Source organism: Amblyomma americanum, chromosome 1 (genome assembly GCF_052857255.1).
Source record: "Amblyomma americanum isolate KBUSLIRL-KWMA chromosome 1, ASM5285725v1, whole genome shotgun sequence".
Classification (NCBI taxonomy): Eukaryota; Metazoa; Arthropoda; class Arachnida; order Ixodida; family Ixodidae; genus Amblyomma; species Amblyomma americanum.
In genome coordinates, this window is record NC_135497.1 from 46,792,913 (window position 1) to 46,865,001 (window position 72,089).

The 72,089-nt window shown below is 45.6% G+C and overlaps 1 protein-coding gene and 1 long non-coding RNA gene across 2 annotated transcripts in view; one reads left to right on the forward strand and one right to left on the reverse strand.

Moving 5' to 3' along the window:
• Nucleotides 1-4,952: 4,952 nt before the first annotated feature.
• Nucleotides 4,953-42,309, reverse strand: LOC144132606 (uncharacterized). Its single transcript, XR_013314876.1, has 3 exons — nucleotides 42,206-42,309; nucleotides 32,890-32,999; nucleotides 4,953-4,990 (listed from the first exon to the last, which is right to left on the reverse strand). It is a non-coding gene; the product is annotated as an uncharacterized LOC144132606 (long non-coding RNA).
• A 25,542-nt stretch (nucleotides 42,310-67,851) lies between these two features.
• LOC144132320 (histone-lysine N-methyltransferase set-17-like) overlaps nucleotides 67,852-72,089 on the forward strand; it is a 4,595-nt gene continuing 357 nt past the window's right edge. Inside the window, exons 1-2 of the mRNA XM_077664665.1 lie at nucleotides 67,852-67,989; nucleotides 69,301-69,547. Coding sequence (XP_077520791.1) covers nucleotides 67,852-67,989; nucleotides 69,301-69,483 — 321 coding nt within the window. The 3' untranslated portion in view covers nucleotides 69,484-69,547. The remainder of the gene's footprint in view (nucleotides 67,990-69,300; nucleotides 69,548-72,089) is intronic.

Consider the following 72,089-nt stretch of genomic DNA (forward strand, 5'->3'; position numbering starts at 1 on the left):
GAAGGATAGGGTGCCTGATGATAGGCTGCGTGATCGCGAACAAGGGCGGTGTCTGACGCAGCGACTTGGCACAGAGCGAAGGAAGCCTATCGTGGCAACGAAAATTCCGGACGCGAAACTTGAGGAGAGAAGCCGGAGTTTAAAAAAAGCAGAGAGTGCGTTTGCCTTGACGGTGGCAATGGTATATATAGGTAGCATGGTACTGGTGAGCATTAAGGCAGGGTGCCACCTGTTATAGGTACTAACGCGTTCGTAGAGGCTGAGCCAGTCTTCCTCAGCGGCGCCACCAGTGCTCGCTGAGAGTAGCTGCGTCCATCCTTAGGCCAGCCACTTTTGGTTTTATCGCTGGGATAGGCGCAATGTCACTGAGCATCTTTAAAATGTAAGCACTGATTTGTCTCCTACTAACGGCAAACTACAAATTTCTGAGCAATAAAGCACCTACCAGCGACAGATAAAAAGCTGCTTATGAATTATTCGAAGAAAATGGGTGATAAGTATAATATCTGACTTGTTCCTCTCCCCAAACAAGGTGAAATAGTAACAGCCAGTTTTCACTCAAAAATTTGCAAGATTTGTTCCAATTTTACCGGCTAACGTCAGATAAAATTTTATTAAAAAAACTGGAAAATGTGTTCGCAATGAAAATAAAGTTGTTCATTAAAAACTAATGACGGTACTTTATTCATACTGATAATATTATTAAACAGTCAACTCCTAAAGTTCTGTATGCAGACGTAGAGTTTTAATTAGGTAGTTACACGACGGAACAAAAGTCTTAAAGAGCGTAAATATTTTTCGCGCCCTGAAGACACCGCGCGAAACGGTTTGAGCACATCTGTTCAACATACCACGAATGGCAGCGCGCCAGTGAGAGTACACATGGCGCGCCAAATTCTGGCTGCCGGATTCGCAACCAATGCGCCCCAGTGGTTGAAGTCCTACTGCACCGTATGAGGTCGCACAAGGTCGACCCTCCATTAAAGGGACGCTAAGGTCACCTCCGTCAATTTTTTTTCTTGTCTAGCAAAAAATCCGATAATTCGTGCCTTTGCCGGGCAGCGAAAGATGCATGTATTGCGAAAAGGCTTGGATTTGAAGTTGAAAAGATTTGCCCGCTGCTCTGATTCAAACCCGAAAAATGACGTAAACTGACGTAAACATGGAGTCCATAACTTCTGGCGGCGAGCAGTGCGACCTAGCAGAGGCTGAAACGAAAATTACCGCCGGCCGGACGTTGAAAGCACGTATCAGCCGTCGCTGCTGTCGCTTCGTGCACGTTTGAGCCAGCGCTGCAAAAGTTCCCGTCTCGATCCTCTGACAAAGGATCGAGGATTTTTTTGAGGGCCAAGGTGGCCGGATTAGCTGGATAACAAATATGTCCTAGCGCCGATGACTCCCCAATGTAGGCAGCAAGAAAAGCTACCGGTGTGACAGCTGTCATCGCCTAGCTACCGTCATGACCTGCGAGTTCAGACTGGTACGTCCCCTTATCACTTGTTATGCCGCCCAGCGTCTTGGTACGTTGACGGTGCGTTTGCTAAATTGGAGGCTTGTGCAACGTTACCCAGCCACAGGTGTTTTCTTCGTTGTAGGTGCATACCATGACAAGAACTTCTTCTGAGGAGCACTGGGCACTTGCAGCTCCGCACTTAAAAACTGCGGCACGTCAACAATGAAACAAGGCGGGCACGCAAAGCGCACAGCCACGAAGCACCAAAACATACCGAAACCCAGCTGGCAGCTGGTGGCGGCGAAAAGTATAGGTTTCTTTCGGCTTCCAACATTCAGGTTGCCTTTCTTCCGTACTCCTAGTTCGATATAAGTGCACTAGCTGTTTCAGCACAAAACTTACTTGATTACTGAAACGTGTAACCAGAGTCCTGGTAACCCTCATGCACGTTTGTCAGCATCAGATATGCGTGCTGTTTTTCGGGTATTTCCTCTTCTAGTTTGTACGCGCTTTATTGGGCTCTGGCTACAATGCCTGTTTTTTGGTTCTTGCTCTGTTTATACCTCATAAGAGCTTTGTTTTCAGTAAAGGCGGTCTTTTGTGGTTTGGAGATGGTATTCTGTCGATACAAGACAACGTCAATTCCTCCTCAGTTTCATTTTAAAGGCTTTCCCGCCCACAGCGTGACAGGAAAGTTCCTAAATAACCTATATTTTAAGAAAAATTGGCATTTGCAGTTTTTTTTCAGATCGCCTATATATTTCCAATTGAATCCTATTCCGTAAATCCAGCTGTTTTAATGTTGCTAATTATCGTCAACAGGTGATTTCCGAAAATGCGGCGTACGATAGACCTGCGTTCGTCTGAAGTGACTGCCGGCAACGTTGTTTTATGGAAATTCCTATCACTTGCACCAGCTATTTTACTTGTTTAATACATTGGTACCCGTTAGTTCAGATTCACTGAATATCATGCGCAGGAAGAGGGGAGATAAGGCAAAGGTAAATGTGCATCTTGAGGCCGAAGGAAGTGCGCTTACTTTTCGGCTGTTGGCTGCCCGGTTGGTATAAAAGCTGTTGACATCGGCAGCGCCGCGAAACACTTTGCAATAATTTGATGGACGCTGAAATCTGGTACATTGAAAAAAAGGTCAAGAAAGCAATAGGTTAACCTCCTCCTCATTCACAAACTTTAAAAAATCAGCGAAAATGCGAGCACTTTCTGGAGAGCAATGGCTGCTGGCAGTCCACGCAGATTCGCTTAAAATATCGCACTCCGACAAAATTTTCCACCTCTGCACGTTCAACGAGCTGACGGAAATCATGCCACAATGTCATCATATGTGAGCAGAAATATGCCAGCAATATGGTTGTCTCTGGTAAAAGCCAACTGACTATACGAGGCACAGATGCAAGACGAGGAAACAGTTGCGATGTTGTTAGCCCGGGCTAGCGTTCCGTCAGACGATGCGTTCTTCAACGTCTTGGCAGCGTTTATTTCTCTCTGTGGTTTTAAGAAAAGTCACCGTGAGTCTTGAGTCCCGCGTAGGGATCGGTCAGTCTTCTAAATTTTCGAATATCGAAAAAAAATCCTACTATTCGATTCACTAAAAGGATCAAATAGTGCATTTTTAATTGTTTAGCAACCGAACCGAATGTGTTGTGATGTTAATGAATACTCTTTGAATAGTTGCTACAAGGGTCAATGCAGCATGACGTAGCTATTCGACGACTGTTTCAAAAACAGGGCCCACTCCGGCGCTGCGCTGCATGGTGTCGCGATCGATGTGCGCGGGATCAAGTGTTCAGCGCCATGACGCGATTCGTTCGATTCGCGCCATTCATAATGCAAATACATGGTCCACAGGATTGGGAGGCATAGTAGGGTTCAGGCAGTTTCAGCGTGCAATGCTTTATTGTCCGATCTCGGAGGTCACGGCTGATACGTAGCTGTCTCCCTCTCTCATGTGCTAAAATAGGGTGCTAGCTTATTTTCTGGCAACATCAGTAGTAAAACTTTCTTTTCTTATACACATAAAATGACGGTCATAGAGTTAATATACTCGTTTCATGTTACGTACCCTTCAGTGCAACTCTACTCGTATTCGATTCAGCGGGAAAGAAATATTATCTTTGTTCTATACGGTTTTGAAAAGTACTATTCACACACTTGTGTAGTTCTGTGGAATCGCTGAAGAGTGTAGAGAAAACAGTAACCCGCCGGCGTTACCGGTTTCGTGATTAAGCTCCTTTGGTCTGTTGTTAGTGGCTATTTATTAATCAAATAACAATGGAAGGAAAAGATATTGCTAGCCGCGGCATCTGCCATCGAAACCTGAAGCACCTGAGCTGCAACTAGCAAGAATGAAAGGACAGGGAGAGGACAGAGAAAGGGAAAGAAGGGGGAGCGATAGTGAGAAAGGATAGGGCTGCTTTTATCTGCCGAAATTTTGTCCATTTGCCGGCGCTCGGGCTCGTCGCATCTTGAATGCGTTTAATCGCAAGCACCAGTTCCCAAACTATTCCCGCTAGAAAAGGGGTCCCCTGAAAGGATTCAGCGGTTTCTTATGTTCGGATGTTCTACTGCTGAGCACATGTTCAGTGGCCTGATTTCGGCCACAGACGCCTACGATGCAGCCGAAACGCTAACATACCCGTGTACTGATATCGGTAGACACGAAAAAGACCAAACTTTCTGAATACGAAGCGCCTCATAGCCCAGGTATAATTCAGGATCGTTCGAATTTATTAATGCTGTAATAAAAATTAGCGCCTCATTTTCTCTAACATCAGCGTAGGCTCGAGTATAGCGATGTCAGTTATCAAGCATAATGAGGGTACGTTTGTTTTCGTTGGGAGTCGTAGACATTTCGGCTTACGCTCTCTTGAAAGACTTGATAACCCAAAGTGTGAATATAAACTTGCGATTTGAAAAGGCAGAAGACTAGGCATAAAAACTGCTCTCGTTTATATTTTGGTTTTCCTCAAGCTAACTGCATGCTACTTATTTTAGGGCAGCAAAATATCCATGGGCCAAGTCATTCTCAATTGTTCTCTTAATCTGCCCTTGAAGTTAGTTGAGTGTGTGATCAGAAGAATGCTGAAGCTTGAAGCACAAAGTTCATTAAATACGCAAACCTGAAGAAGCTGAACAGCAGCTAAACAGTAACGTTAAAAAGAAAAAAAAATCACTTTTAAGGGAGCTGGATTTTGTCACTTTCAGGGCAGGAACCACATCCACTCCCCACTCTCGGCGTGGAACACTGCACCAAGATATGACGCACGGGGTTCGCAAAGCGTGTCTTCATTAAAGCCGCACGGCTGATGTGCTGGATGTTAATGATATCCGATAACTTCCAGTCAAACTGGCACCTATACATCACTGGCAACTGCGCAGAATGGGAAACAGCGCGTGAAAAGCGGAGCACGAGAACACTATGGCGCGACAAAATTTTTTGGCTACTTGCCTTCTGTCGCAAGCTGGAATTCACAGGCGGCGGCTGCAGCCCGCTTTCTTTGGAGGCCACTGTCAATCTTGCTGCATAGAGAGTACACATACGTGAGAGAATATAGACGGTGAAAAAATACTGTGCTGGTCTTGACGTATCGGCCGGGGAGCGGCCGAAACTCGCCGCACACTCGGCGAGTGTGGATTGCAGTACATAGGCCAAATTGCTTCCGATTCAGATTGAGTAACTGCCCTTCAGTCCCTCCCCGACTTCTCTCTTTCTAAACACCTCAGAGAAAAGGCCATGAGTTCGATAAACTTAAAGTGACAATATTACAGAACGGCTTCAGAAACACTTGTGAGCGCGAGCGACGAGAATTAATACTGTGCAAGTGGGCATAAAGGAAAGCCACGGCGCCCTCTCCAATTTTCAGATGTCAGAGACCTACGAAAATTGCAACCAATAGCCAAAGCAACCCTTGACTGCGTCGTCTGAGGTCATACCCTTTTTGCATGCCGCAACTCATCTTCAGCTTCACAAGCGGGGTTCACAAGGCTCCGACAGAGTCGCAGCGCAGAGTCGCCGTCATGTATACGGCTCGCTTCGCTACGCTGCCGTAGGGTGCGTTCCAATACCTCCCAGTAGACGGCTACTTAGACGTCTAGCCGGAAAGCCGCCATCTTGAGACGCGTTCCATTTCTCACGAAGCCGTCCAATATGACTGCTTCGCCGAAGTCAACATCGATGCAGGTCACGGTGTAAGACACCGTGACGCAGGCTAAATTCCTGTCTAAAGATGACGGAGCTTATGTACATACTACGCGAAAAAGCGCGACATGCACTTTGCGGGCGTCGGACTGTAGCCGGAGTATTGATAAGCACCGTCCTACAAATGTGAGTCATTCTGTTATGTGAATTGGTACGCAAAATAGAGGCTAATTAGGCGGTCTTCGTGGACGTGCGATTCCTAGTAGTGCTTTTATGTGAATCGCGCAGCAAAAGAATGGTGCGGTTGAGAAATTTGCTACAGCGGCGGACGCTGTAGGTATGTTTACATGGCCTCTTTATAACCTGACGATGACGGCTCTTAACGCCTCCTATATAGATCGATCTCTAATTCGCTGTCGTTGGGTTCCTAGTCGGGCGTCACGACTGTTGGCGCAACGGCATACAAATGTGTTTTCCTGTTACTGTATTAGCTGTATCAACTCTTTGGTGCACATTCTTTTTTTATCTCTGCAGCATCAGAACAAACACACCGAACGGTGCTGGCATGTTGCGAAATGATTTTAGTCTGTGCAGGATTAAAGCTGGTTGCTGTATTAAGGTTTCTCGCCGTCGCCGAGTACCACGTACAGCAGACAGCAGGTTTAATGGCACGCACGTGTTTTTCTGTTGCAGTGTATAGTAGTAGTATCAGATTTCGCGCATAATAAATTTGTGTTTACAGTCATCCGTATTTTTTATGTTTACAGGACCGTCTGGACGAGCACAATCGAGGAGCATGTACAGTTTAGCATCAATAATAAAGGAATAACGGCATATGTCTTCATTGTCGTCTTCAGACAGCGACCCCGTCTGCTACAAGTGTACTGACCGATAGGCGCAGCCATCATTCCGATTTACGCGCAAAATTATTGCAACAAAAATGTACAAACTGCTAAAAACACGCTTTTAATGATCCTTATTGATAAGTTTAAGGAAAATTGTTCTATAACTGTTCATAAGCTTTAGTTACATTCTATGCCGCGAGGCGGCGTGAGCAGTTGGCAAATTCCAATATATGGACATGTAGACGGCTTCCTAGACGTCTCACGACGTCTTTTCGGACGTCTAGAGAATTGGAACGCGCCCATAGAGGAGTCGCAGCGGAGCGACTGCGCCAGCAGGGGGTGGATCGAATCCAGACTGCGCCTTCCAGAAACGCATGTAAACAAGAAAGCAAGTCGCAGCGAAGCCAGGGGAAATTGGGGCATTGTCGGAGTGGTGGGCAAAAGTAGAAGCGCTTGTAAGCATAGCGGCTTTTCTGAAAACTCAGACGCCGGGAGTGGAGTGGAAAACCCGCAGCTGCCTAAGGGCCGTTGTACGATCGTTTCGGAGCGCCTTCCGCCTCGTCCGCTTCGCGAGCGGGCCTGGCGGATCCGCCTCGTTCGGCGAACGGATGGAAAGTTGGTCAACTTCAACTTTCTGGCGGACGAGCGCATCCGGCCGGGGACCGGATTGCAGCTATTGGCTGCTTTTCCCGTGACGTCAGTGACGTCTCGAGCCCCTCCGCCTCGGTTCTGCCCTGCCGGGGCAAGATGGCCATCCGTCGACTGAACTGGGGAGCGCGGCCTGGGCAGTGGCAGCGATGTCGCGAAGCATATTATATTGTACACATCTTGATATTACCAGTGTTCAGAGCGACTGCAAACTTCGCCGCGTTCAGCAGTGGCGAGCGATAGTTCCACTAGTTGAATTCTGTAATCATCTACGCTGACGGAGTTGACAGAGCGCCGCTTCAAACCGATGCAAGGCCTGTGCAGTGGCGGTGTCACGAAGTGTTTATTTCGAGCTGTTTGTGGTTGTTGTAAGCGTTTGTAATTCCTGCGAGGATCATCACGGACAGCGGCGAGTCACGGTGAATTTCTTGTGCGTGCATGAGCTGCATAGCACAATGACAAGTGTCCGCGTAGTGAACGTGATTGCGATCGGAGCGAGTGCTTTTACGTCAAGGCAGAGAAATGTGTGCCTGCGAAAGCTCACGACGGACGCTGTGCTTTCCGAATGCTGAAATGATCGTGGCGTTGCGCAGCTAGTCGCATTCGTTGCAATGGTTGCAGTGATCGCTACCACACTACGTTATTTCTGCTACGTATCCATTACCATTTTGATCGCGATTCGTGCGGGCGCTGTGCTCGAGTACTGCCGTGTGTGCGACGTGACACGATCTTTGCTGCACGGCCGCCGGACTGTTTTCCGCGGCGACAAAAGCAACGCTGCCATCCTTTTGCGTCTTGGCGCTCCATTCAATACATTTTGTGATTATGGGTGCTCGGGTTACGAGTGGCCGGCGGCACTGTGTGACTTGTGTGAAAACATTGGTGTGCAGTGCAGATGTATCTTCGGGGGCGTCATTTCTTTTTATTTCCTGCCGGCTGTGCGGATATTTGTGTGCAATAAATATTTGCGCGATGAATGGGTGACTGAACACTTCCTCTAGCCATTTCGGTTTAGGTTGTGACATGGTATTACGCGATTACGAACAAGAATCGTTGCCGCATTTAAATCACGGCTAGTTCACAGTGTAGAATCTCTTATATGTGTTAACTCATGAGTCTACTTTTCAATGAGCATTCTACCCTGTTATGCAAAAAAAAATAACTGGCAGCAACTTGTGGGGTAAAAATTGTCCACAGAACAAGTTGTACATAACAAGTCTTGAAAAAAAATATATATATATTAAGAAAATATTTCCCCATTGCTTTTTTTACCTTTTTGCTTTGACAAATTCTTGGCAATGTGAAGTTGAAGTGGGATCTTGGTTTCCACTGTAATCGGAAAAATTCGGTGACCTTGAAGCGCCTCATGAACCGTGACACTGTTTGTTGTTGATATTACTCACGGTCCCTTTCGATCAGGAGATCAGCGGTACGAAAGTGGATGTGTGCACAATGCTATTGTTGCAGAGCAGCTCGTGAACTCTGCTTTGCTGGTGTTAAGTGGTTATTCACCAGCACTCCCTGGGGCAGCCGCACCAGTTTGTTTAACAACACAGTTTCGAAGCCTTGAGATGGTGATGTCAGAATGCACATGCACCTTGCTACCTTCATTTGCCTGTGACTGCATGCTACGGACATGATTACTTGTCTGCTGAGTGACGGCGATGGCGAGCACAATCAGCTGTGTATCGACAGTGTAGAACGCTTCCAAGATTTTCTTAATCCTCCTTACATTTTACACTAACAAAAGTTTATTTGCTGACATATAGACGCATATTTGCACCTTCCCTAGTGATCGGCTAGGTTGTCTGGCCCACTTATCCTTTCACATTTGTGTGGTCACGACAGTACCATTCCTGCACAGATTCAAAGCTACAATAACAAAGCTTATTTCAGTTCTTTGAAATGTGCTAAGCATTGTTGCATGGTGGTTGGTTCTGCAATACCGATGTTGCCCTGTTTCTGAGAGTCCTGTAGTATCAATGGAACCACTGACCTGCCAAGGCAAAGACCACATTTAATTTGAACCCATTCCTTTACTTGAATGAAATAGCTGTTGCTGCTTGCATTAGCAGATTCCCTTCTTTGCACCGGTGCCTAGTTCTGTTCTTGCCCGCTGCGCATGCCTGAATCAGCAGTGTTGCATTTTTCTTTTCTTCTGCGGTGTACTCAGTATAAAGAGTGCTAACCTAGAATTGCGGGCTGCGGGTAGGCATACGTGAGGTTATAATATAAGCAAGCGATTCTGTTGTTTTAATTTTAAGCAGGTTATTTCATTTTGTGCAATGAGGAATCCAAGCCAGGATGTGATTCGCCGAGCCCTGACAGTGATTTTTACACTAGAAAGAGAAGCTCTTTAGCAACCAGAAAGTGTGTGAGCTGGTTAGAAGTCAGTGTGCCTGGCAGTCCACGGGTTAGCATAACAGTCTGTGCAGACAGTGGGGCAAGCATTGTGATGGCAATTCCAGTGTGCAAGATAGGTATATGATTCAGGCAGCGTTCGATTTATCTGCTCAAATTCAAAATTTTAAGTCTTTCCCCTCTGCACATTAATGGGACAAGAACATATGCAATAATGGGCCGTATGCATTTTCACTCTGTCCACTATGATCAGCAAGTTTCTATGTTAGCAAAGCGTAAGTGCACTGAAAAAAGTTTTTTCCCCAGAAACACTGCTAATAGTATGAGTCCATATTAACGAGGACTGCACTAATGAGGAATGGCTGTATATGTGAAAGTAAGGTTAATTTTTTTTAGTTCTGATGATGACACAAGCAATTATTCTGTGTTATTTTGAATATGAGACTAAAGAAGTACATTTATCTTGCAACTTATGAAGATAATTAGAAGGATGTGTTGTATGGCACAGCAGTTTGTTGGTTGAAGAATAGCGATTGGTTTTACCTGACACCACTTAAAACAGCAGACTGCAAAATGAGCCCTGTAGAGCTGGTAAAGGTATGTTAGGAACAAAGTCGACGGAAAACAGCACCACTACACATAGTAACAATTCTTGCTCTGTTGTCCTCCTCCCTTAGCGCAGTTTCAATATGCAAACTTACTGCCGGTTCACCCGACAGTACACCCGTACCAAGTTTTGTGAAATTTATAGCAAACATCAACGGGACAGGAAGCACGGTGTACGCATATCTAGTGCATACTGTGCAGATAGCTTCCTGCCTCATCATAGCTTGGCCCCTCTATGTTTCTTACCCATCATTACCCAGCACCTATGGCCCTATTTATGCCATTGCCATGTGCTGCAAATCACCAAACACATTTTGTACTCTTGCCCTGCTAGATTGTTTTGGCCCATTAAGTTGTTTCATCCAAATTGGCAAGCTTTTAGAAAACATTCCTGCAATAGCCAACTTGCTCTTGTTCTTCACGACATGCACTTTGACTGCAATATCCCCCTCGATGCTTTTCTTCTTGGCTTTGAAAAAGCATGTGATTCCCTTATTTATGTATGGCTTTTTTTGTCGTGCTTTAACCTGTATCCAATAGCTCTAAACTGGATCCAAGCCAGCCGTCGGCAGATTTCCCTTGCCAATCCTTAAGCATCCTGCCTTTTCCTGCAGTCTTGGATATCCCCCAAGGCATTGCCCTTGAGCCTCAGCTTTTTACTGCCTACATTATGGCTTTCCCTTCAGTGTTTTGTTACATGCCTTCACTGATGGCTATATAAAGGGGTCTGCCATCTTGCAATAAATACCCATGCTTTAGTTCTCCAAAACAACATTTTGCATGCTCTAGAATGGCCTGTTTGCTAATGTTACTAAGAATGTGCTCACGTCTTTTTTTATTGTCAGCAAAACTACATTTTGCCTACTTATAAGGGCTTACCGAGAAAGGTATTTTCACTGGATACTGGTTGAAATGCTCAGCCGTTCACATGGCTCGCAATGTAGCATGGTCTCACCTCATAATGCTTGTACGCCCTCCCACAGCCTAGGATATTTACACCATAACATGTACTTAGCATCGCCGTCTTCCAAGTTACTTGCGTTCAGATCCCCTGTGTAGCACCATCCGGCACATGGCACAAACCGAACTTAAAATCCTAGAATGAGTTCAGACCTGAGCCCTTGTTTTATTTGCTCAGACTATTGTTGAAGCTCCAGTTTCACAGCACCAAAGGTGTATCTTCAAATTTCTTCATGTCGGGCAGAAACTGCAGGGTTTTTTTAACTCTTTACCATCACATAACCAACTAATCTGTTCTGACTCATCTTTCCTTCTGCACTAGCCGCACAAGTACTGTTGTGCCTCAGTTAGCTCATGCCACTGCATTTCAAGATTGATTTTTGTTTTTGCCTCTAAAGGCTGGAATGGCCTTCCACCTCACAAGGCTTACTAGCCTCTTGTCCTTTGAGCTGGTCACTGCAGAAATCCACCCAGCAAATGATGATGTCCATCCACTGATCAAAGTGATTTCCCTAAGGTAGAAAATATTTGCAATAGGGGAGTAAATATACATTAATTTCCACCCAAGTGCAGTCATAAGGCCATAAAGAAGAGCTACAAAGCTTTCCTTTGTAGCCGTATGGCTGTGCTTAGATTCTAATGGTTGATTACTTCTACACAAAGCTGACCACTCAAGTATTGTCATTTAGTACTGTTTAGGTATAATAAATGTTAAAATAAATTGTTCTAATGAAGTGCTTAGTCGCTTGCTCAGCTCGGCAAGCCAATGCAATGTTCTCTTACGCGTAAGAACTTTCCTCACAATCTATTTCAATTAATATTGGGGCACATTTACACAATACTTTTGTTGGACGGCATACAGTTGCATTTACGCTTACTTGCACACTGTTCAAAAGTTAGGTCTAGCTAACTGAACGTGTGCACTCAAAAGCTAAGCATGCATTATTGTGCCTGTCTAGGTCAGATTTTTCTTGGTTTCTCTCTTACAGTCTCTTCAGCTAAGCAACACACCGCCTTCATAACATGGCTCAGTGAGAATGCTACGAATGCATGTTTATGCATGGGATTTTTATATATTCAGGATAGTGTTAACAGGGCTGTTGGTTCATCTTGAACACAAAAGCCGTCAACTTCAATTTGCAGCAAAGAGACACCAGTAAAGACAAAAGTCATCACTGCTTTTCTGTTTTTTTTTCGGCTTTCTTCGGCCTAACTTCAAATTGGTCTTTTCCAAGTTTCTGATGCCTATCGATGCCTCAATTAATTTCATTCTTTCAAAACCAGACTTGCAGTGAAATAGATATATTTTGCTGAAAATGTTGACAGTCAGCAACTAATAGCACACTCTTTTTAAAATTCAACACATGTTGAGTTGTATAAACATCAGTTAACAGTGAGCAATGCTCACTTTTGCTAGCTAGATTGTGAACTGATCACCTTTACATTCAATCAGTCTACATTTTACTAATGAGTGAAAATAACTCTTAAACATTGCTTAAAAGTTGTATCAGAGAACATACGCATATATGCCTGTCACATACTTAAATGGCTCAATTTTTATTTCATTTTATTGTCCAACATCATAGACCTCATACTGGAAATCCAAGTTTACAAATTCTTCTTGAGATGTTGGTGTTTGCGCGAGATAAGCAGATTATAGGGTCATTGTATCCTGTTTCTTTGACTGTACAAAGTATTCTTTCCCAGCCTAAGCCAGGAGCCATTGCAATGTAAGCCCTCCAAATTGGTTCTTGCATTTCCTCTACCTGTAGTCCACTTTACTGGCTCCCACATCTCATTATGTTTATAGTAATAGAAAGACATGTGTAGACTTTTATGCAATACAAAGGCACCCATATTGTTTTCCACTCACAGCGACATTTGAGATGCTCAAAGTATATGCCAGCTTATTTTGTACATGGCAACTATGACATGGCCTTCAGCAGAACTTCCCATACTTGCTTTCAATTCTGAAGTCTGACTTGTGCAACGGCAATATCAGCTCATGAAGATGTGCTAAAGGACTACCTGGTGGCCCGCTGTCTCTGTGGAGAACAAAGCGCCTTGCACTACAACCAAGTGATGCATGTCTAAGCCCCTTTGCAGCCACACAGTGCTATTTCTATTTTGGCTTTAATAATGGACTGAAAAACAACAAAAATAAGTCACTATTGTTACATTGTCACTGTTCTGTAAAATGTAGAACTGCTTTAATTAGAACTGATTTTACCTGTTCCAAACAACTGGAAAAGTCATAATTTCTTATGTGCATTTGTGTTTGACTGCAGTGTGCTAAAATGTGAATTTTTAATGCATACACAATTCAGACACACACAACTTATATATTGAATAGATAAGCATGTCTTTTGCATTAGCAGTGAGCTGGCTGTATACGTAGCTGGGGGTGGGGGTGGGGGGGGGGTTGTTTACATATTAAAATGACAACTGTGCAAAAGACAGGCCAACAGCCGGCCGATTCGGTCTGCCAAAACCATGTCGTCGTGATGTCTGGCTCTCTGTCACACTGCGCCGACGAAAACAGTCGGTCGACTGTCGGCGTCGGCGCCACGTCTCCCACAAGACGGCAGTTGGCCGATGGTTCGCCAACTCCCATGTCACACTAGCGAGACGTGTGAGACCTCCCGCCGACTTGGCCCTTTCTCGTTCTCACTCTTCTTTTGTCATTTCCTGCTATGCTAAATTGATGGGCCTGGACGCTTCATTTTTAACTGTTTTAAATAAATCTCACCATAGTAAAACAAACTCTTAACACTCGTGATTATATGAACCTATATTGAGTGCAGCCCAGTACTGAGCGGCACTTATTGCTGGGTCAGAAAGGCATGGCTCGAAAAATAAATCCAGTCGCTTGCGGGTAAACAGACAGGAGAGATTATTTAAAACTAAAATAATAAAAAGAAGAAAAAATTCCCGACCAAGCGGATTCGAACTAGGAACCTCTGGAATGCGAAACTACTGCTATACCCACGACACCATGGAGAGCAGAGCAATCCGCGGTTTTCAGAGGTGCTGATAAGAAACACTCAGCAGTGTGACGATAGAACTAAAAAGCAAGCGACCCATGTGCGAAAACTCGGCCGGCGCGCTGCACCGGTCGCTTCTTGCGAATTGTAGCCCCACTGCAAGCAGGGACACACGGAGCAGCAAGCATCGCTGCGCCGCTCGACTCAAGCACTCGAGCTCAAAGCGTACGCTTTGCCACTCGCAGCGGTCTGATTACTGCTTGGCTTGGTGTTGAAGTTCGCACCATAAAAGACAAAATAGAAGTATTATCAGAAAGACCGCCTGCTATACACGAGCAGCGACAAAGCATGCTTGCGCTAGTAGCGAGATTTCGGCAACGGCACCGCCTGCGGTCGCGCCAGGCGACGAACTGCGCTGCTGCCTGGCGCAGCACACGCCGCTTCGCGAGTAGCCTGCGCTATAATATCTCTTAATATCGCTTTCCTGTTAGCAGTATAATCTTACCATAAACTAAAGTTATGGTCAATTTCCGCGACACCTTCGGCTGCGGAGCCAGCGGACCGCTGCGGGCGAAAGGCGAGCCGGACCGCAACGGCGGGCCAGCGGCAGCTTGCGAGGCGATTCTGGTGAGAAATTTTGCTCCTATCAGAGTTGTTGCTTTTACCAGCAACTCGGTGTTGATCAACGATCCTCAGGAATGATACATTTGGCACATTTCTCTGTCTCAGCGTTTATTGCTTACGTCAAAAACAAACTTAAGCTGATTTTTATTACGGCGGCGTACGGTATCCAAGCTGGCCTGCCAGCGAGCAGGCTCGGTTTACTTCACGTTCGCACCAAAAAAGACAAAACAGCCATGCTATCAGAAAGGCCGCCTGCTATATTCGAGCAACGACAGCATGCCTGCAAAACAGCCGCGCTTTCCTGCGGCAGCTCCAGCGCGACGAACTGCGCTGCTTCCCGGCTGCCGTGCTCGTCGCTAAGCCTAGCTGGTTTCGCATCGATGCCGCAGCTCAGGGCGCTTTGGAAATAGCCAGCGCCGTAATAAAGAAACTTCTCTAGTCACCCCTTTACTGCCAACATGTACCATAATAAAAAAAGTTATGCTCGATTTCCGCGACGCCTTCAGCAGCGGATCTAGCAGACGTCAGGCGAGCCACACGAAGCAGCAGCAGCAGCTGGCGGCTGAAATTTGCTTGTATCGTAGTTATCACATCAACCAGCCCCTTCGCATTGGCCAACGATCCTCACTAATGATACTTTTTGAACATTCATCTATCCCAGAGCTTGTTATGAACTTAAACAAACAGCACTAGAGCGGAATCGTGTTCGTGTCTGGTGAATGTTTTAGCTCGGCGACCGATCTCGCGTCGACACGGTCGGCAGTCTGGGTTTGTCGGCGTCGCGGGCGTCAAAGCACGTCACACTACGAAGACATCTGGTCGTCGGACGCGTTGGTGTCGTTGTCGGCCTAGTGTGACAGGTTGGTCTGCCACAGACACGGTGTGCCGACCCGGTCGGCCGATCATCGTTGTCGTGTCTGCATAGGCGTCGTGTCGAACTAGTGTGACAGGCCCCTTAGGAAAGGCTGCAAGTGCCATTATTTGTTTCTCTGTCAGCAGTGCATTAACACTGCAGTGTGCAATTTTGAATAACTGACTAAAATATTAAGTATGTAATCTGAACTATTTGAAAAACGTGATTATCCCGGTTATAATTACGGTCGGTTGATAGCAGCCTGTACTGTGGCCTGACCATATATATGGAGAATTCGCAATAAGAATTGCGTCGTTGTTCTGAAATCCTGAGGGTTGCCTAACTTTCAGAGGGGGCAGCCTTCTGTTATTTTCGCAAATCGTCGACCGTTGTGAAAACATCGCGATCAAACGAGGAAGAGTTCGCGATCGCGATATTTCTTGGTGTCTTGGATATAAATGGTCTACATGTCGTTTCCCACACATATCACAGCCGACCACGATTGTACCTTCGACGAAAATCCTGCGGCAAAAAAAAAAAAGCGTTGACGGAACGGATGTCTCGATTACGCCGCAATTAATACGGGCTATCCTTACTGCAAGATATCTGCGTGTTTTTCTACAAGCATGCATGCCTGTACCGCCGCACGCGATTAGACGACAGGCACTGCCGAGCGCGCCAATGGGAAAGCTGGGACCATCCGCCTCGCTCGCAAGCGCCAAAGTGATCGTACAACACCTTTCCGCCTCACGTCCGCCTGGCGGCCGAAAACTGGCGGACCGCTCGCGAAGCGGACGAGGCGGAAGGCGCTCCGAAACGATCGTACAACGGCCCTAAAGGCCGTCGTACGATCGTTTTCTTTTTGTTTTCTGAGGATCCGCCAGCATGCGGACGACAGAGCGTACAGGCCAAGCTATAGGCCACATTCTCACAGCCGGCCTCCTCTGCGGCGAGGCAGCGACGGAGCCGAAAACCGCGGCAGCAAGGGAGCGGCGCTGTGTTCTAATCGAAATAGGCACCGGACACCGGCAAACCAGTCGTGGCGGACGCTCGCTTCTCCCGAGTGACTCCAGTGTCTTTTTTTTTCCTGCTTCGAAAAAAAGAAACAGCGGCGGCGGCGGCGGGTCCGAAGGAGATGCCGAAGGTGCGGTGAAAGTCGTCTGTCGTGTGCTTGCATTGCTTCACTATTATCGCAAAAAAAAAAAACAATGCGATCTCGCAAAAGGCGGAAAATGTTTGAAGTTAGTTGAATAATTTTGCGCAACCCCACAGTTTTTGCAGCGAAACACCACGCGTACAGCACCAAAACATATTTATACGAATATAGCAAGCTACTATTAAAGCGCTGGGCGCACTGCAGTCACATTATTCTGGCCAATAGGAACCAAATCGAACATATGTAGGGGGTAATGAACTCTTATCAATACAGGAATGGTTTGCCGGCGCTTCCTAGATTGGCAATTATACTAACGTTCGAGAATTAGGCCAGCAAAACAGTTTGGAGAATATTTTACCAGTATCGGCTAATACACATGCAAATTTTAAGATTTTTCTTGATAGCCGAAGTGAACGAATGTCTGAAAGAGATAAATTCGTCATGCTAGTAACGTTCTATACCGGATCGTTTTGCTGACATTCCCGTCTGTTTTATAGCATTCTATTCTGATATGCAACTGTGTGTACAGCCATGTCTATCGCAAATTCTTGTATTTTACAGTTGTGTTTTTACTGTATGTGCTCGAACTAGCCAATGTTTTGCTGGGTAAAGGGATGAATTTTTTTCCTACGTTTCTCTCACTCTCTCTCTCCATGGTGTCCAGCTAAATGTAACCACGTTTTTAACAACTGAAGGAGTGTCCTAGGCGCGTAAAATTGGTTCAGTACTGCTGGGGTCGTGTGGCCTACTCTGCAGTATCCATTCAAGGCAAAACTTGAGTTTCAGTCCGGTGTGTGCATATGACATTGAAGCGGCCTTCGCACTTAGCGATTTCATAGCAACAACTTTAAGTCAGATGAAAAGCATATTTTGACTATGACCAATGTGATGGTGTTTCCAAATTAGACCCAGGTTGTTTTCGAAACGTTGCCCCCCTCCCGAAATTTGACCTGCATTGATTTGGACCAAAATCTATTTTCAGGCTAATTTCAATGGGCTCGATACGATGCCAGTTTCTAAACTTGACCCTGCCTAGCCCCAAAATTTGACTTCGGCCGAATTGGACCAACCATAACTGAGCGTCCAGCCATATTGAGCGTGCAACCATAACTGAGCGTGCCCGACACGATGACGACCTCCAAATCTCGTCCGGGTCATTGCCAAAATGCTTTCGCTCGACCTTTGGTATAACCATGATTAAACCCTGCCTAACTTTATTTTTCGCACTGCACAGTCAATTAATTAGTTTAGACTGACTAGCTAGCTTTTTAAATAATAACTTCTTGTTCGCAGCTAGGTACCATCCGAGGAATTTTTTCTTCAAGCTATAAAAGATAGCGCGATAAACCAAAATACATAACAGTGGTGCTACTTGAGCGCAACAGATGCAAATTCGCTTATCGTATATCCCGCGCCCAGTGCAAACACAAAACTCATAGCAGACTCGTTTATGAGGAACGCTTTGCATATTGCCAAATAAAATAAAGCCGTCATCCGCCCTCTGTTCCTTCGCAGCGGGCGCTTTTCGGGGCGCAAGACGCGTGCATCTCCCGACGGCGAAAAAAAAAGGGGGGGGGGGGCTTTTTTTTGCGCCCGCGCATCCACACACTGGCGCATCGCCGCCGCCAAAGCAGTGATAGGGAAGCCGCGATAGAGTCACTGGAAAAAAATTTTCCAGTGACTCTAATCCGCGACGCCCGCCGGCGCCATCTCTCGCTCGCAGCAAGCAAGCCGTGGGTCACGTGAGGCGAGCTCGCGCTGTGACTGGCACGTTTTTTGTGGGGCAGGGCTCCGTCGCCGCCGCTCCACGGAAACATAGAGCAGGGCCCAGCGGTGCCGGCTGCCAGATTTGGGGCGAAACCGGTTCAAAAACATCCCCCTCCGTCGGCTCCGGCGGCGACCGAGTCGACAGAGGAAGCGAAAAACCGGCTGTGAGAATGTGGCTGTAGGCGTCCAGCTGGTCCGGCGACCAAAAAATTGGTTAAACTTCAGTGCAGATGAGCGGGCTCGGCTGGCGACCGTATTGCAGCTATTGGCGGCCTTTTACGTGACGTCTCAGGTACCTCCTCCTCCTCCTGCCAGAGCAAGGTGACCGTCCCTCGATTGTAATGAGGAGCGAGGTGTAGGTGGTGGCCGCGAAACATATTATATTGACCACATGTTGATTTTTCAATAACGTATGTTGCCGGGCTAGTTGGTTTTGCACTTTTTAAAAAGACACACAAGTACATATACAAGTACATACACACAAGTACATACACAAACATGTGCTTTTTCCGGAATAAGCAGTTGGAGGTTGGCGCCTGTCCTTCGTCTCCGTCATTTTGTGCGTGTACTTGTAGCGCTATGTCTTTTTTCAGAAGTGGTGATATTACTTGTGTACAGAGCGACTGCGAACTTCGCCGCGTACAGAAGCGGCCGGTGACAGTTCATCTAGTAGAATACTTAATCATATACGCTAATCGAGTTGACTGAGCGCCTCTTCAAGCCGACGCAACGCTAATCGAGTTGACTGAGCGCCTCTTCAAGCCGACGCAAGACCTACGTGAAGGCGGTGTCACGAAGTGTTTAATTGGACCTGTTGTAGTTGTTGCAAACGTTTGTAATTCCTGTAAGGATCATCATGGATAGCAGGCGGGTAACAGCTGCCCCTGGTGAATTTGCGGTGCGTGCATAAGCTGCGCAGCACAGTGACAAGTGTCCGCGTAGAGAAAGTGTTTGCGATCAGAGCGAGTGCTTTTACGCGAAGTCTGCTACGTATCCATCAACGATTTTGATCGCGGTTCGTGCGCGCATTGTGCCTGAGAATTGCCGTGTGTGCGAAGCGACACGATTTTGGCCATACGGCCGTCGGAAAAACAGTAGCGTCGCCATCCTGTGCCTTGGTGCTCCATTCAGTACATTTTTTTCTACGGTGTGTGCTCGGGTTACGAATGGCTGGCGGTACTGAGTAACCTGTGGGAAAACATCGGCCTGAAGTGCAAATGTCTTTTCTGGAGAGTCATTTTTTTTTATTTCCCGCTCGCTGTGGAGACCTACGTAAGCAAAAAATATTTGTACGATGATTGGGCCACTGAAAACAACTTCCTCTAGCCCTTTCGGTTTAGGTTGTGACAAAATGGCATCACGCGATTACAAAGAATAATCAGGTCAAGATCTGTGAAACTTACAGAAGGCTACAGCAGGACAGTAAGTACGGTGTACATATATATAGTGCATGACGGTGCATATATTTTCCTGCCTCATCGTAGCTTGGCCCCTGCTATGTCTTGCCAATCATCAGCCAGCACATGTGGCTCTATTTGTGGCATTAGCATGTGCTTCAAATCACAAAATACAGTTCATACTCTTGCCTGCTAGACTGCTTTGGCTCATTAAGTTGATTTATAGAAATCGGCAAGCTTTTGGAACACATCCCTGCAAAAGCCAACTTGCTCTCGTTCTTCATGACATGCATTTATACTTCACTTGCAGTATCCCCCTCGATGCTTTTTTTCTTGACTGAAAAAAATCATGTGATGAGATCCTTTATTTATGTAAGGCTGATTTTCCTAAGCTTTAACTTGCATCCAAAAGCTCTAAACTCAATCCCAGCTTTAACATTCAGTCGCAGGCAGATTTTTCTTGCTAATTCTTAAATATACTGTTTTTTCCTGCAACCTCAGACTACCTCCAAGCAATTTCCCTTGGGCCTCAGCTTATTATTACACACATTATGAACTTCCCTTCCATGTTTTGCCACATGCCTGCAATGAAAGTTAGATGCGGTATGCCACCTTGCAATCAGTACCAGCGTTTCAATTCTCCAGAACAACATTTTTCATGCTCTAGAATGGCCTGTTTTCTAATGTTACTAAGAATGCAAGTAATATTTTTTTATTTTCAGCATAACAACATTTTGTCCACTTATTAGGCCTTGCTGAGAAAGGGGTGTTCTCTGTACACTGGTTAAAATACTCAGCTAACAATATGGCTCACAATGTGGCATGGTCTTGCCTAATAATCCTTACACACCCACACAGAACTTAGGATATTTACACCCATTCTTACACCCATATACATACACACATACATTTACATCCATATTTACACCCATTACAGGTATTCTAATGATATGAATCTAACCTCGCTAGAATACTGGGATTAGTCCAGATCTGAGCCGCTAGTTTTATTCTCTCAGACTATTTTTGAAGCTACAGTGTCACAGCACTAAAGATTGCTCTTCAATTTTTTTTTATCTCGTGAAGAAACTGCAGTTTTTTTTGCTCTTTACCTCCCATAACTAACTAATCTGTTCCGACTCAAGGTTCTTTCTCGATTAGACGCAAAAGCACTTTTGTGCCTCAGTTCATGTCACTGCATTTCAAGTTACATTGTTTCTCCGTGCAAGGCCAGAATGGCGCTCCCCTCCATCTGTTTGATAGAAATAAACCACCTGATTTAATTTGAAACCTCACAAGGCTTACTAACGTCTTGTCTTTTGACCTGGTCAATGCAAAAATCTACGCAGTAAATGACGATGTTGGTCCATTGATTTAGGTAAATTCCCCAAGGCGGAGAAGATTTGTAACAAGGGAGTAATTACTCATCAGCATCTACCCAAGGGCAGCCATACGGCTACAGAGGGAAGCTATACAGGCCCCACAGAAACTTCGTAATTAGACGAGAATTTGTCCTGGTCTCCGTTTCGAACCTGAGACCACCAACTCACCGGGGTAGTCGCTCTACCAGCTCAGCTATCAGGGACGGCTAGCACATGGCAGGGCAAACTCGAAGTGGGAACAGTGTCGGTCCAATGTTTTAAGGGAATCCCTCGAGGTGGAGAGACATGTAATGAGGGAGTAATTACTCATTAGCACCCACCCACGTGCTACATAAAACAAAGAAAAGGTACAAAGCTTTGCTTTGTAGCCGTATGGCTGTGCTTGCACGCGAATGGGTAATTACTCCCTTATTAGTAAATTACAAACTCCTCAAGCTCCACTTTGCACACCATGTCAAAATTTACCGCTGAAATGTTGTCATTTAGGACCGTTGACGTATAATCATTATTAAAACAAATTGGTGTAATAAAGTGCTTAGTTACTCGCCCAGCTCGGCAAATCAAAATCATCCTCTCTGGCTCTCTTATGCATAACGTTGTTCCTTTGGAACTTTCATCACAATCTATTTCTAGTAATACCGTGCCAGATTTGCACAATAGTTGTGTCGGCAGCTACAGTTGCATTTAAGGTAACTTGCACTCTGTGTGCAAGCTAGTTCTAGCTAGCTAAACTAGTGCGTTGTAAAGCTAACACGCATTTATGGGCCTATTTGTGTCAGTCTTTCCTTGGTGCATGTCTCTTATCGTCCCTTTAGTTAAGCAGCACACCGACTTAATAGCGCTGTTCGGTGAAAATGCTATGCGCGCACGCTTACGCTTATGACTCTTATATATTGAGGGTATCTAGCACGTGATCATGGTGCCTCGGCCAATGGGAGGCTCTGTTATCCAGCGGAGCGCGAGGAGAGGAGGGAAGCCGGAAAGTTCAAAGCTTTTCGTTACTTTTGCTTCATTGAGGTCTTTAAGAATGCTCAATCGCGGCGATCGCTATGTTCAACGCGGAGCGCATAGTTTTGCCACTCGCGGTGATGAGGCGTTCGCACCGTAGACAACATAAAGAAAACAGGCTCTGGTCAGTGAGTGTGGTGTCTAGATGACAGAGTTTGAAGTGCGTGCGAATCAGAAGCATGCGCCAATCGGTGCGCAGTAAAACGCTCTCCTGACCTTTTCGCACTTCGCCCACAAGAGGCTATGGGAGCCTTGATTTTGTAAAGTCACTGGTACGCTGAGTTCCAGTGAATTTATGATTTTGCTTGAACGGCTGCTCCGGAGCCTATGCCCAGTCATGAAAAATATAGGAGGAAATGCACAAGTACGCCGAAATTATTATGGTAATTTCTGCCGCAAGATATCTACGCATTTTGCTTCAAACACGTGCCTGTACCGCCGCAAGCGATTAGACGGGAGGCACTGCCGGGCGCACCAATAGGAACGCTGGAACCGTCCGGGTCTCCCCCAAGCAGCAAACTGATCGCGCGCCTTTCTGCCCCACGTCCGCACGAAGGCGAAAAATGTGCGACTCGCATGCTTGCGGATACGCACAAAAAACGACCGTACGTACGACAGCCTTTAACTCCCTGCTGTGACACTAGGCGGCGCTACTATCGCGAAAGCTTCGATGCGCTTGCTTCCATGTAAAGAATGCTTTGTCACCGCTGCCGCTGCGACTTCGTCGCTGCCAAGTAGCCGCGGCAAAAGGCTTAGATAACACTTCTTGCGAAGGGCACATACCCCCCCCCCCCCCCTCCTCATTTCTCTTTTCCTTCTGGCTACTCTGTCAGCTGTTGTCTTTCACGCTAGTAACAATCTTTCGGGTTCCCCCTCTTTTCTTTCTCTCTCGCTCTTTTTTTCCATATCTAGCTTAGGCGGCTAAACTAGCGGTGGGTGCACCATCGCCCAATTGAAAGAAACAAACACCCCTTTAAGCATTTTGTCCGGCTTCCTTTGTTGCTGGGTTAGTATTCTTTCTCAAGCCCCCTCTCGGCTCTTCCACGAAGATGGAAGAACGCATACATAACTTGATACATAGCACGCCTTAATACATAACAGTGCTTTTTCGATTGCATGATTTTACCCCAATTTAGCTTTTTTATATTCATCGTTAGTGGTGCAGATAGTGATAACGCCAACATAAACATTAAAGAGACTGCCCGCAGCTCTGTTTCGACGAAGGTCGGTTCGGGCTCGGAGCGTCAAGAAACGTAACGTTTCTACACCACGTCTGTTTTCTTTCCAATGTAATGCCAGTCCTGCTTTAGGATATATATATATATATATATATATATATATATATATATATATATATATATATATATATATATATATATATATATATATATATATATACATATATATATATATATATATATATACTTATGATGTGAGCTAACAGTCACCGGAACCAAGCTGCATAGGGGAACGTTATTTTTTTTAATGTGTTGTGCTTTTCAGTGGGATAACATTACTTAGAATAATAAATGGCTTAAAGAAAATTACTTATAATGCAGCAGAAAAAACAACCATGCCGCCGGTGGGATCCGAACCCACGACCTCCGAATATCGCGTCCGGTGCTCTTACTAACTGAGCTACGGCGACGGCTGTCCAATCTGCTGCTCTCGTGGGTATTTATGTTTACTGGGTGTAAGCGAGCCTTGAAAGTGTTCACCAGCGCCACCCTCGACCATAACGGCGGACGTAACACGTCCTGTAATACCGCGAGCGTAACGTAGAACGTCATCTAACGGCGAGGGCGGAAACTGTGCGAGAGCCCTCTTATGCTACCTATGGCATCAAGACTGCCAGATGACTGAGAGACTGCCGTTAGATGACGTTCTACGTTACGCTCGCGGTATTACAGGACGTGTTACGTCCGCCGCTATGGTCGAGGGTGGCGCTGGTGAACACTTTCAAGGCTCGCTTACACCCAGTAAACATAAATACCCACGAGAGCAGCAGATTGGACAGCCGTCGCCGTAGCTCAGTTGGTAAGAGCACCGGACGCGATATTCGGAGGTCGTGGGTTCGGATCCCACCGGCGGCATGGTTGTTTTTTCTGCTGCTTTATAAGTAATTTTCTTTAAGCGATTTATTAATCCAAGTATTATTATCCCACTGGTAAGCATAACACATTAAAAAAAAAAATTAACGTTCCCCTATGTACCTTGGTTTCGGTGACTGTTGGCTCCCTTCATAAATTTGTCAAACGGGCCCCTCATTTCCTTTAACTTGTCTGCTAATAGCTTAACGAGGGTCTCGGTTCTGGCAGTCTTGATGCCATAGGTATCATAAGAGGGCTCTCGCACAGTTTCCGCCCTCGCCGTTAGATGACGTTCTACGTTACGCTCGCGGTATTACAGGACGTGTTACGTCCGCCGCTATGGTCGAGGGTGGCGCTGATGAACACTTTGAAGGCTCGCTTACACCCAGTAAACATAAATACCCACGAGAGCAGCAGAATGCACAGCCGTCGCCGTAGCTCAGTTGGTAAGAGCACCGGACGCGATATTCGGAGGTCGTGGGTTCGGATCCCACCGGCGGCATGGTTTTTTTTTCTGCTGCTTTATAAGTAATTTTCTTTAAGCGATTTATTAATCCAAGTATTATTATCCCACTGGTAAGCATAACACATTAAAAAAAAAATTAACGTTCCCCTATGTACCTTGGTTTCGGTGACTGTTGGCTCCCTTCATAAATTTGTCAAACGGGCCCCTCATTTCCTTTAACTTGTCTGCTAATATATATATATATATATATATATATATATATATATATATATATATATATATATATATATATATATATATATATATATATATATATATAGCGTCCACTAGCGCCATAGAATGAATACCGCATATAATTACTTCAACCTTGTTCTTTACTACAAACAAGGGCAGCCCGACATGTTCCTTCTACCTCTACGTCGTTGCCACACAGCAAAGTACTGAGTGTGTATATACCGGGTGTTTTAGCGAAGTTTCATAAATTCCTGAGGATATAGGGTTCAATATAGCACAAAAATATGTGTACGATCACGCTCTCTGCCCTCGTGGACACAGTATGCTTGAAAACCCCTCTAATTATCCAGGCATTTAACAAACTCACTAAATAACTTTTCAATTATTGTAGGGTGGATAGTGCCATTTGGGAGTTTGATACCGTGGACAAGGCGATGACGAGTGGGCACCACAACAGTGAGATCGGCATGCCTCCAATGCCTCGTTTTTTCGCTGTGCAGGCTGTGCTGGCGCTCGGCATATCAACTTCGCCAGCTGCAGGCACTGACTCGACGTCTTTCTCTGGTCCGGGGGTTGCAAGTTCTGGGCTTCGGTTCACCGACAAATTCAGCCTTTTACCCGGCCAGGCTCTTCTTTTCATAGAATCCCTCGTCCACACCCGTCCAGCGTCATCGACGATGGCATCGCCACTCACACCGGATTTAAAGCGACAACACGCTGGCTTTCCCTTCAGTGGGCACGGGAACAGTGACATCGGCATGCCTCCAATGCTTCGTTTCTTCACTGTGCAGGTTTGTGCGCACAATTCTTTGCACGCTAGGAAATTCGACGATCGCTGTTTACTTCTGTTCCCGTGCCCTCGGGTGCGCTTTGATGCTGCTTGTGAATGTGTTTCAATGATTTTCCTGCTTTTGCGCTCTGGCGACATTGATTCTAACCCGGGTCCTACGACTCGCTCCCTTGACATAGACAACCTGCCAGACAATTCGTCTGAACAAATGAAAGTTAAGTTTAAGCTGCTCAAGGATGTACTTTCTCGTCCGCTGCAAAGCTCAAAAGATCAGGTCGAATTAGCAGCTGAATAAAAGGCATTAGGAGTACTCAGAAGAACATCGAATCAAAGTTAGCTGGCATGTGCAAAAGGCTTGATGAACTCGAAGAAAAGGCAAAGGAATTCGACGACATGGGTCCAGAGCTTTCATCTTTAAAGAAATCTGTAGAAGACCAACGTATTCGAAATGATTTGCTGCAGTCTCGCCTTGATGAAGCAGAAGATAGATCGCGACGTGAAAACAATATTTAGGGGTACACCCGATGCGGAAGAGACTTGGGCAGATACTGAATCTAAACTCCTGGAAGCCTTGACTAAGGTTGTCGAAGTATGCTCCTCGAGTTCAATTCAACGTGCACATCGCCTGGGAGTTTTTTCCAGAAGAGGAGTGTCGACCAATCATAGCTAAATTTTTGGACACTAAAATGAAAGACAAGATATTAACCCTTCGTAACCAATTTAAAACAGATAACATCACTATCAGTGAAGATTTTTTCACCTGCTGCGCGCCAGGCTCGAGAATTCGAATATAATCACGCTGGCCCTCGCTCTTTTAAGATACAATATAACAAGCTGCACATCAATAAAAAATGCTTCTTGTATAACCCTACCACGGACACGTTTGAAGAAATCGTGGCACATGGCGAATCATCTGCATTGGAATCGTCTGCATTGGATTCCGTAACTGGATCTTGCGCTGCACCTATAGGGAATCGCGACGGGTAATGGACAGTTGTCATCGTCGATATCAGTTCTTTATACTAACGTCAGGAGCCTACTTAACAAGCATCTTTCTTTATCTTATGCTATAGACACATGCTCAGCTGACATTATAGCACTAACGGAAACCTCGCTCCCAATGCATGTGTCAGATTCCGAAATCTTCCACAACGCTCATTGCTATTCGGTATATCGTTGCGATAGGACAGCTAAGCGCGGCGGTGGTGCTTTACTTGCCATTTCCAAAGACATTCCATCTTCATGTATCCAAGTCTTCAGCGAAGTAGGACTAATTTTTCCGTCAATAGTGATAGGTCATCCTCAGATTGGTTATTGGCGTCTGTTACCGTTCTCCTTCTTATTCGCCCACAATCACTAAGAAACTTCACGACGCTATAAATCTTGTTCGCGCACGATTTCCGTCATCACCGCTTTTTCTACTTGAGGACTAATTTTCCAACTATTTTATGGACAGCTCAGCCGCCTTCGTCATCTCCCCCTTCGCATCAAGCTAAAGAATTCGCAAAACTATGCGCCACATTTTCGCTAACTCAGTTAGGAGAGGACGGTAAATAACGCTTCGAACACTCTCGATCTAATTCTAGTAACTAATCCAGAGTTAGCTACTGACAAAACATATCTTCCAGGCATCAGCGATTACGTTCTGCTCAATTTCTGCATTTACATACCACGTCCAAAAGTTAATAAAATAAAAAAATTATTCTGGATTACAAACTTGCCCATTTTACCGCTATTAACAATGAACAGGGCACATTTGTTGATTACTTTATTGCAAATTGAGACTACTGCTCTGTCGGGGATAACTGGATATCATTCAAAACGAAGGTTCACGAACTAACTGATAAATATATCTAAAAGCGCAACGTCCCCTCTAATCCACAAGCACCATGGCACAACTCTCACATTAGACGATTATCTAACAAAAAGAAACGTTTATACCACCGCGCGAAGTTTTCACCATCTAATGCGTAATGGGCGAAGTACAAATCTGCTTCCGACGCTTACGTCAACGCGATTAAACTTACAAAGAATAACTTTTTCTCTGCCACATTACCAGCTCTTTAGAAAACGAGTGTTAAAAAATTTTGGTGCGTTGTACACCCTGCGAACGACCCATTAATTAGACTACAAGACGCCTCCAGTAAACTTATCCCAAATGACCTTTGTGCTTCCGTGCCGAATGACAGATTCGTTGAAAGCTTTTCCTCCATTTCAAGCGTTAATCTTCCATTCATACCGCACCACAGGTTCCCGACAATGTCGCCTATAACTGTCGATCCGCCTGGTGTAGCCAAATTAATTGAACCTTTAAAAAATGATTCTTCACCTGATTCCGACGCGATTATCGCTAAATTCCAAAAAAAAATACTTGTGCTTATATTTCAGTTATGCTAACCAAACTTTCTCAGCAGTCACTCGACACAGCAAGCCTTCCTAACGACTGGAAAATTGGGAAGGTGGTTCCACTTCACAAGTCCGCTTGTAAGCACTCCCCTCAAAACTTTCGTCTCATTTCGCTCACCAGCACATGCTGCAAATTAGTAGAAGATATCATTTTCAAAAATGTCGTTACCTTTCTCGATGAGAATTCATTTTGAAACCCTGCGCGACATGGTTTTCGTCAAGCATACTCCCGTGAAACTCAACTACTAGTCTTTACTGATAAGCTATACCGCATACTTGACAACTCATCATGCGCTGACTGCATTTTGTTGGACTTTTCCAAAGCCTTTGATAAAGTATGCCATAAACTGCTGCTACATAAACTGAGCCATCTTAATCTCGATCCTAACGTCTTCCAATGGATTAAATCTTTCCTTCTAAACCGTTGGCAATTTGTGCATGCTAATAACACTAATTCACCGATTGCTAACGGGCTATCGATTTTGTGAGTGAGCAAATGGACGCTGAGCTGGCTTTCAGACTGTATGCTGCCCAACATCCTGGCCGTCGTGTGCCGACTTATTCCACGTTTGTCTCGATATTATATCAATTTAGCTCTACTGATTCAGGTCTTGTTGAGAAAAGGAAGAGACCAGGGATCGCAATCAACGATTTTGACATTGATGTCCTCGCGTACGTTTCTATCAGGACAGCAGCAAGTGTCAGGGAAATCTCCAACGCGCACGGAGTCAGCCCGGCATCAGTTTGGAGGCCACTATCAAGACACAGCTACCACCCCTGTCATGTGTGTCTTCACCAGGAACCGACACCAAATGACTTTCAGAAACAGCTCGATTTTTGCAACTGATGCCTAATTAAATGTGATGAAAACCCGATGAGAGCGATGGGAAAAACTTTAAAAGCAAGATTTTGCATCGCATCTGAAGAAATGACCATTGCCTTCAATATTTCTACAACACTACCTTACAGTGTTAGAGTATTCAAAATTTTTATCCAAGAATGCTGGACATGTCGCCGAGTGTTCTAGTTAGCCGCAGCGCAGCCAGACTGCTCCGAATTAACGGCATTCCCGCTATTGAGTAGCAGATTGGTTTGAATGGACTGGACAAGCTGTCTGTGAAGTTCGCTTAACATTCGATGGCGCCATTTAGTCTCTTGGTTGGGAGGAATGCCGCGTTTCTGGAGCCACTTAGCCTCAGGAGGTTGAAAGCTAAACATTTCGACAGATTTGACTATCTGGTTGAGTTTGAAGACTTATATTAACATGCACATCTCCACCCAAAAAAATTTAATCTCTAATCCAAAGTTTCGAAGCCAGCTCGGCTCCTTCATCAGGGCTGACTGGGGGCAGTGGCTAGCGTCTTTAATTATGGAGGGAGGGGGAGGGGGCTCAAAAGAACGAAAGGTGTGATGCGAAAGGCATGGGGGAGGGGGCGATGTGGGTTAAGGTTGTGAGTCACGCTGGTGCACTGTAGGGATGTGCACTGTGGAGAGGTGCAGTTTATTATAAGCCTCAGAGGGACATCCGACGGGGACTCCACGGCGGCTGTATTGAAGTCGGCGTGTCACTAACAAAGGGACCCGTGCTGTCCTCGTCTCCGCTTCTTTCGGCTGATGTCTTTGTGTTCTTCGTGCCGTCAAGGGCATAACCCGTACTGAAGAAACTTAGGCAGGTACGGCGGTCGACGTGCATGCGGCGCCAAGGGGTTGCCGAGGCTTCGGGCATGCGAGAGATGCGCCTGGGTAGGATCAAATGACCGGTAAGCGCTTATTCCCTTGACGACTGTTTTTTTTTTCTTGTGTAAAGAACCGAACGTCTTCAGTGATAGTTCCTTCGGCATACGTTTGTCTCGCATGCATGTGTGCAAAAGAGAAAACCAATGTCAAGGTTAGGAATGTAGTAACTTCTATGCGGTGGGGAATGACAGTGGCGTTTGTTTTGTTTGTGTGTTTGGTTGCAACCTCTCCTTTCCCAAATATTTGGCTGATCGAGGGAATTGCAGAGTTTTGGTTTTCTTTTCCCCGACTATTGTTTAGTCGATATTCTTTCCCCAATCTGTGACTAGTCGGCGGAAACCTTATTTTCCTTTCCGTAATTATTGATTAGTGAGGAGGGTCGATTGTTACCTTATTGGTTGTTCTCCCCGCTAAGGGCGGGGACAGAGGGGTTAAACGTATGCGCTCTGGGTTGAACCAGAGTTTATTTTATTGTCTTAATTTCACATTACTGTCATCCCTTTCGATGTTGTAATATAGTAATGTCTCTCTATTTGTCTCTCTGTGTTAAGTTTTTTTGTCGATTTTGTTCCAACATCTCTATATTCCTTTGCTTTTCCAATGTTCCCTGTCTGCCATGCGCTGCCACTCAAGCCCTTTGAGGCTTTGGCAGGCCTGATTTTTGGTGTACGGGAACTGACATGAATAAAAGTACTATCCATCTAACTATTCCTCTAATCAACGGTTTAGTCATGTTGTAAGTAGTTCTCTGCTTAATCGTTTCTTCTTGTTTTATTTATGTTGTAAATAGTTTAAGTTCTCCTTTGCTCGATTAAGGTGAATGTTTGCAAGTTAGAATCCACCAAGTTATAAAGAAACCCCAGTTTCGTCATCAACAAGGTGTTTCTTTTCATCGCCACCTGAAGGGGAAACTCAACTGTGTCCGAATTATTTGGTTTTCCGAATTAGCGGGCGTCGGTATAGTATACGGTTTTGATGTACATTATAACCTCGTGTGTGCAAGAAGCCAAGACTCATAGTATATTATGGTTTATGGGGGTTTAACGTCCCAAAGCGACTCAGGCTGAGACCCTGTAGTGAAGGGCTCCGGATAATTTCGGCCAAGCGTGGTTCTTTAACGTGAACTGACATCGTACAGCATACGGGCCTCTAGAATTTCGCCTCCATCGAAATTCTGCCGCCGCGGCCGGGATCGATCCCGCGTCTTTCGGGTCAGTAGCCGAGCGCCATCACCACTGTGCAACCGCGGCAGCTTTCATAGTATAGTATGAATGCATGGCACGGTGTGAGACGATACGGTACGGTACGATACGATATGACATAGCATGACATCGTATGACATGGCACCCCACGGTACAATACGGTACGGTATCGTATAGTATATTTCAACGTCTTGAAGCTATTGCTATCACTTCTACGCCCAGAGGAGCGCGAGGTGGTTGGGGATGTTTGTTCCGCAGACCTTCGTACTCTTGTTTTCTTTAGACATCTGCAGGGAACGCATCCAAGACGTCCTATACCGCATCCAGAGCCGCGTATTCAATAAATAGCGCACCCTGTAGCTATACATGGAGGCCGCGAGCCTCCGGCACTGACGGGATCAAAAATTGAAATCAATTAACGCAGGCGCGTTTGCATCATACCACAATTTCCACACTGTTAAGGCGTCTAACCAATGTGTTTGCCGTCGTTCAGTGCATTCAACAGAACATATTGCAAAACCGCATCGCCAAAGCCATCGTTCACTGACATATCGCGACGCCACCGGAGGACCGGCTAACTCGGCGAAGGATGACGCAGCATTTTTGTATAGCTAAGGTGAAGTATAGTATGGTTGCGTTTTGGTTATCCGGTTTGTATCCGACACTTTGAACACAGGCACGCACACGAGGGCACGAGCGGAACCGTTTTACACCAACAGTGGCACGAAACGGTGTCCTGGGCCGTCTGCATATCGCAGTAGCAATCGCAGTAATGTGTCTGTAGTAACTGAAATTTCATGGTTGAAAATCGTACGATGGTTTCTGAGGGGTGCCAGCAGTAGTGCTGAGCTCAGGGCAGGCGTCAATTGGCAAAAAAAAAAACATTGGTCAACAGCTCGCGTTTCCCACGGCTCGGCGGGCCCGCTCGTGCTCTGGACGGTCAGACACCCCGAAGCACGCAGCCGGCTGGGCTTATAGCTGCGAAGCCAGTCGGCTTCGGTGAATGAAGCCGCACGCAGCGCAGGAGATGGCGGAGCGTCGACTGACTGGATACGGCCCAACAATGAAGCGTAAAAGGCCTTTCAGAAGCAGGTACCCCAACTTCCAGCATTGACCTTCTATCATGACGTTGCAAGACAGCCGTCTCGTAGCTGCTGTCCTGACATCGCAAGCGCCTGGCGGCCACATCTCTGTTCTTTGAGCGGATGAACGGGAATGGCAGCACGCAGCGTTTTCTTTTCCCGGCTCTCTGAGGCTACGCAGTGAGCAGCCGTAACCGCCATGCCTAACGCATAAAAACACGCTCTCGGCGTAAAAGGGGCAAGAAGTGGCGTCGCCCGTAAGGCTGTTGCCTATCCTGATGGGCATCATGCACGCATATGCGCCCGCACACTGCAACACAAGCTTCCTGCGTTTTTTGCGTACATGTTGCGGCGCAAAGTTGACTTACACGAAATGGGTCTGGCGTGAGAACGCGGAGTCGGCCCTGACCGGAACGCTGTACTCACAGCCCGCGGCTTTATGGTTGTTCCGACGAGCTGGCAAACGTTGCGCGCAAAAATTTGTATGAAAAAAAATATATTTTTGAAGATGCGAAAGATAGTCTCAAGCTTTTCAGCATTTGCAAAAGCACATAACGTACGCTTACAAAACGAGCCCGCACGTTTCCTCCCATGAGAACTATGTGCTGTAAGCGAACGCTGGTGACTCAAGGTGTGAGGCAAGTCGGTGGACATACGCTGTAGATGAAATGCGCTCGTTGCTCACCTTTGCACCGCAAAATTTTTTTTTCTCCCTGGTAGGGGCAGGGGTGGCCGTGGTGGTGTTCGGGGTCCCACAGGGCGCCAGATAATCCGGACTGACTGAGGGCCACCCACCTGGAAGACCAGAGGCGTTCACTGTCAGCTGTTCACGTCGTATCAGTTTGTGTATCGGATGCAATAACCGGTACGTAACTTTGCTTTTAAGCCGTTGCGCAACGCTTGGACCGCAAGCAGGCAGGCAGACAACTGTTGGCCGCCAGCATGAGGCGCAAGGCACTCTTAAGAAATACTCGTCGAAATTACCGTCAATGAACATGTCGTAGCAAAGGTAATATTTGTCGACGTCAATGAAAGTATGACACTATATCACTGAGTTGCCCAAGCGGAGCGTCCAGCCCGTGTTTGGCAATCGTAAGCAGCACGTCACCGGCGCGCCCTCCGACGCATCGGTTGGCACTGCGGTCGTCATGAACCCCAAATAGTGAGTGCGCTCCCTATTAGAAACAACCCTGTTCCGCGTTCAGCTGCTGGCAACCAGGCGGGAGATCTGCCTTCAAGTTCAATCAAGATATTCAGTGCACGCCTCGCTACCGTCGACGGAGCCGGTCTGTTTTTACACTGGCCTGAGGTCAAAGTACAGCGACCAAGTTGAAAGTGAGCGTCAACAAAGTCGTGAAAATGACTGTACTGTCTATAATTCAGGATCTAGCTCAATTTGGCGCCAAGTGCCTTCACTGGCGACTGACGGCAGCCGATGGAGAACCTCATGACGGCGTCGTTTTGGTAAAGCCCAATAAATGACACTGGCAGAAGGGCGCGCAAGAAGCAGGCCTCATGTTTGATTTTCCGTTCTTCCGTGTTTTGGCGTAAAATTCAGTGTGCATGGTGAATTTTTGTGGTTTTATTTTTTACTCCCCGGAATTCGAGTATTCACAGAAAAATGACCGGGGAAGCCTCCCTGTGTTTCTTCACGATGCGAAGAACGTCTGAAGCCGCTGACACCATACAGAGAACATTACAATATTCGCAGCGAGGCTAGCACCACATTGGATACGAACTGCATGCGCTGCTGAGCAGACAGTGTGGTAGCTCATTCCTGACCATCACCGATAAATTGCGTTAGCAAGGCATGCTTTCGACGCATGTCATAAGCACTAAACGTCGGAGTGCCTCAGGGGCCCGTATTATTTCCTCCGTCAATCCATTTAACCGTAAGGAACCTGCCGTCTGAACTCAACATATTAACACACCTTCAACTCAACATGTACTGTGCTGCACTGACTCCCCATCGGACCAGAAAATAGGACGACTATTCACACCCACGCCACTGAATATCCATCACATGCTCCATCACTAAAACAGAGCACGCCACCACGAGCGCTGCACTCACATGCATAACGGTCGGTGCACTACCAATTAACTACAGGCCCGTGATTCGCTGCTCCAACCAAAATGTGGGCTTCATACTATAGCAGGGCGGAAAAGCGGGCGAGTTCCACCGCGTGCTCTCTCGAGCGTCAAAAGTGCCCGCCGCGTTGGCTCAGTGGTTATGGTGCTCGGCTAGTGACTCGAAAGACGCGGGTTCGATCCCAGCCGCGCGGTCACAGTGCGATGGAGACGAAATGCCAGAGGCCTTTGTACTGTGCGATGTCATTGCACGTTCAAAAAACCCAGGCGGTCGAAATTACCCGGATCCCTCCACTATGGAGTCCCTCATAGTCATAGTCGCTTTGTGACGTCAAACGCCATAAACCAAGCGTCAGAAGAATCTTCGAAAAACAGAAATTATTCGCGCACGTAAGAAACGTAAAAAAAATATTCGTTCTGTTTTTCTGCCGAACTCAGATTTTCTTTGCGCAGGCAGCTTCACTTGCAAAAGCTTCTTGAAAAAATTCCATTGATGCGTGACTTTCTCAGTTCAAAGCCTGCATGGCCGAAACGAAAATAAGGCTGTTCAGATGCGACAAGGACTCGTAATTTTGTTGCGAAAAGCCTTACGCGACATCCCAGGTTTTTAAAACGCGCTGCTAGCGCGAGAAACGAGCCCCTAATTCTCTGGGTGACTTTGCATTCGAAAAGGTGGTGGTAGTAGTGGTTTTTTTATTAAATTATAGTAAAAAGGAAGGAAAAGATTTTTGCTAGCCCCGGCATCTGCCATCGATACTGAAGCACCTGAGCTGGGGCAGCGGAAATAAAGGATAGCAGGCAGAATGGAGAACTTAAATGAAAGAGGTGATGGGACAGGAAGAGAGGATAGGGGGAGAAGTAACATATACAAACTATGTACACAATAAGAAATGTGTCCAGCTTGTGCGCATGATTAGTTCATTTTAGAGGAATTAAATCACACATGCGCACAGCACTGTGTTGGCTACAACTGGAGTGGGGCGTTTAGTTATTAATCGTTGAAGGTAGAACTCGCGGAGCGGTATTCTAAAGGTGATTACGTTATTGAGGGCGTTCGATACCTGCCAGATGTTTAAATCCTCTGTGCTCACCAGCGCCTCTGCTATACGGAGCGTCAGATCGCACTCCATAATGAAGCCTAATCACTTAAGTTAAACTTACTGCCGCTATCTGTAGTTTATCATCAAAAACATTCTGTGGAGCTGACGACCTTCCTGCTTTCATCGCTAAGATTTGTTGCAACATCCTGGCGCCTCTAATATCAGCAAGTCAGCTTTACTGCCACATGGAAGGAGGCTCTCGTGGTTTCGACCTTTAAGCCAGGAGTGAGTACTACTGGCGGAAGCTACTGGCTCGTCCCTCTTCTGCGTTCCTCTGCTAAGGCGTTGATAGTGATTCACGCATTCGTGTCTCTCGTTTGTCTTCAAATACACCTTTCTTGACTATGAACACGTTCTCTGACAGGTCATTTTATTAAACTAACCTTAATTTCTTGAGCAGTGTTGCTCCTATAGTCCCTTGCCATTAGGAGGCTGACGCCGTTTATTTTGATTGCAGCAAGACTTGAGACGTACAGGAACACTGAATCGTCCTTGAAAACTTGTCGCCTTGAGGCATCCATATCTCGAGCGCTAAAGACAAGACAGAAGGAAAGCACACAAGTCACACAACCGAGAACGCTGACTGGCAACTTGATTGCGAGATCTGACACGTGCCACTTTTCCGCCGGCACTAGTTGCTTCCGTGCATGTTTTTTGTGTTTTATTTCCTTTCTGGTAGCCAGCAAGTATAAAAGCTTCCTGGCTGTCCGATAAAATTCAGTTGTCAGTCAGCGTTCTATTGTGTCACTTGTATGTTTCTTTTGTGTCGTCTTTAGCGCTGTAGTTATGAAAGTTAAAAACCAACTCGCCCAGCATATTCTACTGTGGGCCTTAAGTCATTTGTAAATCATATAGCAGCTGGCTTACTATAGCTACCCCATGCTACTTTTGTAAATCACATTGTAGCTAGTTTGCTACCGACCTAAAAACGGCAGGATAAGACGGGTGACTAATGGTGGACAAAAATCCTCGTCCTTTCAGCGTAGCATCTGGGTTTTTTTATTGGTTTTTTTGGGGAAAGGAAATGGCGCAGTATCTGTCTCATATACCGTTGGACACCTGGACCGCGCCGTAAGGGAAGGAATAAAGGAGGGAGTGAAAGAAGAAAGGGAGATAGAGATTCCGTAGTGGAGGGCTCCGGAATAATTTCGACCACCTGGGGATCTTTAACGTGCACTGACATCGCACAGCACAAGGGCGCCTTAGTGGTTGCCTTCATAAAAACGCAGCCGCCGTGGTCGGTTTCGAACCGGGGACTCCGGATCAGTAGCCGAGCGCCCTAACCACTGAGCCACCGCGGCGTCTGGGATTCCCCAGGTTCCAGAGGGATCCAAATTTTGGGCCTCTTCTGATGAACCTCTACGACCCCTACGGTGGGATTGCTCATTCGCAGACTTCGCTCTACGCTAACGACTTAAATATATTAGGATATGTCTGTTTCTCCCCGACTGCAGGTTGATCCAAGAGTATGAGCACTCCGTCCACGGGCGGTGTAAGGCACATAGGTTGAACCCAATCGCGAAAGGAAAGCAGGCTGTAATTATATCGTTCACACGCAAGAGCAATGCGATTGTGTTGTTCTACACTCTCAACAATGACGCCATTACGGGTGTAACTGTTTTCGTGACTTAGGTGTCCAGCTGGATGCCAAGTTTCAATTTTTCGCTCACATTCTGGAGTTAAAGAGCAGATGTTAGGCGTGGTGACAAGCGCTCCCAGTCTTACCCGATACATAACATGCTATGTAGCTTTCTGCCGCAGCCTTGTGCTCCCTATAGACGTTCCTCCGGTGTCTGAAGACACTATCTGCCCATCTTGCCTACTCCTCGAGAATGTGCAGAAGGCGCGTCATGGCTTTTCCTAACTGCTTGTCCGCCTTTGAAAACATTTGCAGTGCTACCCTGCGCGGCCTGGGACTAGACACTTTCGCAGAGTAGACGGCGGTCGCGGCACCTTGTTTTCCTGTACAAATACATTTATGGACACATCAACTGTGTACGCACCTAGCGTCCATGGTAGGCCTCACGAGTATGAATAGACCCAAAGACCAAGACGAGTATTTGACGTCGCTTCGTCCAACCTCAGCCCCATTGTGAGAATGATGTTTTTAACAAACAACTAATGCATTTTTAATGCCTTCGGGCCTTAGGGTTCAATAAATGAAAATGAAATGAAACTACTATATGGGATGGCATCTCACCTAGAATGTGTTTCATGGGACGTTAATTGCTTTCAAGCTAGGCTTGCAGAGCCTACTGGGCTTCAGCATTTGTTCACTTTTTCCAAGTCGTTCCGTTAATTTCTTCTTTACTGTATGCATATCTGTCTTTAGGTTCTTGGTACGGTGTGCTGGCGTGGCTTGTTAAATTTGTGCACACCGGAAAAATAAAAAGCTATAAGTTCCGTCTCACTAATTCTCGGTTTGGCTTGTGCGGGTTTAACATCCCGAATCGACTGAGGCTATCAGGGACGCCGTAGAGAAAGGCTCCAGAATTTACCACCCTGGGTTCTTTAACGTGCACTGTCATCGCACAGTACACGGGCCTCTAGAATTTCGCCTCCATCGAAATTCGACCTCCGCGGCCGCGATCGAACCCCCATCTTTCGGGTGAGCAGCTGAGTGCCATAACCACTGAGCCACCGTGGCGGCTACTAACTGCCGACACCAGTCAGAGCTACCAGAATGTTGGCGTAAATCACAAACTTGGACAAAGAGAAGTCCTATTGTCGAAACGTTGGAAAGCGTTCTGAGGGCTTCCCCTCCCTTGTTCAATTTGGGATCACACTTGGGCTTATACATATGGCGCATTATGTGTACAAATTATATGGCACCAAACAGCCCCACCGGGCACACACAGAGGTTCACAAAGCAAGAAAAGCAGAAATCAGAAAGAGTCACACAAGCGTGACATGTACACGCACTGCGCTGCACATGTAAAGCTTTCTCCGTCAGTATTCCGTAAATCACTCTCACCTACGGGGTAGCGCTAGTGGCTCTTGCCCGTTGAGCAAAGCTACCGGCCTTAATTATGAAGTTACGACTGTAGAAACATGGTTACTCTACCTAACACCCCGCGGCTGGAGGTATGTGTATTTTAAACGCCATTTTATTCACAATCTGTGTCAGTTATATTCTGTGACTTTATATCAGAGCTAAGGGAACGGTTACTAACCAGGTACTGACTTAGTGGCCATAGGTTGTAAAGAAGGTATGAATGGCTTACTTTTACTAACTTGAAGAGGATAGTAAATGGTAAAGTAATAAACCGCAGCCAGAGTTAGTGACTGCTTTACTTGCTACCATTTTACTACCCTTTTAACGCGACAGCGTTAAGGAGCTCGGGCCGCAGAAAAGCCAGAATCATCGGCCGTGAGCGAAAAATCCCTCCTCCTCCTCGCAATGTACGCCCGTGCCCCAACAGAGAGCGCGCGACGGCAGCGCAAGGAAAGGAATAAGGGACGCCTGTCACATATTTCGGCGGACAACCCGGATCGCGCCGCAAGGGAAAGAAAATGAAATGAAAATTGGTTTTAAGGAAAGGAAATGAGGCCGCCTCACATATCTCTGTGGACACCCGAACCGCCCCGTAAGGAAAGGAAAATGAAATTAAAATTTATTTTAAGGAAAGGAAGTGACGCGTCTGACGTATCTCTCGTTCGGGCGCAGAGGGGCCGTGCGGGCGCGCGGGAATCACGGGGTGAGTGGCGAACAACGCAGCGCACATTCAAAGCGCGTTCACCACGAAGCTTGCGGCTTGCTGCCCGTTCGTTCGGATCGGAAGCTATGCTGGCGTTCGTGGCATCGGGTTTGTCGAGAACGATGTCCCGACGAACGACGACTGCAACGTGAGTCCGCGCGTTTTGGCAAGGCGCCTGGCAGCGCTTCTACGTGGTTTGCCGCTCCGCGCGTCCGTTTCACAGTACGTAGCAGAGCGATTTGTCTAACGGGCAAGGCGTTGCGCCGAACTAGCGATATGGCGTTCCGTGGAGTCCCTGGCAGTGCTGCAACACGGTGTCGTGTTCCACTTTTAAAGGCGAAGCTTAAGCGTCTATTTTTTTAAGTGTTATGGCCACATCTAAAGTGTTGTATTCCCTGCCCCAAGCAGTAAAGACGGGATGCTGATCACTGCTAGCCGTGGGCTTCTGTGGCTTAATTGTCCCACTCATCCCAGATGGCTGCTACTTTCTCGGAGACACGTTCATAGCCGGTGTCCCTGCGGACCTTTAAACCGCTTCTTAACCACTTGGAGCGCAGGAGCCATGCCCCTGAATGCGTCCCACTCCTGGCCCAGCTCCGAAAGAACGGCGCCTCATGACTACTGATGGAGCTTCTGGGCCTATCGCCCACCCCTGTCTGTCATGCAGCTGAGCCTTCAGCACACACACACACCTGACACACACCTGACAACAGCCAGCTTGCCTGGAATGGTCTCCACGAAGCGCCACACTCCGTCATCAGGTAGGAGCCGTCTACAGCGAAAACCTCGCGGATTGTCATCTACAAGGTCGGCTGCGTTTTGTACAGCGGAAGCTCTGCTGCAGCGGCTTGTGTTGCCCCCGCGTTAGCCGTGCACAGGTAGTGCAGTCTGCCTACTCCTCCACCGTGGTCGAACTAGCTTATTTTGTGGCTGCATCGAGCCAAAACACACGCTGTTTCAAGAAGCTTGCAGGGAAAGCAACCTCTCCAGAGCATAGCTCTTCGAAGTCGCCAAAATTTGGCGGGCTTAAGGTATTGCGTTTCTGAGTTTCTGGAAACTGATATCGCTATTAATTACGGTGCGCTGCACGCCTCTCAATAACTAAGGAGCCTAACAGTAATAGTGAAAAAGTTAACTATTCAATATTACTTGACCAGCCTACTAGTTGGCATGTCCTAGTTGTTTTCCGCATAGCATGTCCTGACAATGCTATGCGGAAAAAAAGCACTCTTATAACTCAATAAGCATATTTTAGTGAGCGAACTGCTCACCGTGGCCGGTGACAGAAAAATTAATGATTGGCCGCTCGGGACGACCAACCTGAGCCGAACAAGGCCCACTGGAGCATCTTACGCACTGATTCGAATGTTGTAAACGTTATCTTGCATTACTTTTTACTGTTACTGACGCAGGCACCCATAGATATTCATTTCAATTTACGCGGTGCGCATGCCGAATGCCATCGATGGTACACTCGTAGTCATCGTTTTTTCGCGCCTGGCTGAAAGACCGCAATAAGAACAGTGAAAAAAAATACGTATAAACCTGAATAATTTTCCCGCCTGTCGCCGATCCCCGGGCTGATGCCCTAATTCGCAAATTCCGTTTTACTTGGTCGCGTGGTGCGGCCTTGCGACACTCGCAGACGCGAATGGATCGTCACTACACAGCTTGCCTGCGTGGCAGGAAAGTGTGGAGAGATTGTGGGTTGCCGACGCCTGCCCGATCGTTACTATGACGTCTACGGTGCGCCCGTCGCGATAATGCGCTGTCTGTGTGTGGATGCTTACCTTCTTTGTGCTCTATGGTAGCAGAGCGCAATACACTAAGGGAGATGCACACAACTGGGGCTGACATAAACATTAACTTTTTTACTCGAAGCACGCGCACTCAAATGCCATCAAACACGTGGAACATCATCACAAGAATCAAATGCTTCAATACCAAAAAAGAAAACAAAAATTTGCTGCGGTTTAACTACTGCTGTGGCTGAACCTGGTCAGAGAAAGCTGTGGCGTGAACGCTGCGGCCTATTGCTGCAGTGCCACGTGTCTGCCACAACGTTGTAAGCGCTAATGAATGCAGCCCACACCTCTCTCTCACCACCGCCACGCACCTCAAAGCGCGATTGAGGCGTTCATTGTCTCAGGGAGCCAGATATACGCCTTAATTTCCTCAAAATCATCGGAGTCTATCTAGAACGTTGTCAATTATACTCCAACGGCAATGAACACAATGAACGCCGACGGCCTATAGAAATAGAGGCGAGCGCTCGGTTTCAGCGGCGGCGGCTGAGTGGCGTCATATATAGCTGTCGCGCGGTTTCTCCTCGGTTCGAGGTAAAACTCGGGTACACGGCGAAGAAGCTACGGAGGGCAGTAGTAAAGCTTTCGCTTTAAAAATGTCAGTCGATTTAGGTAATTAGGCCAAATGCGGATATGTGCTTTAGTAAGACGTTAATTGTCGGTTGGAGGTATACGACCTATTAGTTTGTACGAGGCTGCCGCCTAAATACCAGCCCAACTTGTTCCGCTTAGCTCTGCGCAAGAATAATTTGAAAAAGCATTTTCCTCCGCTGCTGCTCATTCCGCTTAGCTCGACGCGCATAGGGGCGATGCCGCCTAATTAGCGCCCCATGTTTTCTCCTGGCTACCACCGGCGACACCTTGGCAAGTAAGCCACCCCGTGGGCAGATAAGCAGTGGAACAAAGCAGGTACTATGGCAGGTCTTGCCATCGGTGGGTCTTGGGTTGGGTTGCGACCCAGGTTGCTCTTCCCGAGCAGCCGCTCACGAATAAATGGGCTGCCGCCTGACACGGTTGGCAGGTTAGGCGGCCTGCCACTAAACCGGCTTCGGACAAACAGACTGACAAACACACAACGCCAAAATGCGGGTAATGGCCACTATAAATGCTAGCACACTAAACTAAAAAGTGACCAGCACCGAATCAACCAGGGCCAGTTTAGTTCAGTTCTTGAGATCTTTCGAGTGCAGCGTTCCTTTAAGCTGACGCGTAACTGCATAGACCATATTTTTTGTGCCCGTGTCGCGCTGCGTTTTCGTCCAGCACGAATCCGTGACAATTCGCCCAGTTTTTCATCCTCGTGATCTTACCTGGGCCCGCAGCTGTTGGTGTGCCCTGACGCACACAGACTTCTTAAGGTAGTACTTGAACGAGGGTCCAAGTATGTTTGACTCTCTGCGGCCCTGGAGACGAATTTTTCCTGCAAGGATTATTAATGAACAAACCAGTGAGCAACGTTCACAAAATTGTGCTGCCCTCTCTGCCTGCTCTAGGCAGTCGCCAAAGGTTCCCTGCTCTTCTGGCTGAAGAGTACCCTCCGGAGGTGCATTTTGAGCCCCCATGGACAGGTAATTTAGAACCCCGAGGTTATTACGAAAATCAAGCTAGTTGTTTTCAATGCTGCGTTCTTACCAGAACCATTATAGAGTAGAGATCAGGGTGCGAGCTTCCACTGTGGCGTTAACTGATAATTTGGTTTATTAAGCATTAGGGGAGCATTTCGTTCGCGGTCATTGCATAGTAGTTTGATCTAACTTCTGTAATTATTGTGACAAATCTCTCATTAGTCTACATTAATTTGCGTACTCTCTATGAAAGGCGAACTTCAAAAAGGCTATATACTGTGCCAGGGCAGCACAGCCTCTCATATCTTATTGCTCCTGTTCATTCCACTCCTCTAGCAGTAGTAATAAGAGCTGACAGCATGAATGAACGGGGCAGTCAGCGCGCCTCGCCCATTTCGGCACCGTAGGCACGAGGATTATTTCGTTGCTGCCACCTACTATCTCCACATTCGGGTCACAACTTTGTTCACCTCTTTCCTTCGATTCAGAGCTGCAGTTTTCTGACAGCACTGTGAACCTAAGAAAAGGAACAGCGCCAAAGCATGCAACCACAAACGAAGAAGGACAAGACACAAGCGCTGTGTCTTGTCCTTCTTCGTGTGTGGTTGCATGCTTTGGCGCTGTTCCTTCTCCTAGGTTCAAAATGCGACAACTAGCCCAAAAAAACCTTTTACTGACAGCACTGTTACGTGGAAATTCTACCTGATGGAAACCAGGTTTCATCAGCTTCGCGTCGTCTGTTTGCATTTGGGCATTCGGCTAAGGACAGAACACGTGTCACAGGGACGCATCTCAACCGGGGCTTGGGACATAGGCCTACGGTTTGATAATTGTCATAACTGTCATTTCAACTTCGCAGCTGTCGTTTCGCAAATCTTGCCGCCACACATTCCTCAATCACCAAACCTATCTCAATGGGGCTCTGAAGTACTCAAACACTGCAGCAAAGATTCCGCAGATAACCTAGCAAAGCAACTACAAAAAGCAGTTTGAACATCAGTCTGATCATGAAAATTTCTTAAAAAAGGACGTGCAAAGGCGTGCGTCCAGCCACAAAACGTCTTCCCGAATCCTGTCAGATCTGAACGTGCTCTCCAGACATACATCACTTCAGCTCAAGCTACGGTCCTTAAATTTCAGAGCCGGTATGCGAGACATGGGATTCGGTCTATAGTGTAGAACGATTTCAGCATGATAAAGAAGATGAAAAGGGGTGAACATTCGAGGCAAGACCGGTGCTGCTCATTTTGTCGCCGTCACGCTTTTCGCAATGCAGTCACTCTACACTGTGAATCACAACGAACAAGCTACGGACCAGGGAAGTGGAATCAAGGGGTGCCTATGCTTCATCACTTCGCAGATATTAAGACCCAGGCAAGGCTCCGCAGAATTTCGGTATCGTTGCTTAGCTTTCCGACTCCTTAAATGCAGGAAACTTTTCGTGAGCAGCGTGGTACGAGGAACGTAAACATTACATTTGGTACGTCGGTGTTTAATGAACAGGTGTTACTGAAAGAGGTGGTTCGAATTTCAAGTGGCGCAAGAACTAAACAGAACACGGATGTGGCGAAGAGCTGTCCGCTATCCCGCTACCTGACAGCAGTTCAGCAGGCACACCAACGTGTCAGCGTTTTAGCAGCGCCTTGCAGCGGTATCACAGGCGGGCTAAGCTTCAGGCTCTGGACGCTAACGCTACACAATTAGGGGAAGCATGTTCGTTTCTTCTGTCTGTCTGTCTACCCGTGGTACAGCAGTGGAACGGGGAGTCCACCTCTTTGGACTCATCTACTGCCTGCCTGCCTGCCTGCCTGCCTGCCTGCCTGCCTGCCTGCCTGCCTGCCCGCCTGCCCGCCCGCCCGCCTGCCCGCCTGCCTGCCCGCCTGCCCGCCTGCGTGCCTGCGTGCCTGCCTGCGTGCTCGTGCCTGCGTGCGTGCCTGCCTGCCTGCCTGCCTGCCCGCCTGCCCGCCCGCCCGTCCGTCCGTCCGTCCGTCCGTCCGTCCGTCCGTCCGTCCGTCCGTCCGTCCGTCCGTCCGTCCGTCTGTCTGTCTGTCTGTCTGTCTGTCTGTCTGTCTGTCTGTCTGTCTGTCTGTCTGTCTGTCTGTCTGTCTGTCTGTCTGTCTGTCTGTCTGTCTGTCTGTCTGTCTGTCTGTCTGTCTGTCTGTCTGTCTGTCTGTCTGTCTGTCTGTCTGTCTGTCTGTCTGTCTGTCTGTCTGTCTGTCTGTCTGTCTGTCTGTCTGTCTGTCTGTCTGTCTGTCTGTCTGTCTGTCTGTCTGTCTGTCTGTCTGTCTGTCTGTCTGTCTGTCTGTCTGTCTGTCTGTCTGTCTGTCTGTCTGTCTGTCTGTCTGTCTGTCTGTCTGTCTGTCTGTCTGTCTGTCTGTCTGTCTGTCTGTCTGTCTGTCTGTCTGTCTGTCTGTCTGTCTGTCTGTCTGTCTGTCTGTCTGTCTGTCTGTCTGTCTGTCTGTCTGTCTCACTCTGTGCGTGTGTGTGTGTGTGCGTGTGTGTGTGTGTGTGCATGTGTGCGTGGGCGTGTGTGTGTGTGCGTGTGTGTGTCCTTTGGTGCGGTGCCTGTTAGGCGTCTACACAATTCATGAAAGGGCTTTAAGCCAGTGGCTTTCTACTCAATTAGAGCGATGGAAATAACTTTAAAGACATTTTTCTGCTCCGCATCATAAGAAAATGACTATTACCTTGAATATTTCCATAACTGTTCCTTACAATATTCGAATATTCAAAATATATGAATGCTGAACATTCCAGAGTGACAAAGCACACTTGAAATTTCTAGGGGAGATTCGCCTTATGAATCGTAGGTGAATACACATTCAGCAACTGCCGATAGATAATACTGTAGGGCGAATCCCGCTTTTGCACAAACAGCACCATCTCCACCACCGTAGTGCAATGCAGCTTGAGTCAAAATACTTCAGCACCCCTCAGCACAGCGACGTCCCCTACCGCAGTGGACATATTTGCCCCAAATTTAACCGATGTAATGCGCCCCTCATTGGCGATGGTCTTCGGCCAGAACCTGAAGTGAAGAAATGCCACTGCGGCAGCACAAATAGCTGCTTTAGACAAACTCTTTCTCTCTACCTATTCGCGCCATGTACTCGCCGCGAGCGGCGCTAAATGTCGCACGCATATCCGTTTAGTGGCACGTATGTGTTTAAATTAAATCTGAGCTATTGCAACCTAGCGAGGCTAGTGTCCTCGAAAGGATGTGTCCGGAAATTCGGGGATTATTGATGTGCGAACACTGAATAGTAGGTGAAGTCCGTACTATGGCGTGCTAATTGATAACAGAAAAAAACCAGCCTTAGACAATGTCGCCCTCCACAAGAACAGCAAAGCGAAGCGGACACTTACCTTCGAAGTCTCCATCTTCCACTTGCTCTTCTTCCAACCCGGGATTTGGACGCCTTTCAACTACCTGCTGCTGCCTTTGTAGTCGACGCGCTGCCCAAATGATTGGTACTAGCGCCTGTTGAATAAGTTTCCTTTTAACAAATCCTCGGATCCTGCTGAGCTTAAACATTCTCGACAAACCGCTGCTGGCTGCCCAACCGACGCTCGTGGGGCATGCCTGCTCGAGGATCGGTCCTAAATACTTCCTCTTCCCCTAACATGCTTATCCCGACGACGATGAAGATGAATAGATCTTAGAACGCCCTAAATTTTCTGAATGAATTAACTGCGATTCACTCGATGCATTAGAAGTTTTATTCTTTTTCATTTACGTGAGCGTCACGAATTACTGCCCCAGAATAGTCTGACTTTATTGTGTAGACTTGCATTATTTTTTCTAAACAAGACACTCGCCGATCTAGAAAGACTTCGCTTGCACATAATATTTTTAGATGACGGAGGCCAACAGTCACCGAAACCAAGGAGCATAGAAAATGTCCTGTTTTAATTTGTAGCCTTCATCAGTGGGAGATTAATTAAAACAGAAGAAAAACAACCGCATGCCGCCGGTGGGATCCAAACCTACAAATTTCGCGTCCTGTGCTCTACCAACTGAGCTGCGGCGACAGCTGTCCAATCTTCTGCGTTCGGGGGTATTTATGTGTAGTGTAACCGAACCTTGAGAGTATTCACCAGCGCCACCCTCGTCCAAAGCGGCCGCCAGGCGTAGTAAGTCCTGCTCTATTACCGCGAGTGCCACGTAGGACGGAAAATGTTGATTGCCATCTTATGTCACCTACGGCATCAAGATTGCCAGATTCTAGGCCCTCGTTAAACCATTAAGCAGACAAGGAAATGGAAAGGAGTACACGATATGGCATGCATGACGGAAGCCAACAGTCACCGAATCCAAGGAGAATAGAGGCTTTATTTTTTAATTTGTGTTTTTCATTGATGTGAGATTAATAAAAGCAGAAGAAAAAGCAACCACATGTCACTGGTGAGATCCGAACCCGACGGCACGCGTTTGTTTTGTAGGGACAGCTACATTACGATAGCATTTGGAGCCTTCAGCGTGGCGACGCCGTAGCGGTGGCGGCGATGCCACGCCGTGGCTGTGACGCCACGCTGTCACGGGGTTGGCCAAGTGGTGCGGAGCAGCTGCCGGCGGTGCGGCGCCGTGGCTGATCACGTGGTTCGTCACGTGGCCAAGTTCCACTTAGCCAGCTATAGCTATCGCGTCACTCCAAGTTTAACCAGAGGTAAACCACTGCCAATTATTTGCTTCGCCTTTTTCTAAAGGGGCTGTGAAGGAGGCTCTAATAAAGTTTCGGCACGCCTGGGATATTTAAGCACGCCGCTTAGCGAATAGTGCCCAGCGAAAATTTTTTAAGTGCGCTTTATAGAAGCTCAGTTGTCTGTAGTTTAAGTTTGAATTTCAGCGTCTTCGCGCCTTTCTCTCTCCTCTCGTTATGTTTTGCACGCTAGAAGGTAGGCGCTCCCTCCCGACCCCCCTCTGGGAGCGGAGCTTCCCTACCCGCCGGATATAAGCAGCTTATTGGCCGCGACCATGGTAGCTGCCTGACGTCTGAAAGAATCTAACCAATGGCCACCTCTCACGTTGTCTACGCAGATGCGGAGACGGAGGATGGTGCGAGCATGAAAAAGTCGCCGGGAAGGGCTCGCCAACTTCGACGCGTGATTGTGGGTCGTCTGCTGCGTGTAGAAGAGTATTATTTGGCTCCGGTTTTCATGGCAACGCAGTGCAGTGATTAAGTGAATTAATGTGCTCTCCTCGGAAGGTGTTTCAGAGCCTCTTTAATCTCCAATTCATGAAAACTACAAATAAAAAATGACAGGATGCAGTTATGCCTGCTTAGGAGCTTAAATGCGAAATCCTTTTCCTTTCCTCTTTCTCCCTCCAATTTTCTTTATAGCTTTCTTTATTTTTCAAAATTTCAAATTTTTTTTTCACTTTTTAAAATGTACGTTTTTTGGTGTTTATTTTAGCTATTCTTTTGTTTTTATTATGTTGGTTTTGTTTTTATTTTGTACATTTATATAGTTTTTACCTTTTTATTTGTTTTTTATTTCATTTCGCACATGTTGCTTCTTAAATATTGCTTAATCAACTTTCTTCAACTTTCCGTCCACGCCACTCATGAACCAACAGACTTAGGCCTTTAAAAAAACATCCCCCATGCTGCTTGGTTTCGGTGACTGTTGCCTTCCGTCAAGTACGTCATAACGAGCACCTCTTTCCATTCCCTTGTCTGCATAATATCTTTAGGCATTTTGAACAGTATTTGAAAAGGCAGGATGGCCCTACTTTTGTTGGTTTCAGTCCTGAGTGCTCCATGTCGTATAGTCTTGTCATGCTAGAAAGCCGGCTTTTATTAGCAAGGCGCAGTGCCTGCAGTATGCTTATTTGTGAGCAGGAATTATTGTCTGGTAATCTCGGCGATCTTTGCTGCTCAAAAACTGGCAATTTGAAAAATTGCTATATATAGGAGCCTCGAAAAAAAAGTAAATATTTTCAGAAGCAAACAGCGTGCCGCGGCGGACTTCAATAATCATGAAAATAATGCTAAATATTGTATAATTGAGCTAAAATTTACGATTTCATAGAGCTGTCGGTTAGGTCAATGGAAAGTGCGTAACCGTTGAGAACGATTTCGTACCTGTTTTCAAAGACGAAGTTCTCTGAAGCCGTGGAGGGCGAGGTAATCAGGCGAGGTAATCCGTTTCTCCTTGTGCCTTTGCACCTTTTTTTCTTGTGTGCATAATGCACGCGGTGACTTTCTAAATCTCAGGTAATGTCTACGCAGTCTACCGGCCAGGGAAGGTCCCCCTGGTCGGCTTCCCTACCGCCTCATGAGATGTGTCTGGAAGCTTTTCAACGCTCCGGCGTCCGCAGCATTCCTGTGGCGCTGGTTCCAAAGGATGGTGGTTCTATCAAATTTAACAATCCAGGGCCTGTTCGAGCTGCTCTCCAGGCGGCCACTTCCCTATATGAGGCAATCACTGAGGTAAGGCAGTTTGGACGTGGCGGGATTCTGCGCCGTTCAGCAGACCTGTCGTCCGTAAAGAATCTTCTAAATGCTCTTCTTTTGGGTGTCTTCCGGTAAACAGCTTCATTCCGTCTCATCTGGCCTACACAAAAGGTTTGGTTTGCGGTGTGGACTCTTGCTTGTCTCCAGTTTAGACCCTCGACCTTCTCTCTGCAACAGGTGTTGTTGCTGCGTATCGCTGTAGCCGGGAGGTGAACAATGAGCGGGTGCCAACGGAAACGGTTATTGCCACTTTTGCGGGTACTGCCTGCCCCTCAGAAATAAAAGCATGGCCCCTAATCTTCCGTGTAGGTCCCCTTCCGTCTAAGCTACTGCAGTGCAGCAATTGCTGGCAATATCGCCATAGTGCTCGTGGCTGCAAGTAAACCTTGCGCTGTTGCAAATGCGGCAATGACCATCCATCAAATGTTTGGTCTGATCAAAACGAGAAGTGTTTACTTTGTGATGGATCTCATGCTGCAAAGTCCATGAATTGTCCTTCTCGGAATAATTAATTGCAAATTCTAGACATAACCGACCACCAACGCTGTTCGCAGCGCGAGGCAATATTAGAAATTAAAGACAGAGCTCACGGCTATGCAGGTGTGTCACCTCGTTCAGGAGTGACACTAAATTCGTCTATCTCTCAGGGAATAGTGACTGCTGGGGAAACACCTAAGGCTAAGATGGTTGACAGGATAGTGTCCACTGTCATAGAGTGCATATCTAATGCTCTGACAACGCAGATTACCCAGGTCATGCAAATTGGAATGACTTCTGCCATGTCAGCCATGTCGTCGTTAATGACCCAACATTCCTTGCCTGAACAGTCTCAGCCCCAACAACAAGTTACTGCTGTTTCTTCACTTCCTCGGTACACTAATTAAGATAATGCTCAAATTATTCATAATGCAGAGATGGCGGATTCAGATACGTGAATCCTCAAACGCAGTGGATCCCCCATGTCTAACCCTCCTTCTCCACAACCTCAGCCGAAACCAAAGAAGCAACATATTGGCTTTAAGCCAAAAAACTATTTTAGGGCAGGCAGTTGCTGCTGCACGGATTTCTCAACTATAGGGGTGTTAAGAGTTCTCCATTGGAACTGTCGGTCCCTTCTTTCAGCTTCAACAGACTTACTGTACCTTATATCTCAACATAATCCAGACAAAATTATTTTACAAGAAACTTGGCTTACATCTGAAAAACACTTACATTTGCGAAATTATTTTTCATTTCGACAAGATCGTCAGTCAAGAGGTGGAGGCTTACTCACACTAGATTCTTCAAACTTTTGTCACAGGGCTAAGATTACTTTTCAGTCCTCTGCTATAGACTGTGAGTTATTGGCTTTAGAGTTTGAAATTCCAGGGTGCTATCTGTTTTTACTGTAAATGTTTATTTTTCTTGTGGTGTGCAGGATACCAGGCTGCTAGATCTTCTGCTCCTTAATTGTCAGAAGTCAGTTCTCTTGGCCGGTGACTTTAATTCTCATGTGTCGCGGGACTTTAAGACAGATTTCTGTGGTAAGTGCATTTGGGATTGGGTTACTGATAACATTTCGTGTATGAATTCAGGTTCGGCCCCATTTCTCCGCGCACAAATTTGATCTGTGTTGGATTTCACTTTCACCAGCCCTTGTGTTCCTGTACTCAATTGGTCGACTGTGAATTGTGGAACATCTAGCGATCGCATACTTCTCGTTTTTGATGTTAATTGCCGCTTAACTCCGGCGTGCTCTCAGTTGAGGTCGTATGTAAACTATGACCAGTTTCTGTCTGCTTTGCACTGCACTCTTGCTTCAGTGGTTAATTCTGCTAAAGAGAATACAGAAAAATGCATATGTTTGACAATTGAGGAATGCCGAAAGAAGTCCGAATTTTTGGTACGTACATCAAGAGGGAACACTTCAGCTAGATAGTGAAATACAGATTGCTCGCGGGATTAGAGACGCAGAAAGGCTGCATGGAAGAAGATCCTACACAATCAGTGCCCAAAAAATTGGCATGATTATAAGTTCATTGCGGCTACTTTTAAACGCACAATCTCACAAGCGAAAGAAGATTATGAATCCAATCATTTTGATTTCCTATCAAAATCAGGAAATCGCGCACTTTTCTGATTGTTAAGATCGAGGAAAAAGATCCTGGTTTCAGAAAATCCACTCTCATGTGTTTTGACCCCGCAAGAAGCAATAGATACAGTTGAGACAATTGCCAAAAGATTAGAGCAGCGTTTCGCCTCTGTACTTCCTTTGCGCTCCACGTTTGTTGCGTCAGTGGACCAGTTTCCGCATGTCCCACTTATTACCATTCCCGAGCTTTCCCCGATAGTGTTGAGGTTATTAACTGCTGCTCCTGGCCCTGATAAGGTAACATCAAAAATGTTAAGGACCCTCTTTGAGGAGTCCCCTACCTCTTTATTGCAGCTGGTTAATTTTTCAATCAAACATGCATGAATTCCTCCCAAGTGGAAAACCTCAAAAGTGATCCCTTTACCTAAAAACAATTGTGGTGGCTATTATCTGGATATTATTAGACCCATTTCATTGACATCAAGCATAGTTAAGTTAATTGAAAGGCTCATACTCCTAGGTGTTTCGGAGTTTGTGGACCGCAATAATATCCTTAGTCTCCGTCAAAATGGTTTCCGTCAAAAATGTTTCATATGGAATGCCAACACCGATCTTGAGAGTCGTATTCGTTTTTCGCGGCACCAAAAAATGCATGCTGCTTTGGTGACATTAGATGTAGCCAAAGCTTATGACAGCGTAGAACACTACATATTATTGCAAAGATTACGTACTCTGCAGTTTCCGAATTACTTGCATGGATATCTGCGTTCCTTGAAAACAGACAGTTTTTTTGTATACTAAATGGTGGGAATTCTGGAAGATATAAACTATTCAGAGGTGTTCCACAAGGGGCAGTCTTACCGCCTGTGCTATTTCATATTCTAATGAGCTCTATTCCCAGCCATCAAAACATTCGCACGTACATCTATGCGGACAGCATCGCATTTTTCACTGCTGCAGCTGACATTCAATCTCTGTATGTGCGCCTGCAATCGTACCTAAATTTGCTTGAAAGTTGGGTGTGTGACTTACGTCCCACCTCAAATGTAAACAAGTGCGCTGTACTTGTTTTTCATTTGAAAGATCCTGTTCATCTGTCTCTCAGTTACCAGCGACAAAATATTCCTCAAGTTAGATCATTAAAATATATTGGTGTCATTTATGATGACAGCCTCACATGGCGCTATCACTTTAACCATGTCGCAGCGAAAGGGGCTCGTGCTGTGGGCATGTTCGTAGATTAATTAATGCCCGGTCTGAAATGCGGAGAGATGCACTTTTGCTGATTTATGTTTTGTATGTCCGACCAATTTTAGAATTTAGATCTGTGCTGTTTTCTGGTACGGCTGGTTACAAAATTCGCCCGCTCGTTCTTTTGGAGCGGGCAGCGCTTCGGTTGTGGCTTGCCCCCCCCCCCCCCCCCCCCCCCCCCCAACCCTCGCCCCCCCCCCCCCCCCCCCCCCCCCCCCAAATTCGTGGCCAATAATGTGCTTTATCTTGAAGCCTGCATCATCCAGATTTCAATTCCTAACAGTTCAGACGCACCTAAGAATATATGAATCAGGTTTATAGCGCTCCTTGTCTGTTTTTTGTTGCCAGCCGATTTCCTTTTTTGGTGTCCACTGGCCTAGATTTTATACCCTGCAGGTAGTTAAGGTTTCAAAATTTGCTTGATCTTTTAAACATTCTGTTGTATAACATCCTTGGGAAAAAAACAGTGGGTCCTCTGTAGAAATAGTCGGTGATGACATTTTCCCGAAAAACGCTAAGCATTTACCACCCCGCATTTTAAATTGATTACTTGAAGACCATATACAAAGCCTACCTATTTGCTTAACGATAGCTACTGACGCTTCCTAATTGGATGAAAAGGCAGCGGCAGGAATATATTGCCCGCTTCTAGATTGGTCTTTTTCTATGTAGCCTCGCGACTACACCCAATTTTCCAAGCGGAGTTTCTGGCGGTGGTGCTTGCTTCTGGCGGTGGTGCTTGGCGGTGGTGCTTTCTTTTCAGTGGCTCTCTATACAGACTCTCATTCTTTGTGTTCATCCCTTGCTTCGGCAGTACATTCGCCAATCCTAAACACTTTCCATTCATTACTCCCTCCGCATTTGAGCCTTGTTCAGATGATATGGGAGCCAGGTCATAGCGGTGTGACTTCCAATGAAGTTACGGACTGCCTGGCAAAGCCGTCCCTCAATGGCCCTGTGCTACCTATCGTTCCTGCTACAGCGTACATTACAGCAGCGAGGTTTCGAAGACAGAATTTGTTAAGAATGACAGCTGCATCTCTTTTAAGATGTGATGATTACCTGCACCTGAGGTATTCGTGGAGCAGGCAGTCATGCCATTCACGGCAGCTTGAGATATCTCCATCAAGGCTCCGCTGCCGGAACCCACCCTTAAATTTTTATTTGCACAGGTCTGGGTTGGCGCTTAATCCCGTCTGTGTATTATGTGGTGAGCACAAAACCATCGATCAATTTTTGTTGTTTTGTCGCCGATACACCATGATCAGAAGACGGCGTTTAGAGAAACTACTACAACAGCTTGGCCTTTGTTTGAGAAGCCCAGTCATATTGTCGTTTGGAGCCACCATACTTGGGTAGAGCCACAAGTCTGTTTTTACCGCCATCCAAAACTTTTCAATGGAATAAAATCGGCTACCTTGGTAACTTTTTTAATTTTTTCAGTATTGTTTTTATTCTTACAATTATCATTATAATTTAACCACTCGGCTATAAACAAGTCTCGATCTCCTGCGTGCGTTATGAATTTCTCGTTTCATTTCGTTGTTCTTTTTTGTTTACTTCTTCCTTCCTTAGCATTCATTCTATTTTCATCCCGGAAATATTTACCTGAAAAACTCGGTGGCCCCAGTTCTTGGCCAGTACCCCTATTTGACCATGTCCCATAATATTAGGGCAACAGCAACAACAACAATCAGGTGCTTTTTTTCCCACAAATCCGATATACAGAGCAATAGCTGTACGCATGAAATCCTGTGTAACCGCGGCATCCGCTTGCGACGTGTTGCAGTGCCTTCGGTTCCCAATTCGACCCATAAACCCAAGTGTATCGCGGCATGCGCTTTCTCTTTGTCGCTTTTAACAAGAAAAAAAACGTAAACATTGTCACTATACGTGGCCGTCGTTTTTGAGAGCGGTGAAGCGATTGAAAGTGCATACCACGGTGCAATAACACCGACTGTTGAAATAGAGCGCTGCAAGGCTTGGAGCATGTCACCAGTTGACGCTGTGTTGGCAATTCACTTATGGTGTCTTCGGCTTACAAAATTTGCTTTTGTGATTCTTTAGAAAGTTTTTAAAATTTACTCAATAGAATGTAATTTGTTTCTTTTAGATCTTTACGCAGTTTTTGCCCAGAGTTTCATTGTCTAATTGGCCACCGCATTGTTATAGGAACACGGTTAGCATCCTTTAAAAGAAAGACTGTAAAGTATTACTTTAGAAATTCCTTGAAGAGTCTGTTTAGAAACCCTTCTGAGTACACTCGTTTCATTGTAATGTGCTCGTTTTGAATCTTTATAAAATTTGGGTACAGTGTTTCAATAGCTATTTGACCACCAGATGGTTACAGGAGTATGGCTAATGTCCTTTAAAAATATACTCTAATGACTTGCTTTAGAAACTTCTTGAGAAATTGTTTAGAAATCCTTTTGAGTGTACTCCTTTGATTGCAATGCGCTGCTTTTAAATCTATAAAGAGTTTGGGTACAGTTTTTCAAAAACTATCTGGCCATCGCATGGTTATTGGAACACGGCTAACGTCCTTTAAAAGAAGCACTGTTATGACTTGCTTTAGAGTCTCCCTGAGGAGTTTGTTTAGAAACCTTTTTGAGTGCCCTCGTTTCATTGTAATGAGCTTGCTTTGAATGTGTATAGAATTTGAGTACAGTGTTTCAATAACTAATTGGCCACCACATTGTTGCAGAGGCACGGCTAATGTCCTTTAAAAGAAGCACTGTAACAACTCTATTTTGCAGCTAGTTAAAGGAATTTTAAAGAAATTCATTTGAATCTATTAATTTCATGGCAATGTGATGTTTTGTTCCTGTATAAGATTTCAGTATTGAGTTCCAATAACTAAATGGCTACCACATTCCTACAGAGCTCAGCTAGCGGCTTTCAAGCGACACACTGTAATGACTCTTTTCAGAAAGCTCTTCATGAATTATTTAGGAATCCTTTTCACACTCTTTTTGTTGCAGAGTGTTACCTTTGAGTATGCGCAAATATTCTGTAAGTCATTTGGCCACAGCATTGCTCTGGAATGAGGTTACACATTGATCTTTATTTCCTGGTGGGAAGGAAAAGAGCCCGTAAGTGCATTATGTAACAACTGATAATGCTGTAAGCATGCAAGAAATACAGAGCAGCGGCACACCATATGCAATCAAGTAACTTTATTTCCATTAGCAACTTTTAGAGTAGCTTATGGAATATAATGTTTGTAACCCCTGGTGAGCCTTAGTAATTGGCAGCAATTATGATGAAAATTGGTAGGAAATGTGGCACGTGAGTAGTACCAGCACATTTTATTTTCCTTAAACCAAAATGTTCTCAAACCAACTCGATGGGAGCACATCTTAGACCTATTATTCACAAACGAACCTGAACTAGTTGAGTCAACAATAGTAGTGCCGGGAATTAGCGATCATGAGGCTGTCATATGTGAATTAAATTTAGAAATTGTGAAGGAATATTCTAAAACTCGTCGTGTCTACAAGTATGAAAGGGCTAACATAACAAAAATTAATCTAGCACTAGATAGTTATTATGTTGTGTTTGAAACTATCGCTGAAGCAAACGACGTTGCAGAGCTCTGGTCATGCTTTAAAAGAAAAGTTTTCAAGCTCCGTAACCGCTTTGTTCCTTCCTGAATATTAACTCCAAAAAGAAAGAGAAGCAAAACCATGGTTCAATGTCATTAAAAAGGTTGTTAAAACGAAAGCAGAGAGCTTATAGAGCAGTAAGACAGAATCAATCTACTAATGGATTCCATAAGCTTAAATTACTAACAAATTAGGTAAAATCTGCACTGAAACAGGCGAAGAAAACGTACTTTGATTCATTTCATATTAAAATCAGCCAAATCCTAAAGAACTTTGGAAATATATAAAAAGAAACAAAGAGGATAACTTATCTATTCCACCTCTTCTGGAAGCTGGAACAGAAGTCAGTGATGCTGCAGATAAAGCTGAGTGTTTCAATGCATATTTTGCCTCAGTGTTTTCTAAGAAAGCGAAAACCACCAGCGGTTCAGCCTCGCCCGTCACGATTACAGCCTCATCCTCAGAAAATCCTTTTTTTTAGCTTGAATGGCATCATGATGCTACTGGACAGGTTGAGCACTGCTAAGGCTCCCGGCCCGGATGGTTTACCAAATGCGCTTCTTCGGGGGTGCTCAAGTTCAATAGCCCCATTCTTGAAAATAATATTTGAAAAATCACTGGCAGATAATTTCCTTCCGGACGATTGGAAAGTCGCTTCAGTAGTTCCGATATACAAATCCGGCCCTCAAAATAAAGTGTCAAACTACCGTCCTATCTCACTTACCTCAGTTCCCTGCAAACTTATCGAACATATTCTGTATTCAAGTCTTATAAAACATCTTGAAACCCATGGCTTGTTAAACTCATACAGCCCGGTTTTAGAAAAGGATTGTCGTGCGTCACGCAGCTGATCAAATTCGCCCATGACATTGCCAAAGCCTTAGATGCCAGCACCACTGTCGACTGTATCTTTTTAGACTTTCGTAAAGCTTTTGACACCGTTCCACATGTTTTGCTTATACAGAAATTGTACTCTTATAATATTGATTGTCGCATAATTGCCTGGGTAAGTGAATATCTACACGCGAGACGTCAATTTGTAATGGTGCATGGAGCTGAATCTGATGTTGTTGATGTGACATCAGGCGTCCCTCAGGGTTCCGTCTTGGGACCTCTTCTTTTCTTACTGTACATAAATGATATCACTGAAAATATAGCATCACACATGAGGATGTTTGCAGACGATTGTGTCCTGTATAAAATTATAACATGTAATGCTGACCGTGATGTCCTTCAAAACGACCTTGACACTGTTCATAAGGGGTGCGGAAAATGGAAAATGAATCTCAACTTGGACAAAACAGTGTGCATGGCGTTTTCGAGGAAACGCACAAAGCTAGTACCCACATATACTATAAATAATGCAAATCTGAAAATAGTTGATGAATTTAAGTATTTAGGTGTCTATTTCACGTCATCGCTCTGCTGGCATCGGCACGTTGGTTATATAGTTGGAAAGGCCTGCAAATCCTTAGGATTTCTCCGCCGAAACACTCGTTCCTTCCCGCAAGCTACCAAAGAACTCCTTTCCAAAACTTATGTGAGGTCAGTGTTGGAGTATGCTAGCACGGTGTGGGATCCTCCTAACATAGGTGACAAAGAAAAACTTGAGAAAGTTCAGTCCTTGGCGGCTCGATGCGTACTTGGTAAGTCATGTAAACGCAACTTCAGTGCAACAATAGCAAAAAAATGTCCTCGTTTGGGAATCGCTAGAACAGCGGAGAACTAAGCTGAGGCTCAAACTCTTCCATAACATATACTACTCCCACATTGGCATTCCACGCGAAACATACATCTTCAAACCACATTACGTATCCGCACGCCTTGACCATGATTGATCAAAAAGTACGTGAATACAAGTGCAGGACGGCAGCATACAGCGACTCTTTTTTTCCAATGACCATTCGTCAATGGAACCGTTTGCCGGCCGTTGTTACTTCCATCTCATCAAATGAATCCTTTTATTCCGCTTTGAACAGTGTCACGTCATTTCATAGCTATACGGTGCGTCGTTATCTGGGCGCTGCTTCCTCGTTTCGTGCGTTCCACTGTGTGTACCTGTGTCTTCTTGTCAATGCGCAGTATACCTGCGTGAAATACACGTATGAAATTGCATGTCTACTGCATGTCTACTGCGTTGGTGCTTTCTCCTAAAATACACGTTTATTGGGTGAACAACACAGTTGACTTTCTTGTTCAACAAATTCTGTACATAGATGCGTATTGCGTCAATGTTGTTATTCTTTGCTTACTTTGCGAATGCTTCGGCTACTGTTTCTCTTTTTTTGTATTTACCTGCATTTATGTGCTGTGTTACTGTATCAACCCCCCCACTGTAATGCCAAATGGCGCTGTGGGTAAAAGATAAATACCAATAAAATAATAAATAAATAAATAATAACATGTAATTTTATATTAAAATTATTTTCCACGCCACATATGCAACAAAGATCACATCTGAAAGAGAGCATGTTTTTATGAAAAAAACAGCGGAATACCGACTTAAATACTGCCTAGCCATTACCCCTTGAATGCCTCTTAGTATGAGCCTGCCTTAATTTTGATACTTCATGTCCTACGTAAGGTGCAAGGCGCTAGTTCAAGCCACAGCAAAAGGCTAGCTGCATGTTCATTCTACGAAAATTAAGTTAGAAAACACTATGTACCTTTATGAGCATTCTGAAAGGATATCATTTACAGCTGTCCAAGGACTGTGAGCATAATAAAGAACTCAGCATGTTTCAGCGATCAAAATTTTTTTTGAAGAGCAAGTGCGAGATATGTGCAGTATTAAACTGACCTGTTAGTGAAAGAGTACAGACAATTTTGGTGGCATGTTTTCTCTACAATGATGCCGAAGACACTACTGTGCATGAATCACCAGGTGGTATAACTTATATGTGAATATTTCGGTCATGCTGTTTCTGTCTGGAGAGCTGAACAATGAATGTGACGTTAAACTGCTTATAGGTCACGTGAGGCATAAAAAAAGAGGAAATCGCTGACATTTGTTGTTATTCCAGCTGTTAAGACCGGCTGCCTTTAACATCGCAGCAAATTAAAATGGCATAGGAGCAATTATATCGCTTTTTCTTCATGTCTCCCGTGACCTATAAGCGTACTTTGATGTCGCAGTCATCGTTTAGCTGTTGAAACCGAAAGAGCGTGAGAAAGAAATTCGATTAGGAATTATTTAGCGGTCATACAAGAGTACCACATAGTCATCCATGTATAATAATGCCTTATGCATCATTACAAATGAAAACCTTCCCCATACGTGTCTGTACTCCATTAAGCAGCAGGAATAAGAGCAAGAAAAAAACAAGAATAAGCAAAAGAAAGAGTACAATATTCATTTCGCACTCTACATGGCTAAAGCCGTCTCATAAGAATGCAAATTTCAGGGAGTACTTAATATCTGACACTGAGGAGAAATGAGCCAGTTAACCATCACGCATATCACTGTTTACAAAAGGGTTGGCATTGGTTGGCATTTCAGTTATGGCCGGTTTGCACTGCTTGCTATTAACCACAAAAAGCTGTACACCAAATCCGTGACTCTGTCCAACAAAAGAACTGGTTTTTTATTACAAATATGTCACCTGTCTTTTCCTGCACTGCTTCGCATGTACAGCTTGGTCCACCCATAGGTAATAGAGGACGGTCAAAATAGGACGCTTTAGAGTTGGCTGTTTGTCAATCCTTGTTATGTGACAACATAAGTCGTGAATGTCACCTGTTACAGCCCCCTTTCTTCACTCAACTGCTGCTTCCAACATGCAACTAATTTTATACGAATGAACATGCTTTCCTAAGCTGCGTTTAAGTGTTTGCCTGGATTCACATTACGCAACTTGCTTATAACTCATAGATCATCATAGATCATAGGTCTCATAGATCATAGGTCTCATAGATCATCAGAACCAGGCTGCCAAATTAACTTGTCAAGAAAGGTATGATGTGCTGCAGAAATTAGGTAAACAAAAATAAAAATGGGAAGAAAAGTCATGTCCTGTTTAGAGGAGAAACAAAACAAATATTACGAAAACCAATCTGTTTCATGTTCGTTGCATTCTTTTATAGTAAACAGTAAGGAGGATAAATGTGCTAGGATATTAATAGCCAACTCAAAGCAAACACTTCAAATATGCAAACGCTTGATATGAGGTCTGCCTTTCTCACCAGGCTGTTGTAAACATAATTAGTTTGTAATTCAGATCTTTTCATTGATTGCATTATTCTGAAAATAAAAATTTGCAAAAGGAGGCACTTAGTCCATGTCGGCACTTCCAGCTATTCTATGGATGTGATCTTCATTGTGCATATCCCGTAGTAAAATAATTCAATTGCATAAACAGCAATATTTTCTATCATAAAACGTGCTGATGACTTGCGGTAAGCTAATCATGTGACCTGGCTGGCATATTATGAGGTGCGTCGTTCTTGTCTGTGCAGAGAGGAGGATGTCAGGTAGGCGCCACCCATGCTTGCCAGTCTGATGTACCCAGATGTCTGATTATAGGCCAAAGAAAAGAATTCGCTCAGTGAGACCGAGCACACAACTGCTTTCACACTAATGCAAAGAGAAGCAGCACTCAGATCAGTATCTTTAAGCAGTAGCAATCCGGTCATCTAGCTTTGAAAAGATTGCTCACAGCACAATACAGAAAGTACGACTTCAAAACAATTGCAATGTACCCTCAGAAAAGGACTGTAAACACCATCCATCTCTGACTGATACCTCTGCCATATTGAACTATTTAATGACAATGAATAGTACTATTACATTAGCCTGTAACGATATTTTTGAGACATAACAATATTTTGTTGCCATTAAAATGCATGACATTCACATTCGCTTGATTTTAGCGATCTAATTCACCTTCTGTATTTTACGAGTGACTGGTTAATTCCAGTAAGAAAATTAGGGGCACTGAAAACTGTGAGAACAGATGTCTCTCAACCTCGATAGCTTATATACAGCACAGAACACCTACATCTTGTTCTCTCGGACTGGTGCCTCAAGCACAGTAATTGCACTCACTAAACATCTGACAAGACGGTGACGCTTGCGACCACTTTGTTAAAAAGGAGAGCACGTCATGAATTCTGATCCTGCTCCATTTAGAAAACTTTTTGCTTTTCTGCTCCACTAACGCTGGGGTGATAGTACTGAAATAGCTGTAAAAAGATAGTAGATTTATTAACAATGTCAAATTGCTTTTCAAACTGTTAACCCGCATATCCGTTTGCCTACATTTAAATGACCCCATTCAGTTACAGACACATTAAAAACTCCCGATATCCTAGCGCTATGCTAGTGAGATCAATAAAGCTTTGATTCAGTTGCTGCAGAAAAGCAATGAGATTACAGCCAGGCGAATGGATCAGCGAAGTTGTAAGCTTTCTATGGCATGACACTACAGCGCGAGTGGAAGCTCCAATTACACATCACGGCGAAATTTAAGTGTCAGTACTTCTCTCATCGAAGAACTCTGGCGAAACTGCATGTGTCACTATTGCACACATGAAGTTGTTTGAAATAAAATTATTTAAAATCACAGTCGAAAATACATTATGCGCAGTTTGCGATGGTACAGCCCAATGTGGGCAATTACAAAAACGAAAGCATTCTCAGCACAGTGCAGTGACATGTTGGAAATGTAAAGGAGTGTTGCTTTTTTTCTTTGTAGAGGTTCATTACTGCAACTGTTCGAAGTAAGCTTGAAATGTCAAAAAATAGGCCACTCAACCAAATCCAGTGCCCACAAAATGCTTAATGCTCACTGTGAGCGAACAACGCGAGAAAGAAATTCAGAAAAGTTATTTTCATGGCGAAAGTCGTCGGAAAAATTTCTTGTGCATTCGACGTGCGCAACTCAGACTGCTCTAGCAGCATCGTCATTTCACTTTCAGGCACAGAACAGCTGCATACTGTGCGCATTTGTAACGTGGAATAGGCAGGCCATGTTTTGTTGAGCTTGGAAATATAGCCTCAACACAAACACACATATACCCACAAGCACGACAAACTAAACGCCGGGAACCACTGCCACTGAGAAGCATACGTCGTTCCAACACAGTGCTTTCCACACGCTGGCCACATTCATCGCAATAATGAGGGCAACGATATCATGAGATCAAAAAAATGCAACTATAGTCCATATCGCAACTTCTTCGCTGCGGAGATGAACTTATAGGCGCGAAGCGATGGTCTCAATGGCTGTGTGACTGGCTCGCGGTCACGTGAAACAGGGCAGTGACTGCTGAAGCCAGGTCGAAATAATGCAAGCGTTATTTCAACCCATGACGTCGCATCCGGTTTGAAGAAAAGACATCACGTCCGGTAATTTTTTTTTAAGTTTGAGCCATGTTTGAGTCGAGCCGAACATTGCTTTCAGAAGCACTATGGCTGGTCGGCGGAAAGAGCGCGCGATCGTGTTGCACGTGAGTAATTTGTTAATTCTACCTTTTTGTATGCACGTACTGAGCGATTTCCTGTTATCTGACACTCGGCATTCCATTGTCAACTTCCTTGCGCCCGAATATTTTGTGTTAGCAGATAACCCAGGACTAGCGCTGAGCCCGCTTGCCCGGCAGTGGACCGAAAGGCCCTGAGGGAAAGACTCACCTGTTTTTTCGTAAGTTCTGCTCAAAAGCTCTGTAGGTCTACAGAAAAAAGCATGCGTTGAGCGTGTTTTCATAAATTTTGTTAACCCAGCCCAAAGTAAATCATGGTCATGAAGAACACACATAATGACCAGCTTTTGCGTGCTCCCGAAAAAAGGCGGGAAACTTTTGACAACAGTTCAGTTGAACCACGACCAGCTCTATTACTAAGAAAGCGGGTCGTGAGTTGAACTAACCTTTTGTGGAAGGAGTTTTGTACACGGCCCAATATTTTATGGCCCCGCGGCCGTAAAAGATAACCTCCCAAAACGACTCAGCCTATGAGAGACGCCGTAGTGAAGGCCCCCGGAAATTTCGACCACTGGGGGTTCTTTAACGTGCACTGACATCGCTCAGTACACGGGCCTCTAGAATTTCGCCTTCATCGAAATTCCACCGCCGCGGCTGGGATCGAACCCGCGTCTTTCGGGCCAGCAGCCGAGCGCCATAACCACTGAGCCACCGCGGCGGCTAATATTCAATGCCTATAGACTGTTTTCGATCGTCAGTGTGACTAGTGTGGCAGCGACTTTCTTCAGACTATTCGGAGTACTGGCCTGCGTATTTGTGCAGATCGGAAACTCGTGCATGAATGAAACGTGCCAGTCGCCCTTGCGGACGAGAGAACAGACTTCGCTCACTACCCGTTGTTCATGGGTAAAGTAAGTAATTTTAAAAAGTTGTTTTGTGAGATACAGTGATCGCTTATAAGCGGTCATGCCGGCTACGTAGACGCACGTCAAAATTTCCTCATTGTTTTCAAGTTTACCCTGTAGTTGTTAGCTGCAATTAGCATTGCTTAGTGCGGCCTCAGTGCATCGAACATTTCTCATCAGTAGAGGTGGGCGAATATCCCAAATCTGTAGATAGCTAATCGGATGCCCTTGTATTCAGTTCGCTTAGCGAATCAAGTAGTACATGTTCAAAATGCTTCCAAACGAATCGACTGCGCTCTTATGCCTTCGAGTAGTTTTTGAATATTTGGCAGCAAGCTCAAACAGAGACGCCGTAGTTACCTTTTTTTTGGAAGACAGTTTTTTTTAATAATTTATATACAGAAATTTTTGACAAAAGCATTTTTGAGCGAAAAAAACGTTTATGATCGAAGTTTTTTTTACATAATGTGAGACTTCACAATAACAGTCAATGTATCCGAAGGTCGTCCGAACGAAGGAGACTCAGAGCGAATGCCTGCCTGCGCCAGAATATATGCTTCCGGACTACTGGGAGGCTCCTGGGAGCGGAAGGCAGGATCTGCTCGAAGATCCAGCTTCATGGGAAGAGCAGCGTGACGAGGAACGTAAGTTTACGATTCGCGAGTGACACGAGACTGGAACAGAGGCCTGCATAGAGGAGTGCATATAGTTATTGATGCCGCAGTATTTTCAAGAAAGAAACAGTATTTCATTATAGAAGCCTGGCCTTTTTAGTTAAGTGGTTTAAAAACAAAGCTGATACGCTTTCGATCTTCAACCATCTAAAAATATGCCTCAAATATTTTTTGTAGCTTGCGACGGAAGCGGAATAGTTGCCCGTGCCGACACAGCATTAGCCGACGTGGAGAGAGAGGTAAGCGAAGCATACACGGACGTTTACAATACCTTTCTTGGCATGCTTTGGCAGGTGCTCTCTATTTTTAAATGGTGCAATCGCGGCCCAGATTGAACAAACCAAGCAAGAAAAAACTGGCGCCACACGGCGGATGACGGCATTCGTAAATAAAGGAGTGCATGCTGCCAAATATCAATGCGATGGCATTAGTGTTTACGTAAGGAGTAGAATCCGTCATAGATGTCATAAAATTCGGTGATTAGCCAAGGGTGGTCACGTGACGCTGTGACATCATCGCAACGTGCCCACCACGTTGTGAGCACAGCTATCTGCAGCTAGCAGACTGAATATGACGGTTGGTGCACCGACAATTTTAAAGAAAATGACGCAAACACACACAAAAGTTGCAGCAGAAACTGTAGCAAATGTGATCTAATCCTATCCCATTCCACTCTAACGGTGGCTTAAGCGTCCCCAGAGTTTCATTCTTTCCGTATTCTAACTGGCAAGACTGTCTTTCCATTTACTACATATAGGTCTCCTCGCAGAATTCGGTAATGCTGTATTGCGGATTCGTCCTTACTATGCTTGAGTGCATGAAAGTCAGCACTAACAAGCGGAGCGAAATGTTTCCATTTGGCACCTTTAAAACGGTGAAAATCGGGAGATGGCTGGGAGATGGCTGAAATCGCAAAACAACTAAAGGAGCGGACACAAATGCTTTTGTCTTGTTCCTTCATGTTTTTGAATTAGCCTAGCATGAACCATTTCTAAGACTCCCGTAGAACCTCTGGGTAACATGCCGCATGTACGAAGTGGTTTCTTGAGCAGGACACGCCATTTAACTTCTTGGAACTGGATTGACCCTGATGCAGAGGCTGCAACGTTACTTGCCAAAGAAACTGCGTGAAGACGACGGGACAAAAAGAGGCACAAAAACGGACACACCTCTCTTTTCTGGTACCATCATCTTCACGCAGTTTTTTGCAACCACTATGAACCGACCAGCCCAACATCATGTCTAACAGCAACTTTTAAACCTCGCTGCCTCGTAAACCTACAACTACAAGCGATCGCCATCTCTGGTCTTTTCAAAGCAAACATTACTTCTTGCCTCTCTATGCATGCGTGCCTAACGTAGGCATTCGAGGCCGGTTGGGAGACTCACAGAGAAAGCCCGCCTTCGATTTCCGCCGATGCGCTTCCGGACCACTGGGAGGCTCCTGCGAGCAGCGGTCGGGACCTGCGCGAAGAGCCATCCTCACTGGAAGAGCAACACGAGGAAAAACGTAAGTGTACGATTCGCGATTGACGTGATACTGAAACTGAGGTCTGCAGGGAGGAGTGCATATAGTTATTGATACCGCAGTAATTAGAAAAAAGAACATGCAAAGGCCCCTAGCTGCTTGCTTCGCTAATCTACGATACATAATGAGAAACCAGTATTCATTCTTTTCGCGCACGCCGTTGCTCATGAAGATGTGAAGCGTGTCCTTGTGACGTACCTACATCGGACGGAATTCCTTTCCTATGTAGCGGCGACCGCCCATCACGTGACCGACGTTCCTCAACACACTTTAGTGGTGTGGGCGGGGTCGGGGGCCAGATGGTCGTTTTTCTCTGCAAAGCGATGGAAGGTTGCTTTCAGTATGAAAATGTGTGGTACATGGCTAGAACATTTTTCTATCGGCGGCAGACGTTTACGGGATGCATGCATCGGTTCGTAAAAAAAAGAAAACTATTTTTGTAGCATGCTTTGTCACTCATTCGGCTTGTATCAGCAGGTGGAGCATGTACTATCGGCCACAAAAGAATACAGGTTACGGGTTGCGGCTCTGCGGGAAAAGTTTATTTGGATCTAGCGTCGTACACTAATCCCGTGAAATGTCTGAAAGTATGTGGAAACGATCACGCGTCATTAGCTGATACTGGGTCGTGAGGTGGCGCAACAGTAATTTTTTTTTTCCCGAGAACACACGTGCACAAAGCTTTTGAGGCCGGCAGTATATACGATTCCCGCAACTTCAGTCATGTGTTTGGGTCACACGCCTGCAACAAAGTATTGTGGTCCTCATACCCGCATCCATTAAAATTTTGCTGTCTATATTGAATTTCAGGATTTTCGAAGTGCATATTTATCTGCCGCCGCTTCAGTAATGAAATAGTGTGATATCAAAAATATTTTTTTTGAGAGATCTGGCATTTTAGTGCCACGATAAGTTATTTACCAACAAAGTTGTTGCGCTTGCGATCTTTAACCATCTAAAAACATGCCTCAATTCCTGTCTTCTAGCTTACGACAGAAGCGGAATGGTTGCGCATGCTGACTGCACCAGCGACACAGCATGGGCCCACGTGAAGAGCGAGGTATGTGAAGCATACACGGACGTTTACAATAGTTTTCTTGGAGTGATTTGACAGGTGCTGTCTATTTCTAAAAGGCTCAGTCGCGGCCCAGAATGAACTAACCAAGCAGTAAAGCACTGGCACCGTACGGCAGTTGGCGGCATTTGTTAAGCGAAGCATATATGTGGCCAAATTTAAATACGAGAGCATTATTGTTTACGGAAGCAGTGAAATCCACTGTAGATGTAAAAAAATTCGTTGATTGGTTGAGAGATGGTCACGCGACCTTATGACGTTATCGCAACGTGCCCACCGCGTTGTGAGCACAGCTATCTGCAGCTAGCAGTGCGAATATAGCGGTTGATGGACTGACAATTTCAAAGAAACAGACGCAAACCCGCGAAGAAGTTGCAGTATAAGCTTTCGGTTTACAGCTTCAAAGGTGGCCTTAGTGTCCCTAAAGTTTCATTCTTTCCCTATCCTAACTGGAAAAACTCTCTGTGTTTACCAAGTATAGCTCTCCTCGCAGAATTAGATAATGTTCTATTGCGGAATCATCCTCATTATGCTTGATTGCATGAAATTCAGCACTAACAAGAGCAGCAAAATGTTTTCTTTCGGCACCTTTAACGTGGTGAGAATCGGAAGATGGCTGTCGCGGTCGCCGCTTCCTCCTTTCCTCACGATAGGAAGAGTTTTTCTTAAGACACACAGTTGAACCTCGTTGTAACTAAGTTGCAGGGCTCGGTGGTTACTTCGTTATAGCCGTAGTTTCGTTATAGTCCGTGTTGACCGAAGTTCCAACTGGAATCGTTATATCCGTTGATTTGTTTAAACAGTTTCATTATAACGAGCTTCGACTGTATTTTGATTGCTCTTTCGGGATATGCACGATGTAAATCGGATCAATCTTGAACAAAAAAAGTCAAGTACATTTCAAAAGCATAGCGATACCTGCTTGAACTCATTACTCAGCCGAAAAGTTGATCACGTCATGTGCGTGCAAAATCATCCGCCGTATCATAGTGTTCGACCATTTATGTATTATATATTCTTAATCACCACTCCGTGTAAACGTTTTTATGCGTTTTTCGTGGGCACAAGCTTCGGCCGGTGCAGCTATCTGTACCACACTTCAGAAACGCCAACTTCACCCTTCTGGCGGGTTGCACGAGTCAACCCATTTCACGCGTACGTTTTTTTTCGGGGGGGGGGGGGGGGGGGGGGGCTACCGAACACTTAATCGCAAATTCGCGCCGGGAGGATGAGGACGACCGCGATTACGGCGCGAAACACTTCAATCCGTCTTTAACAGCCAGAGCTGTAAAATTTAACCTGTATGCTCAAGCCCCCACTTTGCCGTGGAGCGGCTGGTGAACACGGCGGAATAATATACGCAGGTGAAATCGGGAGACGCCAGTCTCGTCGGTAAGAGCATGCATGGCCTCGGGGAAGTCCACAGTCAAGGGTGCCCCGCTGGGAGTGTTCACGTTGAAGGCGCTGCCCAAGGGACTGCACTTCGGCCCGTATCACGGAGTCAAGGTGGACAGCATCGAAAATGGCGGCTGCACTTGGCCGGTGAGCTTGTCCGGCCAATGTGTAGAACACTAAGACTCAGGTTGTAAATGCTCTTATGGACAACGTTCTAAACACCTGGGCTATAACTGCACTACGCTGCTCGCATTGTTACTCTGTCCCGGACTTGCAAGTGCATTCGAGGTAAGTTTTTTTTTGGGACAATGCTGGAATACATTCCATTGTTGTGTGAGAGGGAAAGATTGCAGCGGATGATCACATTTGCAAACCGCATGTCGAGGATTCAACGAACATGCGGACTCTGCAACGTCATTGTATTATACTGAACAGCTGTACTGACAGGCCGCGTTATTATAACGCTAGAAGAAAAACAGAAAAAAAATGTACAACAATGTTCACATATATGGTTGTCAATGCCTCACATATTTTCCAAACTTCTTTCGCATGCAAGAAGGGAGACATAACCATGGGACATCGCTGAGTCACCAAATCCACCATTAGGGACCTTTTTATTTTCCTGCAAAAATTTCCCGAAATCTCAGGTATGGCTACCAGTGCACGCTAAACCATCCAGCTCACAGTACAAGAGTCGCACTCACAAGCCAAGCTGGAAGCTTTAGCGTAAGCTGAAGGCTAAGCTAAAAGGTTCCAAAAATTTATTCATTTGAAGAAGAATATTAATTACTCTTGAAATTAACTCCACTATCTTCTACAATCTGAATGCAGTTTCATTCATGCACTTTTAAGGAATGTGATATTGGTTGTTTTATATCGCTGACAATGCCACTATACGGACCTAAGTGTTTGGTAGCCCGGGCTGTCCTTTTTTTCCGCCAAATAAGCTGTAAGTAGACCATAATATCTTGTTCCATGGTGCTCTTTGGCTTCAGAAGCCCTTGCGCCATAAAAATTTTCGATCATCACCATCATCAGCATCATCGTTATCATTTTTTAGTTCCATATTTCCAAAATCTATCTGGCGGAGCCAGATGGCGCCAGGTACACGGCAGGCTGCGCGCGTATCTGCAGCATCCGGGCCAATCAGCGCGTGCTCGCAGGCGGTGGGCGAGCTTCTGGTACTTCGATAACGGTAACGGGGTACACGGTACGCTATCGGAGTCTCGATGGCCACAGAAACCGTCCGTTTAACAGCACTCTGTAACCTTATAGTGGATAGACTGGTAGGTTTGAGGGCCTTCGAAATGATTATTAGATCGAGGTATAAGATTAGAACACGGAATACTGGCCTGTTTCTGGACACTTGAAATTGCCGCCACGTTTTTTTTTGCGTCCGTTGTTTCACGTTAGTACGGTCGCTGAAAAATTACACTGTTGAACCGCTACATTCTGCAGGTGCGCCGATGTGAAGACTTCTTCGTGGTAGACGGCCACCCGCAAGAGCGCAACCACTGGATGAACGACGTGAACTACTCGCCCAGCAAGCGCAGACAAAACCTCGTGGCCTTGCTCGTGAACGGAGACATCTACTACCGCACAATAAGGAACGTCGGCCCCGAAGAAGAACTGCTGCTCTGATATTCAACGTCGTTCACCAAGACTTTGCTCGGGAACCCAAGAGGACGAGGGGCGTTGAAGGAAGGTGAGGAGAAGCTTATCCTGCACTCCTTAGCTGGTAGATAATAATCGGTTGATTGCGTATGCAAGCTGCGAACATGCCTGATTTATCATCATCATCATCAGCCTGACTAAACCAACCGCATGGCAAAGGCCTGTACCATGTCTCTCCAATTAACCCTATCCTTTACCAGCGGCGCTCACCCTATGCCTGCAAACTTCTTAGTCTCATCCGCCTACCTAACCTTCTGCTCTCCGCTGCTACGCTTGCCTTCTCTTGTAATCCACTCCGTTACCCATAATGACCAGCGGTTATATTGGCTTTGCATTACATGCCCTGCCCAAGCCCATTTCTTCCTATTGGTTTCGACTAAGATATCATTCACGCGCGTTTGTTGCCTCACCAACTTCACCCGCTTGCGGTCTCTTAATGTTATACCTACCATTTTTCTTTCCATGGCTCGCTGCATTGTCCTTAAGTTAAGCTGAAGCCTTTTCGTCAGCCTCCGCGTTTCTTCCCCGTAGGTGAGTACCGGTAAGATACAGCTGTTGTATACTTTTCTCTTGAGGGATATTGGTAAACAGCCATTCCTGGTCTTAAAGAACCTGCCATATGTGCTCCACCCCATACTTATCCTTCTAGTTATTTCCCTTTCATGATCCGAATTAGCTGTCAGTGGCTGTCCTAAGTAGATGTATTCTTTTTACCACTTCCAGCCCCTCGCTGCCCTTTGTGAACTGCTTTCTCGTACTAGACGGTTGAACATTACTTTGGTTTTCTGCATGTTAATTTTTAGGCGCAGCGTTCTGTTCTGCCTGTCTAACTCATTGATCATGATTTGCAGTTCACCTCCTGAGTGACTCAGCAAGGCAATATCATCAGCGAATCGCAGATTACTTAGGTATTCCCCATGAACCCTTATCCCCAACTATTCCCAATTCATGCCTCGCAATACCTCCTATAAACAGGTGGTGAATAACATTTGTGAGATCATGTCTGCTTGCCTGACGCCTGTGCTTATTGAAATTTTCTCGCTGACTTTGTAGAGGACTATGGTAGCTGTGCAGATGCTATATATTGCTTCCAGATTTTTTTTTATATCAGACTCTTCTACAATCTGATTCCGCAATGCATGTATGGCTGCTCAGATTTCCACTGAGTGAAACGCTTTCTCGTAATCAATGAAGGCTATATATATTTGTTGTTTATATTTTGCGAATTTTTCTATCACCTTATTAGTAGTGTGAATATGACCTATTGTGGAGTATCCGTTACGAAAGCCTGCCTGATCATTTGGTTAATTGAAGTAAATACCTTAGTAAATAACTTGTAGGCAGCGGAGATAAAGCTGATCGGCCTCTAATTTTTCAAGTCCTTGGCGTCTCCTTTCTTATGAATTAAGATAATATTTGCGTTCTTCCAAGATTCTGGTACGGTTGAGATCATTAGACATTGCGTATACAGAGTGGTTGGTTTTCTAGCACAATCTCCATTCCGTCTTTCAACAGATCTGCAGTGACGTGATCCTCACCAGTTTCTTTTCCCCTTTGCATTGCTCCCTAAGGTTTTCTTTGCTTCCTCTTTCGTTACTGGCGGGATGACGCATTGGTGCGGGCTACTGTATTTCTCATTAATGTTGTGATTACAATGGCTACTTTGTAGATTTGTGTAGAACTCTTCGGCTACTTTAACTATCTTATCCATGTTGCTGATGCCATTGTCATGCTTGTCTCTTAAAGCATACATCTGGTTTTTACCTATGCCTAATTTCCTCTTCAATGCGTTTGGGCTGCCTCTGTTCCTCAGAGCATTCTCGATTCTCTCCATATTAAATTTATTTATGTCGGCTGCTCCCCCTCTTGCGCTCATTTATTAACTTCGATAGCTCGGCTAGTTCTATTCTGCCGGTAGGCTATGAAGCCCTCATGCTTTGGCGTTCCTTAATTAGATTTTTTGTCTCCTGAGATAGCTTCCCGGTATCCTGTTGAACTGTCCGACCATCTACTTCTGCTGCACACTCCGTAATGACAGCTCTCAGAATATCGTTCACTGTATGTACATAAAGATCGTCTTCCTCAGTTAAAGGTGAATGTCTATTCGGCAGCGATATCCTGAATTCGTTTATTTCCCCTCTTACTGCTAACTCGTTAATGGACTTTCTTTCCACTAGCTTCCTCCGTTTCCTCCTCAAGTCTAAGCTAATTAGATTATGGCTGCTTATGAACACTCTGAATGTCTGCAGGGACGGCGGACCTTTCTGTGCAAGGGCATCTGAGCGAAAGTTGAAGGAACAGTGACGCATTGCCTAATAAGCAGGGAGATTATACTGTGGATAAAAGAGAATGTGTGCTTGCTTTTTATGTATATATCCTTAGTGCATGAAAAGGACCTCAGCATTGGAGAGAACTCCTCTTTTGATGTTTGTGTACCGATGCGAAGCTGGTCGATAGCGCTTCCAGAAAAGGCACTGTCTTTTTTATATTTAATAGTTATATTACGTATTCACTTACCTGTGCGGGTTATTAGCATCTCGCAGCCTTTGAATCGCGAATAGGCAAAATGTTTA